The 72,089-nt window shown below is 28.4% G+C and overlaps 1 long non-coding RNA gene across 1 annotated transcript; it reads left to right on the forward strand.

Annotated features, from left to right (window-relative positions):
• The first annotated feature begins 2,938 nt into the window (after positions 1–2,938).
• On the forward strand, positions 2,939–54,131 carry LOC142322968 (uncharacterized). The gene is made up of 4 exons (XR_012755980.1): positions 2,939–3,008; positions 42,453–42,618; positions 43,513–43,643; positions 54,019–54,131. It is a non-coding gene; the product is annotated as an uncharacterized LOC142322968 (long non-coding RNA).
• The last annotated feature ends 17,958 nt before the right edge of the window (positions 54,132–72,089 follow it).

Raw genomic sequence — 72,089 nt, forward strand, 5'->3', positions numbered from 1 at the left:
GTTGACGTAATTGTTATAGTTTTTATTATATTTGTATATTTATATTTTAAAAGGTTTTATTATTTTACCGGGATTCGAACCCGGGATCTCCGGATGAAAGGCTGAAACTCTACCACTCACGCCACGGAGCTGTCAGTAGCTCAATGTTATAGCCTCGCACGAGGTGCTCACCTCGCCTTGTTATAGCCTCGCACGAGGTGCTCACCTCGCCTCATCTAGCCTCGCACCAGGGTTCACATAACATGATTGTGCAGTTATTTAGCGTTTTTCATAAGGAAAATAATAACGATTTATATCTGCTTGTTCGTTGACGTAATTGTTATAGTTTTTATTAAATTTGTATATTTATATTTTAAAAGGTTTTATTATTTTACCGGGATTAGAACCCGAGATCTCCGGATGAAAGGCTGAAACTCTACCACTCACGCCACGGAGCTGTCAGTAGCTCAATGTTATAGCCTCGCACGAGGTGCTCACCTCGCCTTGTTATAGCCTCGCACGAGGTGCTCACCTCGCCTCATCTAGCCTCGCACCAGGGGTTCACAGCGTCGAATGACCTTGAAATTGCGTTTAAACCGGCATTTCTATTCTACTTGTGTTTGTATATCTATATTTATACATCTTATATATATAGAATGATTCAGGAGAAAGGAAAAATGATTGAGGACTGATTCTACAGCTTGAAACAAGGAAAAATGTTCATGCAAATTTAATGTAGTGGTTTCTAAATCAGCCGATCATAGGTTTAATCTCTGACGAGGGTTCGATACTTTTTTACTTATCATTCTAAACATTATACATAGTAAATAAAATATATGTTGCCAATCGGTAAGCCACGGCTTAGCCAAAAGTTATTTTTATTATTTTCATCTTATGCTTGTCACCCATTGACAAACAGCATGATACCAGTTCCTAACAAGCTGTTGCTTCCCAGCGGGTGATAGTGAGGAAGATAAAAAGGCTGCAGTTCGTCGTTGTATTGATGATATGTTGTTGTCGAAAAATAATCACCTGTATTGCGGCTTTCTAAATATCACTCGTCACCCGCTGGCAACCAACAGCTTGTCAAAAACTGGTAACATGCTGCTTGTCACCCATTGGCGTCCTCGTCTCAGGGAGCCAAGGATCAATGAGCCCAGTATATCAACCGGTGCCCAGCCACCCAATGGCGTGCCACAGTTCCATGGCACAACCACCCAGTGACAAGCCTTCCGGATGTAGTATCTGCTTTTTCAGACTAGTAAAGTAAATATGAATTTTATTTTAGGTACGCACTTTTAACTGTTGTTATGAAACGGTATTTATAATAATTTTATTATTACTTTAATTTTATATACTTAACACTTCTGACAAAAGTTACAAATATAATTTTTCTCTTCATTATGCGTAATAAGGTGGGATTTTAAATCATCATCTTGAATAAGGGAAGAGACTTTTGACAAAAGTTATTTTTTCTTTTTACCATGAAAGTTAATGCATCTCTAAAATTTACATTGAATATTTCATCACAATATTTTCACAAACCAATTTCTTTCCTTTCTGCATAGGTAACTTGTTTTCACTACTTATATTCTCGACTAAATTTTCTTCTGTTGGTACATCACCATATGCATACTTACATTCACTCATTTTTTTTTTTATAATTCCATCATGTACAGAATTATTTATCCATCAATACAATTTTTGGTAATTCCCTTGACGGTTCCTTTATCAATAGTAACCTGTAAAATTAAAAATAACTAATAATTACGATTGCAATAGAAAGGGACACAACAAAAAAGTCAATGTCCAATAATGACAGAACAAAAATGGCATCATCAGTTTGTTTTATTCATTGAGTCCACTGTTACAAGGTACACGTACCTTGACGTGCTTGAAAACTATGCTGTTTCTCAGATTTTTGTATGATACAGTTTCCAACAAGACGGTGCTCCACCACACTTTTATTAACATGTTCCTGAAAAATGCTTCGGGATTTTGAAACAGATGAGAGGTCCAACCGCACAGCAACCTAGATCTCTCAGATATCGCTCACTCTTTTGGATTTTTTTGTTTGGGGTTTTATTAGAAGTTGTAACGCAAGAAAAGTTTGAGATCTGGATGATTTTTAAAAAAAATAAAAATGATCTAATAATGCTGCAGATGCTCCTAAACACCTACGAAATTCCTAAGTTAGATTATCGTCTAGATGTCTGCCAAGCTACAAAAGGTGCATAACATTGGAGTTGAATAACCTACACTAAAATATGGAGAGTTGCTGTTTATTTTTAAAAAAAATTATTAAATTATATAACCTGGTTCTCTTAATATAAAATGTCGTACACTTTCATACTGTACAATTACTTACTCTTAGACCAGATACCGTATAGATATAATTTAGTATATATATATATATATATTAAAAATGTTTTTAAATTATAAAAATATGACGTCAAGGCATAAAGTCATATTAAAATAATTTTTAGTAAAGTAATTATGTATGTTGCCCATTTAAGTGAACTTACTTTACTACATACTGATTGAAATATATTAACTTTTTTTTTTTGGGGCGGACCGACTTGGTGGTATTGCACCGCCCAGGGGAGTGTCTTTTAACTATAATAGGCCTCCCCACCTGCCGGCTACATACCGGCATGGCAGGTCGGCCTACCGGTGTAGCTCTTTTGAGAGAGTAAAAAATTAATTTGCTCTTTGTGTTGAGAAACAATGCATAATTACATTATCTCTAGGCTAAAAGAGAGGAAAATTTGTTCTTCATTTAATTTTAAAATAAAATTAAAATTTGTTGTTTTCTTAAAAAGAATTAAACAAACTTCGATCTAGAGAATCGGGCATTTAATCAGAGGGTTTCCTAGTTAAAATGTGGCTCAGGCCAGCTAAATTTCCATTTTAATGAATGGTTTTCATCCATATCTGTCTGTTACAGGTCACTTTAAGACCAGTGTTGCTTCAAATGTCGGTGGAAGTATTTCGGCGCATCCTCTTACCTCTTGGTGATAGTTCTGCTGGTAGGTATCTTAATGCGACTGTTTGTTATCAGCATGTTATCTTCAATTTAGTTTTCATTTATTTAATAATAATAATTATTATTAGTTTTTTATTTTTTATTCTTATTTAGTAATTTTTTGATCGCTTGTATGACTGTTTGATCTGTGTTGTAGATATAATATTGTAAAGCTTGTTATTTTTGAATTTGCTTTTGTATATTATTTTGTAGTTATGTAGTTTAGTTTATAATTAGTTATTATCCGATTTACCATATTTATGTAGTTAAATAAATTGAACGAAAAAGCGGTATTTAAAAGAAAAAGTGTGAATTTACCTTCAAATTTTATGTTTTTATTACCACCAGGAAAGTTTGAATCTGTAATTTCATAAAATAATCAGAAAAATTAATAAAAACAATCAATTTTATAAGTTCTTGTTAAATTAAATATGAATTTTAATCGCATTATTTTTTTGGCATTAATTTTTTTAAATTATTTTTTTGGATTTTACAATTTGTTACTATTTATTTGGGTAACAGAAATTATTTATTACTTTAAAAAAAATTGCTTGTTGATAGTTTACCACAAAATCTTACAGAGAATCAATCTTCTTGTACTTGGGAATATGGAAATGGAAATTTTGTAGCGCATGAGAAGTGCTGTATCATACAAACCCAGGACCCCCAAATGAAAGATCGAGATGCTACCACTCTGTCATTGAGATCAGCTATATTTAAATAAGAATAATAATAAGTAATAAATAAGTTATTTATTTCGTTTTGAATAACACAAAATTTTTGTGTTAAACTTTTTCTTGAGAATTTTGGTAGAAATTATTGACCATTTTTAATCAATTTCTCGACTCGGAAAACTAGAATCGTGTGTTGTTTAAAAATGTAAAATCCATGAAGTTTGTCAGATTTTCTTAGAAAGCATTTTGGTTTGGCAATGGCTGTTATTTCCTTATTCTTATTTAATAAAATTATTTGCATCTAAACTTTCCACCATCAATTCTCAGCTGAGGTTCACATTCCTGAAAAACCAGAAATGAGCTTTTCAGCTACCTCAGAAATCAGTTATTTGTTTACTTCCTGTACAGAAATATTATTTTCATAGCGGCATTCTACATAAAGAAACCAGTTCTTTTCAGAACATTACTTTTCCTCTAACCGCATTATTTCTTAACACAAAATACACTTTAACCCTAATTTTCCTTAGTTGAGGCTTTTTTCAGAAGTTATTTACTTATATTTTAATAATTTCCTTTTCTGTCTTTTTATTTTAGCCCTTTTCCTTTAATCACTAGCCATGTATATGTTATACTGTTATTATTGCAGTGTTTTTCTAACATAAAAGATCAAATTAATTGTGGACTAGAACAAGGCTGATTACTTCTGATCAGTTAAAATATTTATAAAAAAGAAAAAAGTAAAGAATTCTTTTAGCAAGTATGAGTAATTTCAAACAACAGCAATTCACGGTAAGAAACTATTAAAATAAAAATAAAATTCTTAAAACCCGTAATAAAAAAACCCATGATAAACCATAAAATATCAAAAATTTAACAGTAAAAAAGTTTTTTTTTTCTTTTAATCAGTAAATGAGAAGACTTAATGAAAGATAGAATTTATTCTTGTTGAGGAGTCTGGAACATAGAGGTTAGATGGGAAAGTATGTTAGTGACATGTTATTTAGAGAGATTGGTTATTTTTAATCACTGAACTCCTGATCAGTTGTAATACATTTGGATTAATAATTCATGAGTGTTAAGAAGGCAGGCTAATTACTGTATGAGAGAGGAATAGCATTTAAAATTGTGAATAAGCGGTAAAATTATTGAAATACAGAAAATAGTTGTTTGGAATATAAAATTAATAATAGTCTCAAATAGGAATTAGATTTTAACATTAATATTTAACAAGGAATCCCTACATTTATTTTAATTGTTTTATCAGAAATTAAACAGAATAGTTCAACATTACTGTTTATAAAAATAAGTTTTTTTTATTTTTGTTTTTGTCTTTGCATTTACTCATTTCTTTATTTACTATATAACAGCATAACATGCTAAAATGAAGCATTTGTAATGCAGGCTAGTAGAATTAATTTCTTAAGATTGTATTAATAAAATAAATCTTATCCTTTTTTAAATTCACTGTTGTAAGCATTATTCTTCTTTCAATTTCATGAATCTTTGTATTGTATTAGCAACTTTTTTAAGAGCGAACTGTTTCTTTGTTTGTATTGGTATCCTTTTATGTTGTAATCCATGTTTGGTAATTTTACTGTCTTAATATTTTGTTCATCATGATCCTTTTTTTTCTATCAAATTTTATTAGTCTGTTTTATTTCTCTTACTTTTTACACTTTATTCTTCTTAACCATCTTGGTTTATTGTGGAGGAGGTTAAGTTCAAGGCCCAGCTGAAGTAATTATACTATTACTGTACCAGCTCCTTCATGCTGACCTCAGCTACCATTCTGTTTTGTTTGATTGTAATTAATAACAACACATTGTAACAGTTAATCGTGGAAGTAATGAGGACATGAATGGATGTATGTCATTGAGTAAAAAATGGATGCTTATGGGCCTCAAATTGAGAAAGGCCTTAGCTATCATTCGGTTTTTAGAGTTTTGCTTGTTTGTCAACAACATTGTATCATAATTTTTTTTGATCGGTTCTGAATCTATCAAATTTTCTTTGTTATTTTTCTGAATTTCTTCTTTCATATATAAAGATTTAGTGAAAGACATTTTACATAAGAAGATTTACTTAAGAAGATTACATTCTTTTTCACATCCCTTTTTTTCCTTTATTTTCTTATAGTCTAAAATCAGGCTGCTGATTTCTGTAGGTATCTGCTTTTTAATGAAACTCGATTTAAAGAATGATTAATGATAATTTAATACATTACTGCCGGGTTGCCTAGCAAAAATTAGCCGAAATTACCTGTAATTAAATATATTGTAATTAATTCATTTTAATGAATTGAAACTATATTTTTTTTAAGTGAAGTTAAGGTCATTTGAAAGAAATGATGTGAAGAATGTAAAAAAAAAGTAGTTGCCAGCTCTCAGTCAAGCACAACCTCCAAGTTGACAGATGTAAACAGATATTTTATTGTTAATTATTTATGTTCCTTGTGTTTTTAAAAAAAATTGAAGTTTAATTTCTGTATACGATAGTCGCATTGTGTTCTTGTTTACAACATGAAGTAGCATGCGCATTCCTTCTCTCTCGTTCACACACATCCAGACTGAAAGTAATTAGTTCAAATAATGGCAACCACTACTTGTGGCCATTTTTTTTTAGGCAACCATGTGTTATCATGTACTGAAAAAATTAAACTTCAGTTTAGTATACAGTTTTTTTTAAAACATGATGAGTGTAAATAATTAACAATAACATACTTGTTTATATATGGCAACTTTCAGGTTGCAGCTGACTGAGAGCTAGCAACCATATTTTTTTATAGTTTTCATATCATCTTCTTTCAAATGAAGTTTAATTCACTTAAAAAAAATATAGTTGAAATTCATTAGAATGAATTAATTACGATATATGTAATTAAATGTAATTGGTGCTAATTTTTGTTAGGCAATCTGGCAGTAATGTGTTAAATTATCATTAATCATTCATTTAAATCAAGTTTCATTAAAAAAACAGATACCTGCAGAAATCAGCTGCCGGATCGTGTACTATTTTCTTAATTTCATTATTTTTTCTTTACACTTTAATCATTGACATAATTTTTTGTAAAATTTTAAACATTTTCTACTAAATAAATTATTAATTTACAATTAGGTAAATTAATTTTAGATTAACATTTTTTTTAACTTTTAACCTTTTTTCTTTTGTCTTTTGTCTTTCATAGAGATTCATTCTTTGTAAACTTCATTTGTATTTATTTTTTTAAAATGTAATTTAATTCTGATATGGCCACTGGAAGTGTTCATTTCAGAATCAGTTTCAGTATTATTTTTTTATGGAATTCATAACAGAAAAATCCATGTTCGCATTCTGGGTTGGATGCTTGAAAAGTTCCTGTAATGTTATATATAGAGGAAAGATTGGAAGGAGGATTGGTTCAAGGTTAGTTTGGACAAAGGTTAATGTATCGATAAAGTCTTGAACAGTCGTAGATTAGTTTTCTGTAGAATTGCAAATTTCAATTCTGAATATTAGTTTCATATTTTATTTGTATTAACATTTTTATTTGCCAAAACGTGTGAGTGCTGTTTGGAAAGCTGTATTATATTTTGCTTTCCGAAATTAAAATTGTTTCCTGAATTTGTAATAATTTCATTATCAAATGCTTGCCAACCTTTTGATAATGATAGTCTGCTCTGATATGATGATTTGATAAACTGGAAATCTGCTCTCTAAGTGCAAACATACACGTTCAGTAAATCAAGTAATAGTAATAATCTCAATGTAATTTTGATGCTGTGATGATATTTCTCTTACAGTGTCACTCCAAAAAATTTCTTGTCTCAAATATTTGGTTTTTATTCTGTTCATTTTAATTTCCGATGAGCATCAGTAATTATTAAATCACTTTTTTGTAGATATGTACAAGTAAGCTCGTCCATTACATCTTTCAGAGCTAATATTGTTACCCGATATTGTAAGTTAGTCAGAATCTTTTCACAATATTTACAATTAGGGTCATTCCATTCTGCTATCTGACTTTTACAATACTCAATTAATGTACTGTCTCATAATTACTGAAGCGCTAACTGTGAAATACCTGGACAATCATCTAACCTCGTTTAACGGTTTAAATAATATAACATCATGATCTGACGCTTAGCAAATTCTTTAGAATTTTTCTTGTTTGTACTAGATTGATGTAACATTTTGTATACAAATGTACAAAATGGAAATAAAATTTTCTATATCCTACATAATAGATACATTTTTCCACTAGTCATCTAATCCTATTTCTTCCCTAAGAATATCTTCCGTAAGAAAGTTGCGTTGTATGCTACGCCCTAGTCTCAACTAAATGTTTCATTGAGTATATTTGCAATAGCTGATTGTAGATGCACAGGGAATAAATTGCTGTGTGCAATTTATTCCAATACTTCTAAAATCATTGCGCAGCTGTGCATCTGCACAGCTTTAAGGGAACTAAGCACACAAAATAATTGCAAGTTATATTTTTATATACTTAAAATAAAAAAAGGTACTCATTACTATTTTTAATTTAACGCGATTAAATGTTGTAATGCGAATAAACAGTATCAACTCAGAAAGCGATTTGGGCCAATTAAAATAATAAAAAAGATTGTATAAACCTGTGCTATACATTTACGTGAAAATGCTTAATTTTCTGTTTGCATTTTATATTTTTTAAAGTAGAAGTTCATATCTGATGAATAGTACAGTTCTTATACTGTTGTTGAGATATGTATTCTTTTCAATAATAACTGTTCAGTTACAAAACTTTTGTAAGCTATTGTATGCAAAATGTAATAATCTATTATGCAGGGTGTTCCACGAAGAAACTGAGGAATTTTCACGATATGTTCTATCGGTGAAAATAATGAAAAAACTTCACATAAACAATTCTGGCAACGCTTTATTTTCAAATTATGACTAATGAAAGATTTCACCCAAATTTAAGCTCTTCTAATAAAAAGAAGCCCTACTGTAATTTTTTGGACCCAAATAAGGAATAAAGTTGGTGGTTTCTTATGTAAATTGAGTCGGGAAACCCAATAAAAAGTAAATAAAAACTTTTAAAAATCAGTCTTTTTTATTGAAGCAAAACAGACCAAAAATAGACAGAAAATCATATTACTTTTTCTGTTCCTAATTAACATTTTCCTTAATATAGCAAAACAAAAAATAAAATACATGAAATGATAAAAGGTAGAATAATTAACATGTTACAGTAATTTTTCAAAATTCCCTCCTACACAATGTACACAGCATTCTTCCTGACATAAAATGTTTCCAACGGCTTTCTGTATCATCTCAGGATCGTTTTGTATAATTCAATAACATTTTGTATTTTAATGAGTAACACTTCTTTAGTATTAACATTTTGCCGGTATAGTATCGTTTTCATGTGGTCCCAAATGAAGTAATCTAGTGGCGTTAAGTTAGCTGATTATGGTGTCTAATTGTTTGTTTATCACATCCAATCCAGTTTAAGAAATTAGCATTCAAATGATTTAGAACAACTAAAGGAAATTGTGGCGTTGCACCATCTTGCGGGAAAATCATTTGCAATCTAGTTTTCCAAAAAGCCAGGAAATTATTTCTCAAGAAATGAATGTATGCATCTTCGTAAGGTTTTTCATTTAAAACAAACGGTCCAGAATTTTGTTATAAATAATACCACACCAAACATTGAAGTTAAGTCTATGTTGGAAACTAGTTCCACCATACATGTGGATTGTCTTCGCTCCATAAATGACTATTTTTAGAATTCTAAAGAAGAATTTCAGTTTTTAAAGTTCTCTGTTGTAAAAGTGGCTTCATCAGTAAATAAAATTGAATTTACCTCATCGGCGTTGTCTGGAAGCCAATGACAGAAGTTTAACTGCTGGGAGTAATCTGTTGGCTCAAAATTTTGAACCTTCTGCAGGCGGAAAGGATAAAAATTTTTTTTTGTATAGGATATGCCACACTTTGTAACAAACCAGTGCAACATGAAATTCACTTGTACTAGTGCCTGGGCTATGTTGAATATGCTGAATCACAGTGTTCATCATTAACACGATGATTTACTTGCATTCAATAGAAAATGTACATGTTGGAAATTTCGCTTTTGTCCGTAAATGTTGATTAACTAAAAATTTTTTAAAAAGAATGTTTATTAGGTGCTGAAAGAATAATATGATTTTCTGTCTGGTTTGCTTTAATAAAAAATGATCTTTAAAAGTTTTTATTGGCTGCATTTACATTAATTTTCTCAGAATTAAATTCCCTACAAGTTTTGCTAATATTTAACATTTATTAATCGTTTAACAAAGCTGTTGTCTTACAAACGTAAAAAAATTTTGTTTTTCAATATCAGATTTTGTATTTTACGTCACATATTTTAAAGACTACTGGAGTTATAGTTCTGGGACCTGTTTTATCCTATTTCTCGCCTCAAATTACATAATATACCGTAAAATTTACTCCTTAATTTGGTTCTTAAAAATTACAGTAGTGTTTCTTTTTATTAGAAGATCTGAAATCTGGAAGAAATCTTCAGTAGCTGTAACTCGAAAACAAAGCATTTTCAGACCTATGTTTGTATGAACTTATTTCATTATTTTCACTGATAGAACACGAACTAAAAGTTTTTCTGTTTTTCGTGGGACACTATATATCAAAAACTACATCTTTTAAAGATAGATAATTTACTAAATATTAAAAATAAAATGTTTATCTTATACCGTTCATGTTAGTATAATTAGTTATAACAGGTTCTCAATTAGAGAAGAATGCAGTCGCTTCACAGTGGTCTGCCGCAAGGCAGCTATGTAAAACATATTGTGGGGTTATCTGAAACAACTGAATTTTTTCAGTTTTTTTTCCAGTTTTTTGTTTTTTAAATATAGTTCTGCTGAAACTGATGATTTGAAGAACAAAAAAGCTTTTATGACGAATAAAAACTCTGTCCTTAATCATAAGTAAATATTGATTTTTTAAAAATGTAATCTTTTAAATTTATGGAATTTGTAGAACTTAATAAGGTTTAATATGGTATAGTTAAGTCTAGTAAGGCACTCAAGACAGGACGGACCGGCATTGGGTAGCTCAGATGGCAGTGTAATTTGTGAGTGTAATTGTTGTGTTATGTGTAAAAGTTTTTTACAACAAAACATAGAGTAAGACGTGTATTCTAGTGAAAGTTTCATCAAAATCGGACGGAAAATAGCTGAGTTATAAGTGTTTTAGTCTCAAATACGGTACCGCATGGCAGGAACAGGTGAAGCCGTTAGTTGTAATTTTTTAAACACAGTATATAGTTTTGTAAGGTATTGTGAATTGTAGGGTGTGTTTCTAGAAGTATTCCAAAACAAGTTTGTGCAAAATCGATGCGTTAGAAGTGTAGTTATTTAAGTTTTTCTGTAGCAATAGGTTAACACGTGGTGTCACTTTTAGGCGCTTACTGTATTTTTTAGGGTATAATTAGGGCCTATTAGGAAGTGTTAGAACTTAATATAGATTAGGATAAGTGCTGGTGTTAAATTTGACGACGATCGTACCGGTAGTTTAGAAGATATTAAGCTTTTAAGTTTCTGTAAAAAACACGTTGTTGGTTAAAAATTGTCCAGGAAGTGGCGGAATAATACCAGCATAGAGGTTGCAGGCAAAACTACACTGCAGCCAGAGTACGGGAGAGTACAAAGCAGGGCTTCCAGCGACGGGAGTTGGCAACTCATAGGGTATTATACCAATAAATTTATATTTTATTCTTTTTCATATAAGACTTGATTTCACCACTCTTTTTAGTCAGCGTGGAAGACCATAGGCAGTAGTACTCCATCCAGAGTACAGGGAGGACTGAAGTAGCGCTCCTAACAGTGAAAGGTGGTACCTTATAGGGTACTTTACCAATTAGTTATATTTTATCATTATTCATACGCGTTTTATTTATTTTAATTTTTTTTAGTTAGTTTTTGTACTTGTGGTACCAGCCGACAGGCAAAAAAGTGGGTTTTTTTGGATTCTTTTTCAAAATTAAGTTAGTGGTTCGTCGTTCACTACGACTCACGCCATCAAAGACTGAAAAAAATTTCCGAAGTTTTTCTAAGTCTTTCTACTAAGCATATATATTGAGTTAGGGGTCATCTAGCCCCAAACCCTTTTGGGTCTAGGCCGGAGCCAAACTTTTGATACGTGTGTGACATATGTATCAAAAGAGTAAAAAGTAAAATAAAGATACAATGCAGCGGTGGGAGAGGGTTTTCCCTCATAAGGAATTTTTTTTTGAAAGCCTGTATATCTTTTGTTTTTTATAAATAAATTACATTGCACTATGACGGATCATGTCACGATTAGTCTGGTAGATACGGTGTTCCATTAGTAAATAAAGATAGCTGCTTGAAGTAAATAGTAAGAAAATTTAACAGTGCGTTTCAAAACACCAAAAGAGAAGCGGTTAGAGTACTTATTAATATGTAAAAATAGGAAATATTTGAAATAACAGTGATGCAATCAGTTATTTGTTGATAAAATAAAGTAAAAATTCAGATAACCGTACTACTTGTAAAGTATAAAGAGGAGGATGCAACCGATCCGGTTTTTTTTTTTATTAATGACGGTTAACTTTGACTAGCCGTGGCAGCAGTTTTCTCATTAATTTTTTTTTATTTCTGTTTTGATATGAATATTTGATACATTAATATAGTCATTACCACAGAACATCAGTTAAAAGTGAAAATATTGGGAATGTAAAATATTTTTTTTAATATTATTTAATTAATTATATTACATAATTTGAAATAAATTATGATATAATTAATTATGATTAAAAGAGTTAAATTTTATTATTTACTTATTACAGTATAAATTATGCAATATAACATATAAATAAATAAAAAAATGTGTTATGTATATATATATGTGTGTGTGTGTGTATGTGCGCGCTTGTAAATTATACTAATGTTTTATATTATTATGAAATTATAAATATTATTGTTGTTATTATAAAATTCTGTTATATTATTGATTATTATTATTATTATATATATTTGGTGCTAATTATTTATATTTTAAGTTAGTTGTAATTATTTACAAATGTTGACAGCAAATGATTTTAAAAATATCAATCTAGAGAGGGTTGTCCATATATAATATTTAGATTTTATGAGTTAAAATTGATATACTGACTCGTTTTGGGCTTCATATGGTCATTTGCATTACGGCATCATACAGTCATGTTCTAGTAATACAGCAGAACAATCTCTTCTTTTTTTGTTGAGGTTGTATTCTTTGTAATGATGTATTGTCTTGGATCTATCTGGGGAGGGTTGAAAAAAACAAATTCTCACCTGAAATCTTTTTGTATAACTAATACTCTTTTCCTTAAAAATTCGAACTTAACTAAAATTTTCTGACAACAAAGTTGTTATATTTTTCTGGGATTGGTAATTTATTTGTCTTAAGAGTGGAAATATAATGGTATATTAAAAACAGTTTAAAAGTTGAAAAAATAATCTATATTTGTAGACTTTGATTGGTTTCCTCAATCCCAATATACCCCCGACTTATTATTATTTTTTTTTGGCTGCTTGTACAACTACTATGCTTAGAAGACATAAAAAAAAGTTTTTGGTTAAAAAATATGCAGTAGATAAAAAAATAACTTTTTTGATTTTTGACTAAGGGGAGAGTTTGGGGCAAAATTTTGTTTAAATGGTAAGATTAGGATATATGTCTGTACTGAGCTTTATATAAATTGGGGTTATGCTTATAAAATTTTCAGAAATTGACCCCAAACATGTAACAATAAACTGCATATATATGGTGATATACACGAGTCTCTATGCTAAATTTCGTGTGCCTGGTTTAAAATTAATTAATCCAGTCAAAAGTTAAGCCTCAAACATGCCAACATTCATACATATGTATGAGCATTACCTTCCTTTTTCTGCTTTTTATCAATTTACTGTTGAGTAAAGACATTGTATTTTTTATATTTTTTTCACAGAAGGAGCGTACATGAATTTTTTTTACATTATCTAAAGTGTTTGATGCATATAAAGAATCTGAAAGTATAATCTGTGCTGAGCAGAGTTACTTTTTCTGAAAATAATGTTGTTTACTAAACAACTAGTCTTTGGTAGTGAACAGAGTGAGATGTCCCCCTGGAATTAGTGATGAAGCCATTGAGAAACCATTCTCTCTTGTTTTTTTTAATTAAAATCTGGCTCATTTTAAATGCCAGGTCACCTGTTGAATTTTATTTTACAAAATTTTTTATGAAAATTTTACTTACCAAATTGTTAATAATAAAGAGTGTGAAATACTATCAAGCTTCTTTTTTCTACTCTGTACTAAATCTTTGAAAGATTTTTTAATTTTGAGTTTTTTTTTTTAATGGATTATTTATGGATAGCATATAATTATTTGGTTAATTGAAAGCTTAAATATATTATTTATAATTGATGAGAATATTTTTTTGGTAATTTGATAGTATTATCCGAAGGAAGTTGATAAAATCCAAAATGTTTCTAATTTCATGTAAATTAGATAATAATGAAGATTGATTATATGCACAACACTATCAGTTGACTTTGCTGGTAATGTAATACATAATATTAATTTCAGATTATAATTAATAAAACTGTTACATGTTACATTATTTGTATATTAGTTGTAAAGAAAATTTTATCTAATGAAACTACGAAAAAGATGATATTTTAATCATATTTTCAGTAACAGTATAGGTTAACCTGGAATTTTACAAATAAATTTTATTTCTACATTAGTTTAAACAATTAAAAAAAAAAATTATTGAGTATAGATTGAAGATTATAAATAAAATATTTATTGTTCCTTATGAATATTTAATGATATTTAAATTGATGTTATTTACTGGCGTTCTTTATATTAAGAAGTTAGCGTTTAGAGTGTTGTAGGCCTACTGAGAACTAGTTGAACAAGTCTATTTGTTTTAACCCTCGAGTTGGTTATATTGTTATACTTTTTCATTCATGAATTCCAGCACTATTAAGAATATCTTTATAAATAGATTAAAGTTTTATATATATAATTACATAATTTAATTAATTATAAAATCAAAACCACCAGATACAGTACATTAAAAGTAAGAGACACTTACTTGCATACTTACTTTGGTTTTACTTGCATACTGTGGTACGAGAAAGATATTTTAATGTTATATGACAATGCTATTGTATTCTACATCTAATTTCTGATTTTAACTGCTGACAATGAAGTAAATCTTTGAAAGCGCTATAGTTGGTAAGCATCTTACTTTTAATAAACTGTACCTGGCTGTTTTGATTTAACTAATTTGTGATTTTAATTTAATTAATTAAATTATATTATTCGATACATTAGGAAAAATGTCTGAAAAAATAATAAAATATATGTATATATATATATATATATATATATTTGCATGGATTGCTTGGAGTAACGTTTTTTATTTTTTTTTTAAATTTAGGGAAATCATCCCATCCCATTGATCTAACTTTTTGTTTATTTATCATACAGGATTAATAAAATCACAATAAAATTAGGATGATGAAAATTTATTGTGAATTTATTTGGAATATAGGTCATGTTTTAAAAAGTCCAGTTTATTGAAACTGGAATAAAAGGAAATAAAAGATATATTTGAACTTTAACATAACATCATTTAAAAATCTTTCCGTGTAATAAATGATCGTACTTTGATATGATGGTACATATACGTTTGTAATAAACAAAAGTATTTAATAATGGTTCTTTTATAAACTATCTAACAGGGGTGTACTTGTAAATTTTCCAGTACTGAACATTTAATTTATACTATAGGATACTGCAAAATTACGGTTCACAGTCACAGCAGCTGGTTATATGACACCGTTATGAAAAATGCATGTTAATTTTTATGTTTACATTAAAAATCTTTTCTTTTTTTTGCCATATTTGTAACTGTTTTTTGTGAATTAGATTTTTAGTGACTTATTTTACTGCCAAGGACTATTTTTCATGCTGTCTTGATTTTTATAATTTAGGTTATTTTTTTTTTTTATAAGCTAATAGTTTGTTAATAATATATCAGTAAAAACAAAGATGAAGAATTAAAGCAAAGTTTTAATATCCACAAAAACATTTTAATACGTAAAAATTCATCATACATGACTGACTTAAAGAAGTGATAATTTCTTTCATTAAGAAATATAATAATAACATAGGCCAGACAGACTTTAAGTTAAAACTAATTTTATGAGAAAGGGCAATTTTTTATTTCTCCTAAAAAGCGCTGTACTGGAACAGCATTCCTGTGCTCTCTGGCATCAATGCATTCCTGATATGAAAGCACGTTCTACAAAATAATGTACGATTAAAAATTTGTTTTATAAGAATCTAAATACAACCAGAAAAGTAATTTGTAATGTGTTTCAATGTAAGAAGTAAAATTTGGATGGATTCCCATCATAAATTATAAACAGAATTTTTTTAAAAAAAAAGTAGAAAGCTTTGAATTATACGTTACCTCACTTCCTTGATATACTTGATTTGGTGCTGATTTATATATATATTTTTTTAAAGTAGCATACGTTTAGTTATTGATGAGCACGGGATTGTTTCTCATAAATTCTGGCTAAATTTATACTTTCTGTATTGTCAAACAATTTTTCATGCATGTACTTTTTTTGGGCATAAGAACTAAATAAGAGAGACTTCTGTGATTTAAAATCAACTAACCAAGATTTGTGTTGATTTCAGATCCAATATACAAAGCGCTGATTAATTAATGTAATTACATTTCTTTTGTAATGTTACTTTGTTTACGCTTATTAAATTATGATTAATTTTTCTTCCGTGAACTTTAAAATGTCTTGTTTTATATATCAAAGAAATCGGTATTGTCAAAAGTTAAAAACTTCTGTTGTTTTATGAGATATTGACTTTTATTTTTATGACGCTTATTGAAAAAATTAAATCAAGTGGAAAACCAATTTTATTTACCACCTGTGAGGGGGAGTTATCCTTATAAGTATTCCAGTTGTAATTTTTTTTTACTTATATTTCTTCCACTTTGTATATTTTTCATCTATACATTTAATTTTTATGTGCTTTTTTTTACAAATGCACGTGTATGTATTATTTTCTTTATTAATTCATTTTTATGTTTTGAGTGTATGCGTATATTAATTTTAATTAATTTATTTTATCGTTTAATTACCAGTTAATATTAAACAAAATTAATTAATAAAGGTAAGAAAAAATAATAGTTATCATGTTAAGATGAAGATAAGTTAAGTACTAAAAAAGTTGAAAATTTTTTTTGATTATAATATCTGCAATATTGATCTTTATTTGTTGAAATAAACTTTATTAAAAAATAAATTTAGATTCAGGAGGTCTTATAAAAATGAAATAATACAAAAAGTATTAGGTAGTTTGTTTCAGTTAAAATAAATTTATTATTAGCGGTAGTAATTGTTAACGGGTTAATATTTTTATTGTAACATGTAAATTTTTTTAAATTGTGGTTACCGGGTGAGGCATCATCTTTTGTGTAACTGCTCTTTGATATTATTGCACTCTGCAGTATATTTTTTGGCCAATCAAACTGTTAACCGGCATATCGTTACGGGTGTTATGCTCTGCTGTCATCACAGATAAATTATGATGACCACGTTCACCAGTCTAAAAACATTTAGCATTTTATCAACTTATTATTAAATCGTTTTTATGAGGTAATGTTAGAAAGTAAGTTTTTCATAACCGGTTTATTTTTATGATTTCATATTACAGATATATGTACATATTTTGAAAAGATATATATATATATATATATATATATATATATATATACTGTGTTTTTTTTTTGTAATCACCCTTTTGGTTGAAAGATTTGTTGTAAGTACAAGATCTACAATCCAAAACCATTTTTTGATGGAAGTGAAAATTTGTTGACAGAACAATTATCACTCTTGAATGCTTTCCTGGGATACTCCTGTTCACAGTGATTAAGATTTTATCTTTTGAGAGTAATTGAATATTCTATCATTCGTTAGGTAACTCTTTGATTCAGGATTTACCCCCTTTATCCCTTTTTGATACTAATCTAATCAAAGATTATCAATTCTTAACGTACTGTTGCTAATTATTTATACTGGATTTGTATAGTTTTTATTGCCATTTTCTAATTTTTAAATCTGTAAGTTATAGATGATATATTTTTAGTGTGATGATTTTTATGTAAGTTCTTTGAGACTTAAAACATATTATGTACGGCTGATTCTTTTATACAGATTATACGTGCATTTCATTTCAAATTTATCATTTTTAAATCTTTGATTTTTATTATATCGTTAACATAAAATATATCTCATTTATTTATTTTTGAATATCTGTTGTGGTTAAATTGCCGGTTACTATACTCAAATCATCTGGGTTTCAATTTCACATTTTGGGTAGTAGAAAACTGTTAAAAAAAAAAATCGGCATTAACTGCTGACATCATTAACTCTTAATAAAGCCAGTATGCAGTACTGTTTTAAATTAATCTATACCCTACACGTATTGATTTATTAAATAAGGATATAGATGTTGGCAGTTATCATGATAAAATTCCAGATTGTTTTCCCAAAACACATAGACCGTGGCCGCTAAGGATCTAGGACTTTTGTCATTTATTTTAGGTGTAGTGCAAGTTTAATTACTGAAATGTGTCTGTAAAAAACATACATTCAGAACTGTACATTAGTGGCTATTACCTCTTCAAAGTATACCATTTGTATGTCTGTGCAGTAGTTCATATGCTAGTTACATTTCTAAATATAAATTTAGAATGCTCTGAAGTATTTTTGATTTTGGTTGATTTCATTGATGTAAAAAAATCCCCATCTGCAGTTGCAGGCTGACTGTGCATTTCCATATGTAATTCTGGAAATGACAAGAAATAAATCATATGAATTAAAGGTAATTTAATCCAGTAATTAATATTTTGGCGCGCTAATGTAAAAATTCATTCTGAAGAAGGTGAGATCTCTATAAAAATAATCTAATCTTCAGAAAACAAGCTAGTAATGGAAAGCATTTAGTGTATAACCTCAATTAGTTGATATAATTTGTACTATTTTTTTACAATATTCAACAGAATGCTTTTATAAATGATACTTTCTGATTCAGTTGATGATAAATCTTTGAAGCCAAACAATAAAAAATAAAGTTTTAAATGAATTTCCAACAAGTGACCCTTAAATTATTACTTTCACCCTTTAAATTCCAGGCTGTATGAAGGAAAAATACAATTATAAAATCTTTAAAAAAGTTGGTAAAAATTCTATTTCTTGTTAAACATAAAATATTATCTTCTTTTTTTCACATATTTCTTGTATATATGACTTATTTTGTGTGTATATTATAAGTGTTAAAATCCTTTTTTCTTTGTACAAGTTTGACTGTTTTAACTTTACCGGTTTGAATTAAATGTCAATAATTTGTATATATGTCCATGATATTTTGAATAAGAACTGGTTTTAATGAAATGATGTTATAATTTTTTATCACTAATTTTGTGTAAATATCTTTCATCTTGTATGCTGAAAAAACTTTGATTTCCTACTTAAATGGAGGCGATTGCTTGCTGTTCAATAAAATAATTTGTTTATTCATTTATTTTATGAGGTAACAAGATTATCAAGCTTAATATATTCATAATTATGCTTTATTTTGAGATACCTTTGGGAGTAATTATTCTTCTAATTTGTTTGTTATAGTTAGTTGTTCAGAGAAACAGTGTGCAAATTTTTACATATTTGTTTCCCTTTTATTTTTTTTTTACAGTAGTCCTGCTGTTACATGTTTAATAAGTAGATCATTTTCTTAAAGTTTTTTTTTTTTTTAGGTTTTTAGGGGCATCGACTACTTTGGTCATTAGCCCCATCCCACTTAAAAAAAAAAAAAAATAAAAAAAAAGTTTGATAATTCATATTTTCATGGAAAAATGTTAAAAATTTCACATTCTTCTAATTTCAAATCCAACACATTACCGCCTAGGCTTTCCTTTTGGCCATCCTTTCTTGCGTTTTTCCATTCTGCGAACGGCCTCAACTTCCGATGACAGTGTGTCTGAGGCTTCAGACATGTACTATACTAAAAATTTACTATGCTTTACTATACTAGATTTACTATACTTTAAATTTCATTTAAAAAACCTTATAAGTAAACAAAAAATGTGTTGCATAGAAATTGATTTGAGTTACTTGTGTTATAAAATTATAATTTCTTAAAAATTATAAAATATAAAAAAATTACTGCAGTTGTAATATAATAAAATTTAGTGACAGTTAGTAATCAAAACACCTTTAAAAATTCTACTTCTTAAAAAAAATTTTTATCTATATTTGTTTTAATTTGATCTTCTGTTGTGAGCTGCAAGATCATGTAATTATTTTAAACAAAGAATGCGTGTAGAATCGCATTCTTTTTGTCGCTTCAACCAGTCCATAGCAATAGACAAAGATTCACGAGCTTTTTTGTATGACAGCAATTCATTAATGCTTGACCAATTAATATGCTTATCAGAAGTATATTTTATAATTTGTTTAATATAGGCCTAAATTTACTTGTGTTTTCTTCTTCTTCATGTAATACTATAAATTGCAAAAAAGTCAATTAAAAATCCAATAAAATCAAAGATTGTTGAAGCAAAGCTTTGTTTAAATAGTATTATAGATTTTTTAAGTAACATATTAATTTTTTAAAATCGCCTAGTACTGATGTAAGTAAGCAGTCTAAGTAGTTAGACATCCAGAAAATGTGCGTTTGGTTAATCGGTGTCCCACTGTATACACTTTATATATTTATGTAGATTTTAGTTTGAACCGGTTATATGAAATTTCATAATTTTAAAAATAAAATAAAAAATTAAAGCTATTCCACTTTAAACAATATTTACCCATATTAATTATTTAAAGTCATTTTTTAGGGTGGGGGGAACTATAAAAGATTGTTTTGTTGTAGTACTTTGAACTAGTTTAATGTAGATTAAGAGCCACTAACTAAAAGTAGTATTGCAACATGTTACCTGTAAGTTGGAATAGCTTCCGGTAAATCCAGAATTTTGTTGATCTAGACTGAGTGTGGTCATCTCATTAACAATTATTCGAATGATTTTTATTCTGCTGGAACCGGTGAATTTAATTTCAAGGGATTGTAATCAAATATATCTATATGAGTGTTATCCAACTAATAACATTAATTGTTTCTATTGCTTTTATTCATCTAGTAATTCTAAATTTCAATTTTTTGAAATGTTTTATTTATTTATTTTTCAAAATCTTTTAGTATCTTGCAGTTGAAATTAAAGTCATTTTGAATGGTTTATGACAAATGATGCTTAGTTCATTTTGGCCGGTAGGCTAACTTATAATTTAAAGGTTAACTTACAAAGTTGTAAATTTATAGGAGAAAATGTAGTCTGCATATGACAGCAATACCTGTTTTCTTTCTTTCTTAAGAATCTGTATTTCCATGTCTGCGATGTAAATAAATATTGTTTTCTACCGTTCAGGCTATCTTATAAAGCAATCCTTTAAGTAAGTCATAATAATAATACAATCGTATAAATAAAGTTTATATATTTTTATGTAAATGTTAGATGACATTACTTAAGTAATAATTAATCACAAATAAGTAACAACAGAGACTATTAAAATCGCATTACTAGGATAGTGTTTAACCGGTTTATTAAACCTGGTTTTTGCTGTTGGAATTTTATCTCGGTTCACATCCTTCAACTTCCTGAATATTATCAGAAATGTTCCAGATGTTGGTCGTAAAGTTGCAAATTATTTTTTACTAACTATTTATGCAAAATTAAATAGGAAGTGCATTAAAAAAAAATTATATAACTGAAGTCGATAATGTTTCATTATATATTTTTTTTATTTAAATCTTATAAATTCTTTACTGTGCGAGTGTAATGAAATTTTTTATTTATTTTAATATTATTGACTAATATGTTATAGATTGTTATCAGTAGAATTTTATGAATGAAATTTTTGGTGTAAGAGATCACTAACTGGAATTTTTTTTTTTAGAGAAAACATTGTCAAATTAAATGTTATCCATCATAAGTAACTTTTGTGTAATAGCAGTTCCTTAGAAAATGTTAAAAGATATTTTGGCTGTTTCAATTACTGTTTTAGAAGAATAAAATAATTATTTTTAAAATTGTGTTTGTATGGTATTTGTAATTAAAAATTCCTGTAAAACGTGAACTATGTAAATCTTTTATGAAATAATATATTAGTGAAAATAATATTTACTTGTACACCAAACATTTTATTGTGCTTGTTGATTATCGTTTTTTTAAAGTGAACTGATGTGCGTAGGTGCCAAATAAATATTTCTTAACTGTATGTTAAAATCATTGTACCATTCTTTATATGTAATTTTTCAGTATGGAATTAAATGGATGCTAATGAATTATTTATTTTGGAATTTTTCTTAATAAATTTAGAACTTACTAAAAAAAAAACACTGATTTTTATCTGTTGTAATAATAGTGGAAATTTGATAAATTTATCAGAATTTTTAAATATCTTAAACTTTTTTAGTTTTTATATTCTGTTATACAATCAATTATTTTGTTTGCTTTAAGATTCTACTGTCTCACAAGTTGTTAGTCACAGTCAGTTTCGTGTCATCCATTCCCAAGAAAGCACAGTTAATCGAACAGTAATGATAAAAGTATAGCGTTAACACCAAAATTCTAATCCGGCTATTCCTTAATCTGGATATAAAATATATTTTTTAAGAGAAAAAAGTGTTCGTTATATAGTATTTTTTGTTCATTTTTCACGTAGATTGCCGACAGCATATTAAAAGAAAGAAAAAAAAATCACATTGAGGATAATTTCAATACATCAGAGTTTGAATAGTTCATCTTAATTAAATATAACTGGAATGAGTCAGAATATTCATCTCAAATAAGGGCAAAACCAATCCTAAAGTTTAATACTTATTTTTACTGTGTCGATGAATAGTAATGCCCTAAATTTCTATTATCTACTGTTTCTATATTTTAATTCAATAAGTTTCAGGTTTGATTCTGCTAATACGTGAAATTTTTTATTCTACAAATTTCTATATTTAATTTTTTCGATTTCAGGAAGGTGTCAACCTTCCTGAAATCGAAAAAATATAGTTTTATAAGTAGTTTTAAGTAGTTAAAATAAATAAATAAATAAATAAAAAGTAGTTAAAATATAAATAAGTAGTTTATAAGTAGTTTTATAAGACTGTGATAGTCTTATAAAACTATCACAGAAATTACTCCTGCTTAACCTCTCCCGCAAAAAAAAATAAAGTTTGAACAGTAATAAAATTTATTGCAAACATGAATCAAAGATTGTATCTATTAAAATGGAGCATAATAAGGTTGCTGAACGTACATTTAGATTGACAGTTGAAATTTCATAAGGAGATGGTACAACAAATAATCGTGGGATTAAAAAATTTAGTTCTGCGTTGTTTTGATACCATGTCACCTCCATGCGGAGAAGTGGCTAAAATTTTATTTCGTTTAATAGATACTGAAAAAGTAAGTTCTGATTACCTTTTGTTATATTTTTAATACGGGACGTATTTATAAATCTATTTATTATTTTCATTTTACTTAAATAAAATTTTAATACTTAAAAGAAATGAGTGTAATTATTTTATTTATATCTATATATTTTTAATTGTATTTATATATAAATATATAAAATAAATTATAAGTAAAAAACCCCAAAAAAAGTTACAATGAATTTTTAAGAAAAAACATATTGTTTATTATTATAAAAAGTACACCCATACATACATACTATTTTCAAATTATATATATATATATATAATAATAATAATATTACGGAATATATTTATACTGTACATAGAGTTTAAATATTTATAAATTATATTATATACAATAAATAAAAAAAATTATAAATAAATAATTGAAACAATCAAATAAAAATACCATACATTATCGGTAATTGAAAGAATTTTAGTAATTTATTATCGATAAATGATTTGCGAGTTGCAAGTAGAAATGTGTTCTGTAAGGTTGGGGTCTTTAAGAGCGAGTTATTTGATGGTGTTAGTATATGTATTATGTATTTAACATATTGCTATATTGTATTAAATGTAATATGATTTCAATTTGTTTATTTTGTAATGGTAAATTGTGCGTAGAACCTTTTTTTAAGTATGATAATTCAATGACGGTTTGAACTTTATCAGACGTTTGATTTAATTTGGACATCCAGACTGATAATTACACTTATGAATCTGCTTCTGTTAAAAAATTTGTAACAGCTGATTTTTTTTTAATGTTACCACAGATTCTGAGGAGGTTTTATGTTTTCATGTTTCACAGTCGGTTGTCTTCTTTGGTATATTTATGTAACTCTCAAGAATATCCTAACTGTACTGAATTGAGTATATATAATGGAGTATAACTACTAGAACTATTACTTTTTGAATACTTTTAGAGTGATGGCACAGTAATAATCTCTCATTTTTTGTTTGTATACAGGCTACTTCCTGTGTTTATACAATTTTATTATATGTCACGAAGAACACTGCAGTTTTAGGAAAGTATGTTCATGTATTTATATCTTTACGCGTTTACAACTGTTTGAGGAAACACAAGAGTACCGTTTAAAAACTCAAATTGTTTTTATCAATATATTCCACTCTAAAAAAAAAATATATTCCAAAATATATTATTAATATATTCCACTCATCTATCGACCTTCTCTTTTGTATTATAAATCGGTGTACCATCTTTGTTTAACACATTATTCGATTTTAATTTTTGCACCACAAATTCTTCCTTAACTTTCCTGTGTTCTGTCTATTTTACCAATGATCATTTCTCTTTCCACTTCTAAACACTTTTCTTTAATCCACTCTTCTTTTGCTAATTTACACTTCCTGTTTATAGCATTTCTTATTTGCCGATAGTTCCTTTTACTTTCTTCATCACTAGCATTCTTATACTTTCTACATTCATCCATCCATCAGCTCCAATATATCCTTTGATAATTAAGACCAGTTCTCTTTGTTACCTTATGTTCACTTCTGTTGGTTTAAGAATTTCCTTTTTAACATTTTCCTGTCCTATATTTTCTACCTTAACGTTTTTACTCAAACCTCTTGTGATGTCCTCCTCAAAAATCTTCTTTACCTCTTCCTCAAGCTTCTCTAAATTCCATTGATTCATCTGACACCTTTTCTTCAGTTTTTAACCTTAATCTATATTTCATTATCACTAAATTGTGTTCACTATCAATGTCTGCTCCAGGATAAGCTTTGCAGTCGCAGAGTTGATTTCTAAATCTTTGTTTAACTGTGATAATCTATGTGATACCTTGCACTATCACTTGGCTGTTTCCATGTGTATATTCTTCTATTTTATTATTAAACTGGGTGTAGGCAAATACTAAATCATACTTCGTGCAAAACTCAATGAGTCAGTCCCCTCTTTCATTTCTTTTTCCCAGTCCATATTCACGCACAATATTTCCTTCCTTGCCTTTTCAATACTTGCATTCCAATATCCAACTATTAATTTTTCATTCCCTTTTATGTGTTTAATTGCTTTTAAATTACTTGAAAATTGATTTACCGGTGAACATTTATGATATTTATACAACTGGTTTTTTTGTAGTTAGTGATAGTAATGGTACCCATGTTAAAAAAAGATTTAGTTAAATATTTTTAGTGTAAGATATTGATTTTTTCTCTTTTCAAATCTTATGCGTTTATAAATAATCATATTGTAATACACTATTATAATAAAATATTTGGTACAGATTAATACCTTCTTACACTTAAAAAAAAAGAAAAAAACCATGCTACGTAATGAAATTACACACCTAGTACAGAGAATTCATAATTCTTGCATATATCGAAAACTGTGATAACCCAAAAAATTATTAGATTTATTTTAATAGATCAAATTTGTCATAATTATTATGCCTATGTACATTTTCTTGTAAATTATAATGCCATCTCTTAAAACTCCCTTAAAAATTCAAAATGAATTTTTAAATACAAAAATGGACTGTTAAATCTTTCTGGTATCAGTAAGTATGAATCGTGGATTTTATATTTAGAAAATTAAATTTGTTAACTTATCCTTGTGTTTATATTTATGAATATGCAATCTTTGCTAATAAAAATAATTGCTTATTCTTAAAAAAATAACAATATCCATCTTTACTAAACCACAGGATTTACAAAAAAGAGAAGCTTATAATGCTTCCGTTGTAATCTTTAATAATTTGCCAAACTATCTGAAAAATCTTTCCTTCAAAAGATTTCTTTACAAACTAATTTTACAAAAAGATTGTTCAAAAGAATTCCGATATATTTTGAAAGTATGAGATTTATTATTGTTTTTATTTTAAATAATTTTTATGTTTGTCTTTTTTTTTTAACTCTTATTATTTTACAAAACATGTGCAAATATTTTTAATTATTTCTTTCTAATGTTGCTGTATTTATTATATAATAAATACATAGATAATCACAAAAATAAATTCATAGCTAATCACAATGCCAATTTTTGTTTTGTATATTACATCTTAATTCAGTTTTTATTATTTCCGTTCTACTACATTTATTATACTTTTTTCTCTATTTCTTTCTTTCTTATTTATTATTATTAAAATTTAAATAGCATAAACTTGAAATAAAATGCTAATAGCGTGGAGCAGAACTGCACTTTTACACTACTTATGTTATCTTTGTAAAACATTTCTAAAACTTTTATTCTTATTTCCAATATTGTTCATTTTTTAGGATGCTATTTCTGATAATTTTATGTATACATGAACGGATCAGGTTATAAGGGATATTTTCAGTTTGTTGAGGTATTTATAATTAAATATATATATATATTTTTTATGAGTTTTCCAGTTGATATAAAACAACAAATGTAAAAATCTCAATTCAGATATATGTGTATTTTAAAAATACAACAGGTATTAAGTATATAATTCATAATAAAAATTTTGTGGCTAAAATATCGAAAATAATCTAATAATTTAAAAAAAATAAATAAAAACAGTATTTTTCACTACCTCCATTTTGGATTAACAGGTTAAATATTAATATAAAGGAACAGTGAGTAATTAACTCATGGTCAAATAATGGGCAGGCAGGAGTAGGTTTCGTAATGAACAAGAAGATAGGGAGGAGAGTGGAGTATTTCAAGACGCATAGCGATAGAATCATACAACGATTGTTAACGTCTATATGCCTACAAGCGCCCATGATGATGATAAGGAGGTAGAGTGTGTATACGAAGAGATTGATGAAGCAATTAAACACGTAAAAGTAGATGAAAATTTAATAATAGTTGGAGATTGGAATGCAAGCATTGGAAAAGGCAAGGAAGGAAATATAGTGGGTGAATACGGGCTGGGCAAAAGGAATGAAAAAGGGGACCGACTTATAGAGTTTTGCACGAAGTATAATTTGGTAATTGCCAACACCCAATTTAAAAATCATAATAGAAGAATATACACTTGGAAAAAGCCAGGCGATACTGCAAGGCATCAAATAGATTATATCATGGTTAAGCAAAGATTTAGAAATCAACTCGTTGACTGCAAAACTTACCCTGGAGCAGACATTGATAGCGACCATAATTTGGTGATAATGAAATGTAGATTGGGGTTTAAAAACCTGAAGAAAAGTTGTCAGATGAATCGGTGGAATTTAGAGAAGCTTGAGGAAGAGGAAGTAAAGAAGATTTTTGAGGAGGACATCGCAAGAGATCTGAGTAAAAAAGGTAAGGTAGAAAATGTAGAAGAAGAATAGGAGAGTGTTAAAAAGGAAATTCTTAAATCAGCAGAAGAAAACTTAGGCAGAATAAAGAGAACTAGTAGAAAACCTTGGGTTTCAGACGATATATTGCAGCTGATGGATGAACGTAGAAAATATACAGATGCTAGTGATGAAAAAAGTAAAAGGAACTATCGGCAATTAAGAAATGCTATAAACAGGAAGTGCAAACTGGCGAAAGAAGAGTGGATTAAAGAAAAGTGTTCAGAAGTGGAAAGAGAAATGAACATTGGTAAAATTGACGGAGCATACAGGAAAGTTAAGGAAAATTTTGGGGTACATAAATTAAAATCTAATAATGTGTTAAACAAAGATGGTACACCAATATATAATACGAAGGGTAAAGTCGATAGATGGGTGGAATATATTGAAGAGTTATACGGAGGAAATGAATTAGAAAATGGTGTTATAGAGGAAGAAGAGGAAGTTGAGGAGGATGAAATGGGAGAAACAATACTGAGATCTGAATTTAAGAGAGCATTAAAAGATTTAAATGGCAGAAAGGCTCCTGGAATAGACAGATTACCTGTAGAATTACTGCGCAGTGCAGTTGAGGAAGCGATTGATAGATTATACAAACTGGTGTGTAATATTTATGAAAAAGGGGAATTTCCGTCAGACTTCAAAAAAAGTGTTATAGTCATGATACCAAAGAAAGCAGGGGCAGATAAATGTGAAGAATACAGAACAATTAGTTTAACTAGTCATGCATCAAAAATCTTAACTAGAATTCTATACAGAAGAATTGAGAGGAGAGTGGAGGAAGTGTTAGGAGAAGACCAATTTGGTTTCAGGAAAAGTATAGGGACAAGGGAAGCAATTTTAGGACTCAGATTAATAGTAGAAGGAAGATTAAAGAAAAACAAACCGACATACTTGGCGATTATAGACCTAGAAAAGGCATTCGATAACGTAGACTGGAAAAAATGTTCAGCATTTAAAAAAAATTAGGGTTCAAATACAGAGATAGAAGAACAATTGCTAACATGTACAGGAACCAAACAGCAACAGTAACAATTGAAGAACATAAGAAAGAAGCTGTAATAAGAAAGGGAGTTCGACAAGGATGTTCCCTATCTCCGTTACTTTTTAATCTTTCCATGGAACTAGCAGTTAATAATGTTAAAGAACAGTTTAGATTCGGAGTAACAGTACAAGGTGAAATGATAAAGATGCTACGATTTGCTGATGATATAGTAATTCTAGCCGAAAGTAAAAAGGATTTAGAAGAAACAATGAACGGCATAGATGAAGTCCTACGCAAGAACTATCGCATGAAAATAAACAAGAAGAAAACAAAAGTAATGAAATGTACGAGAAATAACAAAGATGGACCACTGAATGTGAAAATAGGAGGAGAAAAGATTATGGAGGTAGTAGAATTTTGTTATTTGAGAAGTAGAATTGCTAAAGATGGACGAAGCAGGAGCGATATAAATTGCTGAATAGCACAAGCTAATTGAACCTTCAGTAAGAAATATAATTTGTTTACATCAAAAATTATATTAAATGTCAGGAAAAGATTTTTGAAAGTGTATGTTTGGAGTGTCACTTTATATGGAAGTGAAACTTGGACGATCGGAGTATCTGAGAAGAAAAGATTAGAAGCTTTTCAAATGCGGTGCTATAGGAGAATGTTAAAAATCAGACGGGTGGATAAAGTGACAAATGAAGAGGTATTGCGGCAAATAGATGAAGAAAGAAGCATTTGGAAAAATATAGTTAAAAGAAGAGACAGACTTATAGGCCACATACTAAGGCATCCTGGAATAGTCGCTTTAATATTGGAAGGACAGGTAGAAGGGGAAAATTGTGTAGGCAGGCCACATTTGGAATATGTAAAACAAATTGTTAGGGATGTAGGATGTAGAGGGTATACTGAAATGAAAAGACTAGCACTAGATAGGGAATCTTGGAGAGCTGCATCAGACCAGTCAAATGACTGAAGACAAAAAAAAAAATAAAAAATAAAAGGAACAGTGTTCAATTATATTTGTATTTCTGATTTAATAAAGAGTAGAGAAGCTGAAATCCTTACTTATTATCACTTTTTAAAATTTTTTATGATTATGTGTTAAAAGACATTTTTTTACAATGTATGTTATTTTATTTTATTTTTTTTAACAACGGTAAATAGGGTTCTGATCCTTTAATTTCTAATTTTATAATTTAATAGCTTCTGCCAGTCAAACCATATAACTTAATATATAGTAAATAAGATGGTAAACTGCACTCTTACAATCCTGTAGTTCTGCAATGCCTTGAACGTCTCTTGAAATCAAATTTATTAAGATGGAAAGCGAAACATTAAACCAAGTTCAGTGAACTTGTTGCCTAGAGATAACTGAAGATGTAAATAATGCTTATTACACTTCACTCCATAACATTGATCATTTTTGTAGATAATAATGTAGTACAGGACGCCAAGGCTTTTTAAGGGGTTTAACTAAGTAAATGTCTATCCCCGTGGCAGAGTGGTGGCATATCTCTGCTTTTTACCCGAAGGTCCTGGGTTTCAATCTCATCCATGGCATGTTTCTTATACTACAAAAATTTCATTTCCAATTCTCATGCACAAGCTTCAAGCTTTGTAGTGAAATCAAGGAAAAGAAAAAAAATGTTTATACCATTTAAAAAAAAAAGAAATGGTTATTTTGTTATGTTATAGACATTTTTGACTATTCAAAAAAAAAATATTTGCGCTTTACAATTAAATTCACTTGTTTTAAGCGGTTGATGTCGTTGTTTTTATTATTGATTATTGGATTTATTTGGTCACATGCCAATAAATTATCCATGTATTGTCGGATACTTTTTTTTTTTTTATTTATCTTTTGGTTAGATTGATTAGAAGTCGGAGATAGTCTGAATTTACTCAGTATATACCTCACCCACTAGGTTGGCTTTTTGTTTGACTCTGTACAGTAGAGTCTTTGGATAGTCAACAGCAACAAAAGTTCTTTGCTAAATTCCAATAAAGAATTGGTTGCTCTGCAGACTGCTAGAAGTTACCCAGCTTTACGGTGGCGTGGCTAAAAAAAGTAAGGGTGGCTGAGTAAATTTTCATGGGATTTGTTTAAGGAAAAAGGAACTACAGAATGAGGAAAGGGTAGTAGGGAACTGGAAAGAGGAGAAAAATTATTTTTGTTGTACGAGGTGTGGCCCAAGTAAATAATGAGACTAGTGCTGTAAAATATTTTATTTTAAATTTATACATGTTTAGTTATTATCCTCTTCAATAGGCATCCCTCCTCTATCTCTACAACGCTCTATGTCAATTTTCCATTGTTTAAAACAGTGCTGTAAATCTTCTTCTTTGAGCGCTTTAATGATGCGTTCTGCTTTTTCTTTCACAGCTTCAGTGGTCTGAAATTTTGTTCCTTTTAATGCAGATTTGACTTTGAGGAACAGATAAAAGTCACATCGTGTCAGGTCAGGCAAATAAGGCGGATGGTCTAACACTGGATTGTTATACTTGGCTAGAAACGTCTTGACAGACAATACAGTGTGAGCCGGTGCGTTGTCCTGATGAAGAACCCGTGACTTATTTTTCCACAATTCGGGTTGTTATTGTCTTAATTTTTCACAGAGTTGAGCAAGGACCTTGAATAAAGACAAGAATAGTTAACCGACGATCAGATTACCAATTTTTTCAATATTTTTATCCGTTTTTGACGTGTAAGGGCGACCTGGATGAACATCATCTTCAATGTTTTCCTGGCCATCTTGGAAACACTTAAACTACTCAAAAATCAGCGCATGTGACAAATATTCATTGCCGTATACTGTTTTTTAATAGAAGATAAGTTTCAGTAGCGGTTTTTCCAAATTTCATATGAAATTTCATGACAATTCTTTCGTGTAATGAAACACTTATTATTCTTTCAGCAGTACAAAAAAAAAACATTTTATCCAAATGAAGGCCACAGCCAGACTAATATGTCTACAGAAATTGGAGTGACAACAATCGAAAGAAAATGCTTCACACTACACAGCTGTCAGTCATGTGAATTTGGCGCATACACAGTTCTTTTGTAGCAGCATTAGTATTATTATTTAATAGCCTTATATTTTGGTTGTATTTATGAGTATTTTGAGATTATATAATATGATTTTTCTTCTTTACTCAATCGCAGTTTGTTGATTGGTCTTGCACACTCTCAAGTAAGTTATTAATACAGTGTGAATAGTACAACTTGGGATCTGTTGTGTACTTTATATTATTAAAAGAATCCTTGCAACAAAAAAATATTTACGTCATTAATCGTTAATTTGTTTTTTTGTATAATTTATTGTTGTCACACCATTTGAGCTGGTATTTAAGAAGAAAGCAAGTTTAGATTAGTAAATAAAAATAACTGACTGACACTTTCTCTTCTTTCTTGTTTATCTTTTACTGAAGGTAATTTCTATTTAGAATATGCCCAATAAAGCTATTTCCTTCTTCCATATTTTCATCAGATTTTCTGCTTCTCACATTTTTCTCAACTACTTCCGATTCCTATATCATTTACTTGGAGTATCATGTATACATTATACTATATGAAGGTGTTTACTAATTTTATTCCTTATAAATTTTAAATATTGTGCTAATTTTTTTTATTTGACAAGATTTTTTTATTAGTTTTTCATAGTTTGTAGTTTTGTGACGCTTCATCCACCAATCTTGCTTTTGTAATTTATCTCCATAATCGTATTTCAAAATTATCCAAGTACTTTTCTTCCTTCTTCTGACTGTTCACTCTATATAAAGCGTACTCTATTAGCTGCTACTACTACTTTTATCTGTTTAGCCTTCTGAACCGCCGTAAGTTATTACTTCAGTGGATGAATGCGGATGATATGTATGAATGCAAATGAAGTGTAGTCTAGTACAGTCTCAGGTCAACCATTACTGTGGCGTGTAATTAGTTGAAACCGGAATGCCAATTACCGGTGGATACACAGGTATCCACGATCTAGTATTCAAATCTGTATAAAAGTAGTTACTTTTATACGGTTCAAATCCTAGCCTTAGAACTCTCAACTTTGAAATCAGCTGATTTGCAATGATGAAGAGTTAACTGCTAGACAAACCCGATGAGTTCTATAAAGCTATACTACATAAAGCATACTCTATATAAAGCATTTGGAAAATCTGTCATCACATCAATTGGAATCCTTCTTGCTGTCAATTGTCCTTTTACTTTTTTATTTCTATGTAATTATTTTGTAATTACTTCATGTTTCTAGCTTTATTAGAAAAATATTTTAAGACAGGAAAGGGTTTGTTGTAATCATTTCTACAATGTTGGTTTTTTTTAAACGACGGGTGAGAATTAACATAGGATTGCCATGATAACTTGCATTGTATTCTTTGAAAGACACTGGCGATTGGTAAATCCGATGGACTCTATTACTGTTTTCCCAAGATATTTTCTTTGCTTTTTGACTTAAATTCTACATTTATTTTAATGTTTTAGTGAGTTATGCTAGTGAGCTTTAGTTAGTGTATGCTAGTGAGTTAGCGTGATTTAAAAAAAATTACTAATTTTTTGTGTAATAGTTTGTTTTACAACAATTACCGACCAATAAAATCTATTTACTCATTTTAATTAGTCAGAAACTGTTTATCTTCAGATTTTCTTATTGTTCCTTTTTTTATTCTTTTTTGCTGTTGGTGTTGTTTTTTTATAATTAAATATTATATATGTTCTTTATAATTAATATTTAGTTCTGTCTAAAAATGATGAACTCTACTTGTATACTATTTTTGAAGAATTTTATATTTATAGATTGACATTAATAAAACTTAATTATTAATATAACAACCTGTTTTTCATTAAAAAAAATATTTTTTTGTAAGTGAATTGGCTGGCTTTGGCTGTTCATATCTGTGAAATAGTAATTATTATTTATTTACTTACGTAAAAAAAAAATTAAACTAAAAAAAGAATTAATGTAAAAACATTATGAAATCAAAAAAAAATTAAAAAAAGAAAAAGATATAAAGGTACAATGAACCTGACATGATGTATGCATAAAATAAATTTTTACTGAATTACTGTAAGATATTTTGAAATTTATTAGAATAACTATGTCTGATATAATACACATAATGAGCGCATATAAATTAGAATAATGATGGTTTTTGCCATCTCTCAGTGATACCAATATGAATCACCGTTGTAATCTGTGAATCCATTTGCTTATCGGTTGAATTATGTTTCCAAATGTAGCAAGTTTATAACTAATGGGATGAAGAGCATCATTTAATATTGTTAAAGTTACCTTGATTAGTATTTGTTAAATAATAGTTGTTATAGTAATTTTATCTGTTAACACAGGATGTATTTATTGATATGTTTACTGAGATTAGATTGATTATTTTTATGGTATATTTTTTTAATAATATATATATATATTTTTTTTTTTTGCAAGTAACATGCTTAACTCAGTTGTCAAGTTATACTGTGACTATTACAATACAATAAATAAAGGTGACATGATCAGCCGCATCCGGCTTAACTTATCTGGTTTCATATTATCAGGGCGATTTAAAAACACCTATATTACAAAGTAGTGCTTCTGTTAATATGAATCCTGATAAAGTAACTGTAAATAACACATGCTTTACTATTTTATTTTTTGTTACTAAGCGGTTATTGTTTTCTAATTAACGTGTATGTATTTTTTTTTTTTTTTATTTATGAAAAGGTTTCAGTTCTTCTGAATGTTTGAAATCTGTTCGTGGAACACGAGGTAAACTGATTTAATAAGTATACCTGTGATGTTTAGTAGTGTAGTAAATGGTTTTCAGATTAATTTTAGTTTCTTTTACATTTGAACTCATTTGATCGGTCGTTCCTTCTGTTTAAAATGTATTAATGTAACGTAAGAATTATAAGATGATTGATTGTAGAATTGTAAATGTTTTTTTAAGATTGATTGAAGCTGTGCATACTGTGTGCCACAAAAATGATGCTATGTTCTAACAATTGTATATTTGTTAAAAAAAATTAAAGTAATTATTTGAAAGAATGAAAATGCTGATGGTATCTAATTATTTCTTTGCAAAACAAAAATCGGTCGAGTTAACATTTAAATAGTTTTGTAAACTTATTTGTTTATACCAGGAGTTTCAATACGATTAAATTATAAGAAATATTTTTTTATGCGTGCGTGTTTTGGAATCTTTTAAGCGACAATAATTTCATTATATTATTTTATATTATAATTAAAATGCTTTGGATGCTTGTAATAGAGTATTGAAGGAAATAAATAAATAACATATCTAAAAAGGTGATTGATTTGTTTTACTGAAAGTACAGCCTTAACTAGTTCAGGTACATAAATTACTTAACGATCCTACTACTGATTTATTATTATCCATCAGTAATTGTTACTGGGTGTCGATCTTAGTTGATATATAAATAAATAAAATGTACCCTAGAATAAATGTATGTCTATTTTTCTTTAATCGGCAATAATTAAACATTAGTAACCCATTACTTAACCTAGGATATTAAACGTAAGTTATTTAATATGTTTTGTGCAAAAGTAATGTAGGTTTGGTAGTAGTTTAATTTTTATTGTATTATTTTTTTTTAAAGAAAGATATCGTAGTTGAACAGTAGCTTCATATTTTGTGAAACACATTTAGCTAAAAAAAAAAAATATATATGTATAAATTAATATAAGGAAACTTTTATCCTTGTGGCTGGATGCAGTAAAGAATTTTCAGAGGGGGATTTGAAAATTATAATTAACCACACCTGTGAGATAGATTGAAAACAATAATAATTTTAGATTCCTAGACACTGGTTCTTGTTTTATCTGTTAGATTGAATTAGAAATAATTTCTAGCCGTTTGAAAATTATTATAATTGCATTAAATTGGTGTTTTTTTGTTAATTATTTTTCAAGATGTTTTTAATTCATCATGTGTTAATAATTAATCACGTAAAAAAAAAATAAAAACCCTTTTTTTATTATAATTTTATTTAAATATATTTAAATAAGTCATTTTATTGCAATATAAGGGTTGAAGATTAGTAAGACTACAAGTGCTGCTCGAGCATTACGTGTGAGTACTAACATAAAATATTTATTAATGTATAAAATGTTGTTAGTTAATTTTGATGTGCTGCTTGATGTTTATTTTTTTTAATTTATATAAATTTTTTCATTCGTATATATATATATATATATTTTTTATTATAGACTCATTTGTTTTATGTATATACAATTTTTTTTTTATCAGTCATGTTACATTGTATGTACATTCATATGTTTGTTATAGGTTAGATACATATAGTTTATATAAATTTTATATATATATATATAATATTTTTATATTTATTTAAAGCTATTTGTATTGTTTCATCATTGTTTGTTGTTAATTTTATAATGTTCATGTCAGCTTAGATGTTAGAACCTATTTCCTGTTAGAATTTACATATAGTTACAACGCATGGCTGACTTAATTCGAGCTATTTCTTTATTTAAAAAAACATTTATTTTTTATTTAATACTCTGTAAAATGTTCTGGTAATCTTTATGATAATCGGTACCATTTGTAAATTTGTGTACACCATACTGCCAATTAATTTATCTCCTAAAATTTATATTATTTATTGTAAAATATAAATTAGATATGCTAACCGAATGTAATATGCAAAAATTTAAAAATACCGCCCGTTTTTTTCGGCAGTTAAAGCTAATGGATCTCTCTTGCATGGTATCTATTTGAATTTATAATAATATTGTTATGCCCGCACTTCTTTGTGTGTAACCTGTTTGAAATATAAATAATTTCAAGTTAGATATCAGGCAAAAGATTTACTGATTATCAGATTGAATAATTTCAAGTTAGATATCACGCAAAAGATTTACTGATTATCAGATTGACAAAACTAGCGGAGGCCTATGCAAAAAATAAGCTGTAAAATATGTATTAATTAACAATACTCATTAATTATCTATTATTGATATGTATCGATAAGCTATTGAGTTTTTCCAATTATCTTAACATGTCAAAGTATAAAAATAAAAATGTTGTTGGGAGCTGGAACAAGTACCAATATTTCTGATGGTAGCGTTAGAAAAAAATTGGTTATATGTGTCAAAAATTATATTAATTTGTATTAGTTACACATTTAAAGTGAAATTGTACTTCATTATTTACCTGCTTGAAGAATTTTTGTCAAATGGAAAACAGATGTTCATTCCTGTCCCTTTATTTTTAATGGCTATGTTACCGAAAGTTTAGACTAAGATAATATTGATAAACTGTAATTTTGTAGCGATCGATATTTTATAGATATTATTGTTGTAACTAAGAGTGGTGTGTCAAAACATCCTTATATACAAATCACTTATTTAGTCTCTATAATATTTCTTTTTTTTAAAATTTGTTTTTGTTTTGAAGTTTGATATTTGATTGTGTCTTGTTTTCAACCTGTCGTTGTTAGTATTATTAATTAAACTCTCAGCAAAAGGTTTGGATTACCTGTTTTGGAAATGTCATGTCAGTATCTTGTAAGCACAGTTAAATTTGGATGATGTGTTTTGAAGAAGCAGTATTTACTTAATTGTCTTTATAAAAGATCGGTTTTTAATTACTTAAATTTATCAGAATATTTTATAAACTTATCCTGAAGAAATAAAAGTCTAAAGTTAGTTAAAATGCCTATTTTTTTGTATATGTAAAGTCTAAATAAAATTACAGAACACAAAAAAATTTACTACAAGTTAAAACAAATTAAAAACTAGATACTTTTTGTGATTGATTATTACAGGTTTTAAGGAAGTTGAACTGTCAATAATAATGCGGAAAGTAATAACATTTAATGAATTATTTAAGACATTAATGAGATAAAACTCTTTAAAGAAAACCTTTGTCTTTTGTGATAAATATTTTAATTAAAAAAAAAATGTTTTAATTTGACTAAGATTACATATCTTTTGATTTTGTTAATTTTTCTAGATTTATAGTAAACATGCCCTAAACATAGCAAAATTCATAGATATGTGGATGTATTCATAAGTAATTAATTTGAAAGTGTTTTGTAATTATTTGAAATGTTTAAGCTATGGTATTTTTACAACACGACAATCTATCAGTACAGTTGTGAGCTAATAATTAAAAAAATCGAAATTAATAAATATACCAAAAATGCTTGTTTTCAGACTACATTCTGAAATGTGAAGTTATTAATTTGTTGTATGCCTTTTTAGAACTCAATTTTTAGTCGTAATTTTTTATATTTGTTGTTACTGGGAGATCAATGATGGAATGTTTATTATCGTCTTGAGTCGATCTTGTGTATTTGTTTATTCTTTTTAATTCCATTACTGTGTAGAATAGACCTTCTACCTTAATAATTTTTTCATTAGATTTAAATAGATTTTAATTCATATTCAACATTAGTGTTATTATGAATGCCTTAGCATGCTAAATATATATAATTTTCTTTTTGAATGCAGTGGTTTAGTGTTATATATTTTATACCATCTGTTTATTTCTTAAATTGATTTTTCTACTGCTTTTTTCATTTTTAAATTTAATCTTTTAAAAATATTTTTAAATGTTCAATTCAAATCTGTTAATTTTATTATTGTTGTCCAGACTTTTAAATAATACAAACTGCACAGATCAATAATATGAAATTTGTAGGTAAAAGTAATGTGTGGAATTATACTCGGTCTGAACATTAAAACATAGTTTGCATTATTGAAAAGTGAATGAAAGATTTTTCTAAAAATGAATCAGAAAATTCTACAAAAAATTTCATTACTGTACTTGGAACCAGATTATAAGAAATTTAAATGTATTATATTAATACATGTTTTATAATGTAAATAAATGTTTGATAATGTAAATAAAAGTTAGGACTTTATGGTCAATCTTGAGGTTCACTAAAGTATATCAATTGAATTCATGCTGGCTTCTTACTTTTATTTTATTTATTTTTTGTTAACTTTGGAATTTTGTTTCTTCTTATCAGATGTAAATTTTGTGGCCAAATTTTGTTAAAAATATTATTGCATATTTTAAAGAAGTTTGGTTATTTTATTATACATAGTTTTCCTGCCTTTTATCAACATATTCCAATGTTTTATAGATGTCCTAATGTAGCTTTAATTTTGTATATGTTTCTTTCTAAAGCTTTGGCAAGCTTTTGGTTCTTCAGTGATTGAATTTGGTGAAATGTGTGCACTGTTTATCCGATCTGCTGTAACAACTTTTTAATGTGTTCCATATTATAAAACAGTGAGATAGATAATGATTGCAGATCAAATCCAGTAGCAGAAGTATCTAATTAAATTTCACTAGCAAGCAGATGTTCCATCTTATTGCTGGTGGCCGTTGCAGTTCTTATCATTTCAGAACTGGAAGATCCTGTTTTCCTGGATTGCTTAATTATCAATCAAGAAATGGACAATTGGCCCCTCAACAGACCTGTTTTAGTTAAATTATTTACGTACGTTGTACTTGATCAATGTATGCTTTTTTCTGTTATCTATATTGCGGTTGGAACTGCTTTAATATAAACACAGCTTCAACAAAGAATCATGGGAATTATTCACAACTGCACTTTTTCCATTCTTCCACCATCTTCGTATGGTTAATCCTTACCAACATCACAGACGCCCATCCTTTTGGTTTGCAATGTAGTTCCTATGTGTTATCTGAGGAAGAATAAACACCCTCCAGCATGCTGCAGGAACTGATTGCACGTAAACACTGTATGTTCTGCATTGTTCTTTTCCCGACAATAGTCACACTTCGCAGAGGGTCTCTATGACCCATACCATAATTGGATCAACCTCACTGTTAAGCCTCATTTCACTATTCTTGCAGTCCAGCCATGTCTAGAGGTCTGGGATCAGCCTGTGGGTCCATCTATATAATTAGGTAAGCCTAATTATTAAAAATGTTAACTTCTGTAAGTCTCCCTTCGATTAGTAACCAGGTGTTTACCTTGAGAAATACATTCAAATGTGTGTTTGCATTTTGACTGTAGCAGATCAGAACGGTTTTTACACAAATCTGAAAATTTTACATTATCTGGTTAATAAATATGCCGCAATGTGTTTACCGTTCCTTTAATAACAAAGAAACTAAAAACCAACAGGTCCAGGCTGTCTCATTATACCTGTATTCATATTCAATTCAGTTTTATGTAACTTTTTGAACTACACAACTCTCAGCAATTTATTGGAAGTTTTTGTACCCCTTATTAATGATGAAATATTTTGGGTGTGTATTTTTTTGGGCAATTTTCTAATAGGTTGTTTTACAAACAATTAAAACCCATGATTTTTTTTCAATTATACACATGCAATAAGGTGTTAACATCATTCTACACTTTTCAAGAAAATAGCCATTAATGTGTCTTTCTTTTTCCTGTTTAGCCTCCGGTAATTACCGTTCAGATAATACTTAAGAGGATGATAAGTATGAGTGTAAATGAAGTGTAGTCTTGTACATTCTCAGTTCGACCATACCTGAGATGTGTGGTTAATTGAAACCCAACCACCAAAGAACACCGGTATCCACGATCTAGTATTCAAGTCCGTGTAAAAATAGCTGGCTTTACTAGGACTTGAACACTGGAACTCTCGACTTCCAAATCAGCTGATTTGGGAAGACGCGTTCACAACTAGACCAACCCAGTGGGTTAACATATATCATCTGGTTTCAGTTATGATGTTTTGTTTACTGATGTGGGCACAATAAAGAAACTGAAATAAATTCTTTTATTGAACCTTGGAATTTGTTAGTTGTAATAAAACCTCTATATTTACCATGGTCTAAAGAAGAATATGCTTACACGTTAGTTGGAATTACCAACAGTATTAGAAAAATGTTTTGATAAGTGCTTTCTTAAATTTTGATTACGTTAATGCATGCTTTTTATGTAATATTTTTTTAATTTTTTACAGGTGTATAGCCTTGTAAAACTAATCTAAATGTTCGAATGACAAATAAAATAATGCTAACTATATGTATTTAGGAAATAGAGAATATTTTGCAATGAAAAAACGTAATACTTTACGGAAAAGTTCAAAGTTTAAATTTTGATCAGGCTTGACATTCTTCTCCCACTGTAAAATTTGTCATATAAAATTCATTAACTGTAACCAACAGAATTTGCTCAGTAAATAAATAAATAATGAAAATCCAGAGATAATATTCATCTATTAAAAAATTAATACATATTATTGATTAGAGACATTGTGTATAAGCATTATTTTTTTGATTGAAATAGAACAATCGTTTTTGTTTTACATTATCTGTCTCAATCTTTATTATGGGCATGTTGCATGTAAAACATTTTGAGATGTATGAGGCACTTAGCTGCTTTCTTTGAGAGTGATGATGTTCATTATACAGGTAATTCTTGTTATGAATTTAGTCAAGGTATTAATTTATAGGACTAAATATCATCTGTATTTCAGTGGGCTTGGCATATCTATATGCAACAATATATTTAGTTCAGCAAAGAAGTAACTTTTAGGCCTATACTAACATTATTTTTTTATTAAATTTTTAACAAACTTAATTGGCAGTGGTATATTTTAAAATAAAAATATTGTAGTTAAACAACTAGGTTATGGTGAACCCTTAAATGTTTTCAACCCAATTCAAATGAAAATCCGTCCAAATGTAGAACGAGAGAAGGTGAAAGTTGAGGGTCCAGGTGTTTCTGGTTAAAGAGTTCCGGCATTAATACCAGCTGAATTTACAATTTATACAACTCAAGCTGGATATGGAGATCTTGAAGTGCAAGTTCTGGTAATTGTTCTTGAATTTGTTTTAAAAGATATTAAGTTTAGCTAATCTTTATAAAAAATGTTCAATAAGTGAAATTTGACCACATATTAAGTTTACTGATACTTTATATTAAAAGAATATTAAAAGAAGGATTTTTAAAGTAGTTTCAATGTAATGAAATGAAATTAAAAGGTAATCCATTTTTACATGTTTTGAATATTGTAATTTTGATTTTTATGTTTGAATAAAAGTAAAAGAAAACAGTATTTTACCACAAATTTTTATTTAGTATAAAACCTTTAATTGTGTAGTTTAAGCCATTAATTTCTGATTATGTAGAGAATATTTAAAGGTAGTAGGGAATACTGCATGCATTCAAACAGCCAAATAAACTAGTGTTTATGTCTAATAAATACAGTAAAAATAAACACAGTATCATCTTGCTACATAAATGCGAGATGAATTTGATATTTTTGTTATTGTAGTATCATCTGGAATTTGTAACACATCTGGAATTGTACTTTTTATTGTGTTGATACAGTGTATGCTACTACTAAAACTCAAACCTTGTGAGCCAAGTCTTTAAAAACATAACTAATATTAATGAATTATAACAGACAGCAATCTAGATGAGTCTGTATTCCAGAGAACTTCATATTTTATTGATTGAGCAAATTTTTTTTCAAAGAAGTCTGTGTTTTAGTACTTCACAAATTTCTTTTAGTTTAATGTTTGTTTTTCCAAAGTTATTTTATTTTTGAATTCTGAATGATATTTTATCTTTACGAAAATAAAAGTGAAGTATTTATTCTTTTAATTGAGGTGTTAGAGCTCTGTCTCCTTTATTGTAATGGGTAACAAGGACTTAGATCTTGTATTCTAACCTTCCTACTTCCATCAGCCCAATTTCCTTGAACAAATTTCTAGCTTATGTAAAAAATCATGATCTGAGGTTTTATGGCAAATTATTAAATTTTTGATAAGTCATGTTTATTTCATGTATAGTAGTACAGTTTCAGTTTATGTTGATGAAATGAGGATTTCTAAATCGAATAATAATTCTGAAAAGTTGTCATATCTTTTTTTTTTTTAAAGCAACTATAATTTGTGTTTAAGCAGAAGTAATTCTTAAAATAATAATGTTTGCTATTTATTACAGGGACCAGATGGATATCCACGTAAAGTAAGTTGTTGAAAGTGAAGATGGAAAATTTACAACAAGATATGTTCCAGATGATTGTGGGCGTTATCAGGTGACAGTAAAATATGGTGGAGAAGAGATTCCACAATCACCAGTGCAAGTCCAAGCTTTTACCACAGGCAGTGTATGTACTTTTATTAAACAACTTCTGTTTGGTATTTTTAGAAGATTGTTGGTTATTACAGTTACTATCTATTATATTTTAGCACCTTTTCAAATGGAAAACAGATGTATTGTTGCTGTTGTCAATTTAAATAGAGTAAAGCAAGTGAAGATACAGATTTTCTGTTACAATGCAGGTGTGAGGGAGACATAATGCTATGTAATTTGAAAAAGTGTTATTAACAACTTTAATAATTAAAAAAATATATAAAGCTTCATCATGCTGTTTAGGTAATTACAACTTGTTTGTTTGTTAGTTATTATAGCCAATGATTGTAATCTGTTCATTGGATCAAAAATGTGTTAAAAAATGACTAAAATGTGATTTTTTTAAAAAAATACTTAATTTACTTTATCTGTTTTAAAATCCTTTTTCTTAATGTAAACAGTTTTTTGTCTTCTCTGAAACTTATTAATATGATTCTATCATTATTTTAAAATGATGATGTAACATTACTTTTACTATTTTAGCTTCATTGGTTTTGTTTTCTTTGTTTGTTTTCTATTGGAATATTAAGTGATCTGGTTTGTGGATTAGGGTTGTTTATTTAGGCTTTAGGAAGTAATACTAGCTGTCACATTAATACAACTGATCTGTTAAAGTGATCAAAGATGATCAATCTAATTAGAAATAGCTACCAGTGTGCTGATCAAATGTATAAAAGCAATATTCCTTTACATAATTTGAGAACTTAATTTTTTTTGCAAAGGGATAAAAGGAATAGTAATTAATTATTTTTATTGAAATGATGTTCACAAATTAGATGAATTTTATATATATAAAAAAAAAATTAAGTATATTAATGTTGGACATTTCATTTTATATATTTTTTAAGTGAATATTTTTCTATTGTAGGCAGAAAAATGTAAAATAACAGAAGGTATTCAGAAGACAGTTGTGAGTGGAGAAGAGTATTGCATAACAGTTAATGCTAAGAATGCTGGTAGAGGGAACGTAACATGCAGAATACGTTCAACATCAGGAAGGTAAGTTCAATTTTATTATTTACTACACCGGTGAAATAATAAATAAAACTATAATAATTTTTTGTTATTAAATTTTGATTCGCTGATAAAATGTTTTATTAGGCTGGCGAATAAAATAATAATGATAATGATTTAACAGTGTTCCTGTCCCAGAGGTTAGTTTGGTTATAATCTTCCAAACTTTAATTTTAAACTGTTTACAGAATTATATTTAAATTAGTGTTTTGAATTAATTTTTTTTTTTGGTTGGGGAAAATGCTCAGCCTATGTTTATTGAAAAGTTAATGTAGTTATATCTGAATATTGAAATCAGAAAATCAACAGTATGGACTGTACTACGTTTGAGGCCAATATTCTTTGCATTGAATTATCTAGACAACTTATTTATCTGAATATAATGTATCTTTCTTATTTTTTTTAAAATGTGGTGTAAAGATTTTTTCAGCTGTCTAAAAATAACTGTGTAGTCATAGTTGTGTTTTAACTCTATATTAAAAAAAGAGATAGATCATTAAATGTAAAATTCAAAATCATGTTTTTAAGAGTCGAGTAAAAGTAAGATTGATTATGGAGAAAATATTTCTGATCTTGTTTTATCATCACCACATAAATTCACTGTGTTAAAATTAAGTACAAGAACAAATTGTAACTACAAACAACACAATCTGTTAATATTCTTGGCTAGTGTTTTAATACGATTAAATTTATTTTAACTAGAAGGTTTCTTACCAGTAACCGCATTTTGAAATCATTTAAGTGGAATTTTAACTGTTCTCTAATTGAATTTTTTCCTTGAAGACATGTGATATATATATCTTGTATATGCAATATCAAAAATATATTAATTAACAAGTCCAAAAATAGATTCAATTTTTAAACTTTTTTTATAATGCAATATTGAGAAAAATCATATTTCTTCAATTAAAGTAAAGTTGTTAATTTCAACAGTAACACTGCCTTATTTGGAGTAATATGTTGACTGCTGGCCGAAATTTGTAAAAGTTGTCCTGAAGATGATTTTATTTTTACTTTTTTTTTTGTTTTTGAGGTAAAATATTGCTTCCTGCTTTCTGATAGTACTACAATCTACTTCTTCGTAAATAAAATCATTCCAGATGTAAAAACATCTGAAAAAATAAGATAGTCAGAACATGGTGCTTGGTCCACCTCGTGTACTGACTTGACAACTTGTTATGTACAATATCCAATATTTAATGAGCAGTAAATATTTTAATTTAACTACTTCATTTACCTAACGATTCTTTGGATAATAATTTACTGTTATTACCATTGTAGTAGTGTTATTATAACTGGCTGAATATGCTGTCCTCAAAATGTCAGTTTTGAAAAAAAAACAATTTTTGTGGTAATCGTGTAATATTTAATTCCTCATCTAGCACTAATTATTCTTTCATCTAATTTTTTTGTTATTCTCACATCTAGTGCACTAAAAAAGCAAACAAAAGAGTAGCTTTTTATTTTGTTTTAATAGATTCACATTATATTACATTCTCTGATATAATACGTGTCCTGGAGGGTAGATAGTTTCTAATGTGGAACAAAAACAACTGTACTGTTGATTAAAGTAGGTTAGATTGAGGCATGTTTACAAGTGTGGAATTGACTAAACGGGTAGTTTTCCCTAGTAATAAAACATACTAGAGCTGACTAAATGCTGTGTATATTCTATAGCCAACATGCTAAGTTAGATAATATTGGCTCTACTAATTTTAATTATTTTGTGGAATGTCAGAAAGTACTTTCTTGTACAGCTCGTTTGTTGGTTGTACTATCTGTGTTAACATTTGTGTAAGTACTGACTGTGACTCCCACATTTTTTGTTAGATTTTTTTTTTATATCATTTTTGGGAGTTGATCATCTTTAATCATTAGAAAATGAAAATTATGAGAAGCGATGTATCATTTTTTTTAAGTTCAAGAAGTATTGAATAGTAAAATTCATTGTGAAGTAAAAAAAAGAGAATTGGATGTGTGTGAATGGATTTAGATATTTAACATAGGATGTACAAAAAAGAACAGTGAAGTTTTCTAATCGGAAACCAATTAAAAACTATTTTATATCTTGGAAAATTTTTCTCCTACTTTAGTAATGTTAATATGCAATTGTCACCATAACATTCTTCCTACTGGGAATCCTAGATATAGTTAAATGTATAGTAATTTTTAATGCGATGCCGTAAGGGAAGTGCTGTATAGTGACATATTATTTGATAATGGTGTAGTTTACAAACAAAAAATTAATAAAATGGAGAATACAGTCATTAAAATGGGAAAAATTAAATAAACCACGTTAATAGGAAGTTCAGGGTTTATGTTGTGGAACAGACTGGAAATTGTTCTGATGGAATTTGTGCTACAAAGGACAAATCTATATAATATATCATTCTTCTGTGTAGTGTTATAAACATATTATTGTGCGTTTCAAAATAAACATTAAATGATTTTAAAGAATGTATATCTATAGTAAAACCTTTTATCAATCTTTTGCCTTATGTTTATTTTATATATTTTTAAAGTTGCCTTTATTTTTGTAATTATTTTCAGATTGATTTATTCAGAATAATGCACTTTAAATCATCACATTAATTATTAATTTTTTTCAGTACTTTTAAAGATTTATTTTCTCAATCGATAATTATTTCAGTTTTCCATTTTTGATAAATCTTACTTTTCATAATTTTCATTTTAATTCTATTTTCTTGTTTGGGTTTCTTGCTTTGTGTATGAATTAGAAGCTTAGTTGAAAGAAAAAAAATGATTTTTTAAAAGGCAATTATTTGTAATGATGCATTTGGTTTAATTGCTCATTTGAACAAGATTTTTTGGACTTACGTTTTTTTCAAGAATTAGTCATTATAGACTAAAAAAATATTAAACAAAATGTTAATTTTTTTACATAAGTGAAGTATAATGATAACTAGTGGCTTCTTGCCGCTCGCATTGTTATTATTACAAAGTAATGTATATATTTAAAAAATCTGCTAACAACCTATTCCATTTACAACACGTCTTGCTCCCAATCTCCTTGTTTTTCTCTTTCCTTTCCTTTCCTACAAAAGTAAAATGCATGTTCAAAACCAATTTCCAGTTCATCCAGATGTTCTCACTGATCGGGTTGATTTTTTTTATTCTGCTTGGAATGGGCAACAGGTATGTCATCAAGCATTGACAGACCTTCAAAATGATTTTCCTGCGGTAATAACCTCGAAACATTCCTCAGTTATGTAATAAGTGAGGATTTTTTGAGGGATTCTCAGAAAGATTCAGTTTTGGGTCCGATAAAGCTTGATGATATTCTAAGCAGAATAAAAAAAACAGCCCGATCCATCCAGTAGAATACTCACACAGTCTGGAAATAAGTTTTCAGATCAACTTTTTTTAATGTATAAGATATGGATTTGCTAGGATCTCACTTGTCTGTATAAGGTATCCTCAAAAATGACATGATTTTTTTTAAAATAATAATTAATGAACATGGATATCTGCCATTTGCTTCAATGATCTCTATTTAGTCCATTTTATTGACATAATTAAACTTTTTCTATTTTGGTTTTACCCCTTTCTGAATAAATACACTTTTTATCTAAGCAGAGTAAGATCAGCAATGAGTAGTAGTCGGTAAGGTGATAAATTGTTTGATCCATCTTGATCAAAGGCAGTTCTTCTGCAAACTGATTGTCCTTTTCCTCTACCTTCCACATTTCTTTACTCTATTCTCTTCTTCCTTGAATAGTTATCGTGAGAAATGTATCGGCCACTATCTGCAGTATCGTGCTGGTCCTTTCTAGAAGCATCTGGTGAATGGCTGTTTTTTTTTATTAAGTAATCAGTGATGTATGTCCAGAGATTTTATTTCCTAGTCAGTAGATAGAACAGCCTAACTGTGATGTCTGACATCTATATTGGGTAAATTCATGCCTCCTTTGCTTTTGTAAAACTTTAATTCTAAAGGTTAGTGCGATAATTTTCCACTAACATTCATATTTTTTTTTTTAATCTTTGAATGAAACCTGAGTAGATTAAAAAAAAATTGCAAGAATTTTATTGAAGAAGAAAATTTACTGAGTTAAATGAGTCGGGTGGAAAATGATCGATCATCCCTTTCATTAATGTCTGTTTTCTCAGTGTTCTGTTTCTTATTCATCCCAGAATCTTTTTCATAGTACATGATTTGGATGTGGACTGTATTATACTAATCCATATCAGTTTTATTCATTTAGTTATAATGATATGCATGACTTTCCTCTCAGTCCTTGTGTCCACTGATTCCAGTGCCCGTATACAGAGTTCATATTTTTACACATGTTTAAAAAGTGCCATTCAATTCAGTTTAGGTGGATTTTAATTGAATTTAATCCCATTGCTGCTGAGGTTTAATTAATGGCATTGTTTTATATGGTTATCTGAGATCATACAGGACAAAATGATTAACTTTAATTGCCTCGAAATGTGTTTTAGACTGTCAAATATCACAATAAAAGAAAACAATAAAATATAGTGATTCTTTACACTGTATTCAAGATATAGAGTTTTTGAAGATTTTACCTTTTTTTGTAACATAATTAAGAATAAATGTCAGTGTTCAATTTTCATATGAAGTTGAATACAAATATTTTCTTAACTTTTATCTATTTCCTTTGATAATTTTATTTTGAGAATACATTCACATAATTTATATTCAAATTAAATTAAACTAAAAAAACAATTTTTTAATCTGCCACTGTTAATGACATCAGCATTATTATTTTAATTTTTTTTTATTGTCAAAATACATTGAATCTAATAGAAGAGAAAACACTTCTAATGTTAGTATTATATGTTTTTAATTGGCACATTTGTAAAGTGATAAGGTTTTATTATATCTTAGTATGCCTTTTACTCTTTAGTTTAAATGCTGAACTCCTTATATCTCTTAAATTCTCCCCTCTGCTGATTTTTCTAACAATTATTTGCTCCTTTTATTCTCTTTTGCACTTGTTAAGAATTCTCCTTGATAGTTGTTTCCAACTTTTATGTGTTGTATATATCTATTAGTTTTATGTGGTTGAATGCAGAACTGAAAAAAAACTTTGTTCAGATCACCAATTGGATTTGAGTGAGCTCATAACATATTTTATTGGTATTTCAACATAGTAATTTCTATTAGTATTTGCTGGTTTATTCAGTTATTGCAAATTTTTATGACTGCATCTTTTACAAAGTGAACAATATGTGTTCTTATGTTTTTCTACATATTTCTTTACTGTTTGCCTGTTTATAATACTTCCAAGTAATACTCATGTTCACACACACAAACCACACAAACAGTTTTAGTTAAATGCTTGTGTTAAAAAGGAGTTCTAAAAATACTATATTTCATGAAAGGAAACCATTAAAATAAATCTGATTTTTTAACATAAATTTATTGCTGTGAAATTACTTTGAACATTAAAAAATATTAAAACTATTAGTGTTAGAAATCATTAACGTAACAAAGTTGTTTTATCTGAAAATAATTTGTTCTATATTAAATGTTTTGCTCATTTATATTGGAATTTTTCCCCCCAGTGATTTTTCTTTAACTATTGATTTTATATCTAACAGTTGTAAGAATGATTGCACGATAATAATTTATAAATTAGATAATAATTAATTAATTATTAATTAGATAATTATCAGCAAAATATTTAAAACTGTAAACTTTTAAAATAACAAAGTTATTTTGAAATAATGCTACCCTGTAATAACCTAGATTCAAATGACACTAAACTGAATTTCAGAATAAATAATAATAATAATAAGTTAGATTGAATTGCCATTTTGTTTGTATTTATTTTCATGAAAGTCAGTTTCTGAACTATCTTTTATATCACCCTAGATATTATTTCTGATTTAAAATAAGATAAAATTGAGAGATAAAACTTCTCAAGATAATTATTTGCTTTAAGATATCGCTGAAGAAAACAATAGGGGCTAATTGAAGTGCAAGTTGAAATTTATATAGCAGAAAAATCTCTGTCATCAAAATATTCCCAGAAATTTTTTTTTTCTTTAATTATAAAGGTGCTTGTTGAAATCAGACATGATCATCAGGTTCTCTCCTTTTCGGCAAAAATTCTTGAAAACGATCTTGTACTTACCTGAACTGACCATTACAATTTCATCATCTTCATTCTGGCCAAAATATTATTTCGTTCTACAGATTCTCTTCTACATACATTGATGTTAGTGAAAAATTTGGCCTTAATAAATTCACTTTAGATTTTTAGTCCCCCTAGAATTTAAATATCATATGTAAATGTAAGTTTTTATGTTACATTTATTTTTTTCTAAATATAATTGCACCCCTAAAAATTAAAGTTTTATATGGCAAATAATACTGTTATTTATATCAGCCTGTGTGTACCGGCTTGTTATAGCCGATTTACCACACCTGTTCCTAAGTTTAAAACTGACTTTCACATAATATTTTTTTACATTAAAACCTTATTATATATTTCTGTTAAAATTTGTTTGTTATATTTTTTATACATACTTTTTTAACTTATTAAAAAGAATATATATTTTTAATTTTTGTTTATAAGTGACACACACCCTAGAGAGAATTATTTGCAATTTATATCACCATATAAGGGGGTTAATTTTTGTTAACTTTACAAAAAAATTTTTTTTTTAACTATCCAGTGTTTTTAATATATATATTTTTCATTAAAATAGAATTTTCTAGTTCAGTAATGATTTTTTTCTAAATTTCTGTTCATTTAAAAATCTTTTAAAAACTATTTTGTTTTATTTTTTACATGACTGCCCAAAAAGGAGTTTAATGTGTTTGGGGTGTATGTTCTTGTATGTATGTTTGTTCCACTATAGCAACTCAACAGCTGAACTGATTTAGATGTAGGACCCCACGTTGGAATCCTTATGTTACTGGGAATGTCATAAGCTATATAAAAATGTATATATATATATATATATATATTTTTTTTTTTTTTTCCTAAAGTCGATCTATCAAGACCCATATCACCTCTGTACTCTAATAATTATTGTATATATAAAATAGATTCAACTTTATCCACCCAAATACAGAATTGAATAAAATAAAGTGACACTCACCTTATTTTTCATACAATTTCTACAAAAGCTCTTCGTGGCAACCCACATCTTCAGTTGTAAATTTTTTTTTTTAGTAAAATATGTAGTGTTGAATTACATATGAAACTCAAAATTAAAGTATAATAAATTTAAATATATAAAAAATAAAATTTAATACAATACAATATATATATGTAGTAGTGAAGATTTGCCAGTTGAAGCACAAACTTTAATGAATTGAATTAATGAACTGTGAGCCTCTATCAATGTGTTAGCTGGGTTTGAACTGAATGATTTGAATCAATCGAACGAATAATATTACAAAAATGATAGAATTAAATTAAAATATAAAAGTAATATAAAATAAAATATAAATAAAATATAAATATTAACATAAAATAAAATAAAATAATATTAAATAAATTTAAAAAAATTATGTTAAATAATAATGGGCTTCCCACGGGGACTGCATGTGGAGTTGGAGTGGTAAGGTGATGCGAGCACCTCGTGCAACGCTAGACCAATCATATCATTAACTGGTAGCAAACAGGGTACCTTTTGGGATGTGCAATGGGATGCTCTTATAATATCTCTGCAAACAGTTGTCCCATTTTCAAAATTCAAACGGGGTATTTGTTAGTAGGTTAACTTTTGTTGAAGGCTAACTTTAGCACGCATCAGGCACACACTTGATCTAACAGATCATGATCATTCAGAAATATTGTTGTGTCTTTACAACCAATCTTCCAGTTTTCAAAATTCAAATAGGGTATTTGTTACACGACTGCCCAAAAAGGAGTGTAATATATTTAGGGTGTATGTATGTATGTTTGTTGCACTGTAGCAACTCAACGGCCGAACTGATTTAGATGTATGACTTTGGAATGGAATCCTTATATTACAGTATTATAGAGAGTGTCATAGGCCTTATAAATATGTGTATATATATATAAAAACTGGATTGTGGCAAGGAGACGGCCTCTCACCACTCCTTTTTAACTGCGCCCTTGAATTTGTCATGAGAAAATGGTATGAAATAAATCCCAAAAATATAAAAATGGGTACTAAGAAAAACTCCATCACACTAAATCGCCTGGGATTTGCAGATGACCTCGCTCTTTTAGCAAATAATATTCAAGAAGCCAAAACACAAATCAGGAGCCTTCAAAACCTAGCACAAAAGATAGGGCTTCATATCTTTCGAAAAAACTGAACTAATGGCCATAGATCCTCAGGTAATAGAGCACATTACGGTAAACAATCAGAAAATTAAAATAGTAAAACAATTTAAATATCTAGGGGAAATAATAACTTATAATTTAAATGAAAAAATGACATGGCAAAACAGGACAAATAAAATGATTAAATCCCAAAAATTAACTCGGTCAACATATAACAAAAAATGCCTTTCTGCTAAAACAAAACTTAAACATTATAAAACTGTAGTTCAGCCAGAAGTCACCTACGGAAGCGAGACCCTTTTCAAAATCACTCAGAAAAACCAAATTGAAAAAATTCTGAAAATAGAGAGGAGAATTGTCAGAACGTGTATCAATAAAAAACACCAAAAAGAAGGCCGATGGTGGATTGTGCCAAATGAGGCGGTGTATCGAGAAATAGAGCCTGTTACTGATACTATGCGGAAAAAAAGAATCTCTTTCTTTGGTCATCTCATAAGGACACCGGAAACAAGACCGTCAAGAAATATCATTGAAAAGCTCTGGTTCCAAAAGCTAGAAGTAGGATGGATCAAAGAAATTAGAGAAGATATGAAAGAATTGGGAATTTCCCTGACTGACCTACAGAATAAAACTGGAATAATTACAAAGCTAAAAGACAAAAGCATTAGATTTAAACAAAAGACAGACAAACAACAAAATACAACGAAGAGGGTGTTTACGGATGAAGAAAAGAAAGCAAGATCTGAACGGATGAAGAAATACTGGGCAGCTCGGAAGAGTAAAATAACACTTTTCTCAGAAAAGATCCAACTAAAATTGACTTAAGTGGTCCCATGTTGGCCGTAAAAGCATAATAATAATAATAATAATAATAATAATAATAATAATAATAATAATAATAATAATAATAATAATAATAATAATAATATATATATATATATATATGTTTAAATAATTTTTAAAAAAATTATAATATATACAAAATTGTTACCTGCATGTTCTTTAATTATCCTATAATAACCAGGAATGTTTGTCAGCAATGTTTTTTTTTGGCAGTCAGGGATTTTAATTTTTAATATTTATCTCTTGTTCAGGTGTGACTTCATAGGAAAAAGATTTATTATTTATCATTAGTAAGAGATCGAATTAAATTGTTTGTTGTAAATAAATGCCAGGAATATTCAAAAATGCTATTTAGTTATGTAGATTTTGTTAATGTTGAAACTGTTAGCATCTTTTCCAAGAAATTGTGGGTGAATTATTAGAGCCGTATTTCTTGTTCGTATATTAATAAGATTTACTTTAATTGTGTGGACTTTTCATATCCATGATTTACACTATGTTTTTACACAATAAATTAATTATAATTACTGAGAATAATGTATAAATAACTTAAGTATAAAATATATAGTAATATAGTGTTTTATCAATTATATTCGTTCCGTGCAGCTTTGATATATTCATGGAAAATTGGTCGAAAGATTTGTATGTGTCATGATCACTTTTATAGTGTTAAAAAAAATATATATATGTATGTATTCTTGTTACCAAAAAAAAAATTTTGTGACCTTGATACTGAAAAGTACCGCTGCAGTTTAAAACTTAGTAGTAAAATGGGTCACACTAAACTACACATCTAAACCGACATAATTTTTATATACATTTAAGTTAATTTTAATGATCTTTCATTCGGTTGAAAATATTTTATTAATGAAATTGAATAATGCAATGATGTTATCAACTGTGTTGTTGATAAATAAAGGCCATGCATCTTAATTCAACAATTTAAGTATTTATACAAGGTGGACTGGAATATGTCAAAAGCCGAGGTTTTGAAGATGACTTCCACTAAAGCCATAAGGGCTAAGAACAGAGGAGGCAGAGGGTGTCTTCCCCTATGGGGGTCAGTTCTGGTGTACAGAGTGAAGTTGTTAATTGTAAGTCTGAATATTTCACTAATAAGTTTGGCTTGGCATGCCTGTTTGTATAGTTTGTTTTTTGTTTTTGCTAGTTCTAGGTGATGAAAACAGAAAAATTACTTTTAAAGTACATGACTGTCACTTTCTATTTTACTCATGTTGATTATTTTTCCCTATGTCTAGCGTTTGTGATGGTGAATTCCATCAGTACAGAGGCCCAAGAGATAAAGAGTCATTCGTCATTTTTTGAAGAATGAAAGTGGAAGGCATCAGAAGCCATTCCAAGTTGGAAGTCTCCACCTTCTCTACAGCATTGTTGCCTTATTAAATCTAAAACAAATTATGCAGATGTATACATTACAATATTTAACAAGTAATCTTATTATTTCAAATTTATTATGTAAAATATTGTTATTTCATTTTTACATTTTATTGTGGTTCTATTCCTTGTGAACAGTGCCAAAAGTAGGTTATTAAAATTTTACAGAATATGCCTTTTTTATAATAATAATTTTCTACTCTTGAAACAATAGTAAAAATAGAAGAAAATTATATGCATAACACAGTAAAAACTACACAGAATTATATCTGTTTACTCCCAACTGATGTACCTCAAAAACTAGCATGATATATCAAAAAGTTGTCACTTGCAAATACTAGTAATCAAAACTCTGTGTACTGGTTGGCATGTTATCATAAAAGTTAAGTTTATTATAAAAACATGTTTTTAACACACTTCATCTTCCCTGTATGCCATTTAACATATATATACACAAATGCATCCACGAAAAGAGTAAAAATATTCAAAATTGTTTTTTTTTTTAGGATGATTTAGAAGACTAAATCATCCTAAATCATCCTAATCATCTAAATCAATCAGGAAACTGAAGACTCGGCAGAACAGAATAACCATGTATGTACGTAAGCATAAAGCACGCAAAGCAGATTAAATATCAACGAAGATACAATGAGATTGGCTGTTATTTATGTCATAGTAATCCCATTGTTTTTGAATGCACAAAAAAAACAAAATGTAATGAACTATTTATCTAGCAGTTATGTATTTATATATATAATATGTGTATTAATTTCGATTTCATAGATCTAATTTATTTAATTTGAAGCGCTTAAAAATAATAGATTTTCTTGTGACTATGTTAAAATTACAGTCTTGCAAAATAACTTATTTTTTTACATGTAGAATATTTAAAATAAAGTAAAATATGTTTGATTTCTTATTAAATGAGAAACTAATATAAATTGTGAATATTAGTATTATTTTTAAATGCGATAAGTTATGAATCACTAAATTGTAAGTATATTTATATTTAATATAATTTTAAGTTAGATTAGGGAAATTGTATTTATTGTGAAAATGAATAAAGGTTTTTTATTGTTAATTTTTTGTAATTAACAAATGTTTGTTTTTATTTCAAAGAATTCCAAATTTACCGGTTTTCTAACTTGCCTAGTGTTTATATAAAGCAGATATGGTGAAGTAATACTAGTAATTTAGCAGATTTTTTTCTAATAATTAATGAAAATAAAAAAGTTATACATTTTAAATATGTAGTAAAATTAATTTTTTTGATTATATTGCAATAAAATAATACTAAATTAGAATTAAAGGCAAGTGCAATTATTATTACTGCTGGATCAACCAGTTGTAGTTGCCATAAATATTTATATAATTTTCAAATATTTTTGTAATCGGTTTAACAGAAAGAAAGAAATCTTCCCAAAGATGAAATTAACCCAGTGATGCTTGTTTAAATTTAGAACTGATAAATTAGCCAGAGTTTTGAAAAGTGTATTATAAAAACACTGTGTATTTAAAAATCAAAAATCATTCATAAAAACAGCTTTTATGTTAATTGTATATGTATAAAATTTGTGGATTTATTTATGTTATCTGTAAAATTTCATTAAATACAAGAAAAATATACTTTTTGTGGACTCCAGTTGTACAATTGTAGAATTCAATAGTCTGTTTTTTTATTTTTTTTTTAGGGCGAAAAACGCTTGTGCATTATCATCGCTCGGATCCTTTTTTTTATATAGAAAAATAAATGTTTTAATACTATTCTGAAAGATGATTAAAACTTAGAACTAATATCAAAGGTAAAATTAATATAAGATCAAAGTATACAAAGTCCAAGATGGGTGTAAAGGGCCCATTCTTGGATAACAAAAGATTAAAAAAACCTAAAAACCATAAAAGATCTAATATAAAACTTAAAACTAAAATAACAAAATTAAATAAATCTTAGAACTAACACAAATTATATAATTAAAACTAGGTTAAAAATAAAAATTAAAAAGTTGAAATAAAACTTAAAACTAACATTACTAAAATCTTACAACTAATATCACAGACAGTCTTTAAAATATTAAAAAAAAAAAAACTTATAAAATTTAACAAATTCCGATAAGGAGTGTAAAAGGCTCCTAATCGGATAAAAAAAATCAAAAACTCAGAAAAAACTTATTTAAAAACTAAAAGCATTAAAAAATATAAGCAACAATATTAAATTTTTTGCATTAACCCAGCACTACGCAGAAATAGAAACATCCGGGTTAAAATTTCATTATCATTGCACAAGACACCACGGATGTTTCTAGGTAGATTAAATTTACGACGCAACGCCGCAAAACATATGCAATCCACGAGTATATGGTGCACAGTCATGGGGCAGTTGCATCGTGCGCATAGGGGTGCTTGTCATCAGGTAATCGTGTGTCCTATCCGCAATCGACAGAGAACTACTTCCTCACGCCGGGATTTTCTATATGAGCAGTCCCATTGTAACACAGAATCCTTAATCCGACGGAGTTTATTATCAACGGTAGCCGTCCAGTTACCTTGCCACTTTGCTCTTAGTGATTGTTTTACATAGTTAATGAAATCAGAAGTAGCAACTCGGATGGTGAAAGGGGGCTGGTTACATGCTTCTTTGGCAGCGGAATCTGCATGTTCATTACCTGGAATCCCTACATGGCTAGGGACCCAGCTAAAACTTAATTCTGTGTTGCGATTATTCAACTCAGCGATTGCGTTGTAAATTTCAATGACGATAGGATGTTTAGAATAAAAGTTTTTTAGGCTTGGAGAGCACTCCACGAGTCACTGCAAATAAGAAGTTTTCTATATTTAAGGTTAATGATGTTTAGAGCCTTATTTATAGCGTATAGTTCAGCGGTAAACACACTCATAATACCGGGTAGACCAAACATATAAGTTCTTTCAATGACAACAAATGCACAGCCAACTGTATCGTTTTGATCAATCAGTGTATACAACCGCGTCTGGTTTCAATAGTCTGTTAATAATAATATATTGCAACAATTTTTTTGTTTACAAAAAAATTGCCTCTACAACTTTTATTATTAGGTAAGACTTAGTGTTTAGATAAAACCAAGTGTCACTTACTTTTGTCGCCATGTTCAGGATAACCAAAGAAGAAATAGTGAACAGTATAAAAAGATCTATGCTATTAATACCAATTATATTGTTGAGGAGGGTACTCTTTGAACAGTTAGGCATTGATTGTTCTTTTATTTAATTTTTTTATTAAAGGTATGAATAAATTAAGTTTATTTCTGTAGATATTCATGTAAATATAGTGTTTGATGATATGGATTCTGTACTTTTTAATAGTTTTCAATGGTCAAATGTTGTTTCATTTTTATGTTTCGCTAGTTTATTTTTCTTCTTTCTACATAAAGAGGTTTAATGTAAGCAGCTTTTTTACTACAATCACCAGCCATATTTATTGATAGGCATTTAATATTTTGGACTGCACTTTTTTTTTAGCAATTGTCTATTTTATGTGTAAATGATGCTATCAGCAATTGAAAAGAATGATCTAACACTTGTTAATTTTTTTCATTATCCATATCATCGGCACAACACTACTAAAATTAAATTATCATTTTAAAAAATACATTTGCAGTATATCCTGCCTTATCATGTAATTATAAGCACTTTTGTGCATGTATTGAATACCACTTGCCCTCAGTGAAAATAACTTTATTTTTTGCTTTCATTGATCAGATTTATGCATTCTGATTCCACCCCTTCTGAATTTCGATAAAAATTTATCAATGTGTCATTCTTCCTTGGTGTTGGTCAAAGGAACAATCATCTTAAATTGACTTAAACACAACCACAAATAGCTAATGATGAAATAATACTTTCAATGATATGAGGTTATTATTTATGGCAAGATCATATACATTATATATATACATTATATATATAAATGTATTGCAAGATGTGATTAAAAGGAAAAATTCTGTTGTTGAATTACTAAAAATGGCTATACGAGTAAGAAAAATATTAAAAAAGATTTTGTCATGGCATATATGAAATAGTATACTATTTATTAAAATGCATTACTGCTTCAGGTGAATTTTTTTTGCTTGATGAAATTCTGTACAGAAACTCGAAGTTTGTGCATTAGTAACATTATAATATCTTATTTTATATTTGATCCCTTCTTCGCTTATGGTTTTCTGTCAGTAGATTACCTTAACATAATCACTGCATACAGATGGTTAGGAACTATGTACAATTAACTTGATTATAACAGTATTTTGTGTTGATACGGATTTGACTATAAACATATCAGACTATTTATTATTTTGTGCCTGTTTAAAAAATCGCAATGTAAAGCTAAATTTCTTATCGGGCGAAAGTGGAACTTTTATTCCTTATTTTAGTGTAATTCAATCAAACCGAGGACATAGGATACTAATTAAAAAAGTTGTAATAGGTTATTTTAGATGTTTCAGATATTTGTTCGGTCGTAAACCTTCTATATGACATATTACTCGATGAGGATTTATATTTAAATTTTTAATTCACTCGCTTCAGTGAAATTACTCATTACAAGTTTAAATGATAAGCACTTAAAGTTTTCAAAAGTTACCTATTGTTATTTAGTTTACAATTTATTTATTTAATCTGACTATAAATATTCTGTATAATATCCTGTTAAAATATATTTTTAAAATGAAAAAAAACTGTTGCGCAGTTCTGCACAAGAAGACCGATTTTTCAGTTTCTGATGCCTTCAATATTTCGCACTGATTTTCAGAATATTAGGCGCACTACATACGTTCCATTAACCAGTACAAACAAGCATCAAATTTGAACTCTCACTTCACTGTTAATAACTGCATAAGCACATTTGAAAAATATACCACTACACAGGTAATTTAACCTCGGTTTCAGATTACGTTGTTTGTTTTTGACATTAAATTGAGCGTAACTAAAGAAGGACTCGACCAATCTTCATCAAATTTTCTCATGCACAACTTCAGATACATTACTACAGCATATCTGAATTTCAATGAAATCGTTCTAGTAGTATTGAAAATTTTTGAGCCATAGTATTTTATACATTGGCTTATATATAGATAAATATATATATAAAAGGAAACTCATTTTAAGTGATTGGTATTTTCATACTCCTCTTTCCTCAAAATGTGAAGAAGTTTAAATTTCATTCCTCAATCTCACCATGCGACTGAAAATAATACTGTACTTTTTTCAAAATTCAGTAAAAATACCCGACAAATGTACATATATAGTATATATATATAATTTCCCCATTTTCAACCAGATTTCAAGCTGTGAAAGAGTTTTCCCTCGACAGACAAACATTACTTTAATAGGAAAAATTAAGTGGAACGTTAAAATATGTAAGTAAACATGTAAAGATTTGGCATCCAAGTAGATTATATCTCCCTACCCCTGTAAAAAATTGTGACAATATTAAATGGAGTCAATTACTGATATTCAAACGTTATCGTATTAAATTTCATAAAATGCATTTTATCATCCTGAAGACAGTAAGCAAAGTTTATAATTGATGAAAAAATGGAATAAAAATTATACTCCTTGCCCACCTCCTAGAATGATTGTACCCTAATAAGCAAAGATCCACACTAATTTAATAGAATGATCCATTTAGTACAAGACTTTTTGATTTTCAGACCAGAGATTTAAAAAGTAAAAATTTTTTTGTCCCCTTTTTAGAGTATAAAATAATATCAAATGTAAATAATCAATATACTTGACTGTTAAGTTCCATATCTCACTGCCCATTTTGACCAATCATTATGAAAATAAAACTGCATCGCTTTTCTATATTCAGAAATAATGTTGCCAAATTTCATTTCATCCAGTCTGCAGATATAAAGACAACACACATACAGAATTTTTCATATTTTTTAGAGATGTCATGGAATTTCAAGTTCTGCAACAACCCTGATGTACAAAAATCTTATCAAATTTGTAGGCAGGGCTTCAATCGTCCCCTCCCATCGAGCCTTCTTAGGCTCCAAGAAGGAAACTAATATTCCTTACTGGACTTTCTTTGCATTTATTATTCTCATGCATGTTAGAATAATACTGATTAATAACAATTAAAGTCTATTCAATTTATAAAAACTAACAGTGCGTTGTAATTTGTTCAGAGCAAACAGTGTGATAAGAAAAGAGCTCAAAACTTCTGAAGTATTCGATTTTAGAAAGTCAGCCAGCATCTTAAAAATAGTGGTTATAGCTGGTTACCTGTCTTTTGTACAGGTAAAAAAGTATTTTGGACGGTTCATAGTGTTAGCTGACAAACACCACAAGAAGATGACAAGTCTTCTTTCTTTTTCTTTTTTAACAATTTTCTTTGTAAAAAAGTTTGCGATATATTACGTTGAAAAATCATAATTGAAGCAGTGGAATTTCATACAAAATTATAGCTCTTCTTTCTAGAATATGCATTTATAGATTGTTCCTACATGAGAATTTGGGTCAAGCCACATACAGCTGTCCTTGCGAGAAGCATTAACTCTCCAAACGGAGACCATCCACTTGAAACATCTGCTATTTTGACTTTTAATTTTCATAAAAAAGGACCTTTATTTGAAAACTGGAGATGTTTTAATGTAAAGGGCAAGCCTAAAGGAATGTATGCCGTAAACATCGCACCTGTAAAGGTACATTTACTGATAACCCAAAGAGATGTTGTAAAAGATGAACACCTCTTTTTGTAGAAAATTTAATTTAAAAAACTGTAAATGGAGTCAAAATTCAATTTGATCAACGGTTTGGCCATAGTAAATTTAAATATCGGAAAAGGAACATAACCCGGATGTTACCGCAAGCAATTTAAACAACAAGCAAGAATTTGGGTAGCTAAAATCCGATGTAATCGCAAACGAATCATTTTAGGACAAATGTTTATTATGAATTTTTTCCATTATCTTCACGAGTAGAATAGATTGTGAAAGTCCCGGGAGAAATCCGTGATACACCTTGTATATGTAATGGATAATACATTTCCAGGAAGATAAAAATTCAATTGTATCAATTTTTTTTTTCTATAACTGATGAATGACTCACCGTAGAAGTTATTGGAAAGGAATGTGAAAATAGAAATTTTAAGCATACGGAAAATGTTACGCCTGACCGGTATTCAAATCTGGGACCCCCAGATGAAATGCCGAGACGCTACCACTCAGTCACGGTGATCAGAAGAGTGGTATGCTTAATTTATTATATCAGTAAGTTTTCTAAAACCTGAGTTCGTTTTTTAAACTATTAATCTATTTTTCTTTAAATAAACCAAATTTTAAATTATGTTGAACAATTTATTTTAAAGCTGCTTTAATAATTTATTTTATTATTCTTCGAGTTCAAAAGAGAGAGTTGGCGGTTCTGCCAACTTTCAAGTAGAGTTTCTTGGCTTCCACGAAGTGTTTGAGACCAGCGCCTCTGGAGTCAGTGAGTGGTGAACCCCAGGTGGAAGACTTGGAATTAGCATTCAGAGCAACCAGCACTCTGATGCCTGGGAGACCGTCCAGAATTCTGCCCAACTTCGCCAGCAAGTCATCGATACTCCACCAAAGCTTGAAGTACCCCGACATGGAGTGTACCTCTCGTGATTCGCACGATAGTGAATTGCTCTCAGATCAATGGGACATCCAGAAGACACCCAACGAATCTGAGCCAACCACGATCGCGGAGAGTGGCTGTCCCCCACAAGAATAAATAACATCCACCCTCGCGGAAGCCGACCACTCTATCTGTGACCGCGTACGGCTCCTGGACGAAGAAGACCTCATGGTTTCACTGAATGGCCGCCCGGGAATGATGCAGATTTAACTGCCCAGGCGCAATCGTTCAACATGGTGGCATCCGTCCTCAATTCAGGTGTCACCATAAGCTGTATTTTTCATAGCTCTCGTCCGAGCAGTATCATACGCACTACACTGCCTACTCCTGACTCGGTGTCCAGCATCGCTGCCTTTCACCAAGGTATAGGCGGTGCACTTGGCAGGGCAGTTGGTTGCCCTGTGCCCCGGAAGATCACAGTCCCCACACATCTCTGACTCTGTTCTGCTGCGGAGTGAGGTGTGACCAAAGCCCTAACAGTTAAAAGCAACAGGCGACTTCTATATGGTCGACGACCTTACATGAGGTCCACCCGAAAAACAAACATCCACCGGCCACAAAGATCTGCCAGATCTTTGGTGAGGTCTTCAACACCCAGTGACTCTTTGGGGCTTCCTTCCTTCCTAGCTGCCGATCCATCTTGGTTTTCACGAAGGATATCTTCGACGGCCATCTTATCCGTGACCTTGATCGTATCCAATAACGGTCACTTAGATGTGAATAAGCAAACATACAGATTTACTAATATGTTTATATTGTTTGTCGCATGAATGATGGTACAAATAAATTTAAAGGGTTTAACTTAAGAAATCTGTAGTAATTTAAAAGATTACTATTTTACAAGACAGCAGATTTTTTTCCAATATTTATTATATTCTGTAAAATTTTCTTTCTTTCTTTCGTATTTTAAAGATTAATTGCCAGTTGCAATTTTCAGTTTATTACATTCTTCCATTACAGGGATGGATCATCCATTAAATGTGAGTAACCGACGTAAAAAATTAGTTGAAATAGCAAAAAAAAAAGTCAGTGGAAGAGAATTCTGTTCAAAATGAAATAAAAGGATAAAAACATTGAACATTTAGATATAAGTAACATGCCTATTTGAATTGCTGTGGATAGAGAAAATTTTCTAGATATTTCATCAGCTAGCATGACAGACCCAAGTAACAGTGTGATAGATGAAGTGTAAAAGTATTGGAGAATATGATAGAAAAATAATTTTTGAACGATTTTGAACAAATCTTGACTAGAGTGGAAAGAAATTGTTGCCACTTTAGTAGATGTATACCTGCCAAAAGGGAAGAAAAATAAATGGAATAAAGTTTTTCAAAACATACGTCTATAATTTTCACTTACGAGCTGAATGACTAAGAAAAAGAGTTTGTAAAACTTTGTTTTTAAACGCTTTAGGATTGGGAAAATGGTCAGCCTCATCGTGGATTCAAAATAACAAAACTTTGCCCACAAACCAGGTTTCCAAATGCGACTCAGATGAGCCGGTTGATGAACCCTCTTGTTTGTCTGAAAAATCTAAAAGAAGTTGCCTTGTGTCAGGTAAGAAATTTATAGAACAAAAGAATCATCCGGAATAATTTTTGAAAGACTTGCCCAAAATGGAATCCCATTATCGCCGACATGATACTGAGAAACTGTACTTTGAAACGGTTTGGAACTCAAAGGTGGAATTGTTCAAATATAAAGAAGTGTGCCATTCACAAGAAAGAACACCTTTGAGATTCAATACGTTTGGACAAATGTTGAAAAAGCTTAGATTTGTCGTGTATCTGTGAAAAAGGATCAGTTCAATCTGTAAATCAATTATTAACACAACTAAAGAGGATAAAAACTACATAAAAATTAAAAGGAATGCTAAGAAATAGAAAAAACAAGATAATTTGAGTAGTGATGGAGTTAATGTGTTCACAATGGATTTAGAAAAAGTACTTCTGGAACCAAACCGTAAAGTTTCAGCTCTTTATTACAAACTAAAACTCTGTGTGCATAATTTACATTTTATAGTTACAAAACAAAAGATTGCTGCTTATAGCATGAATCAGAAGGTATCACCTCCAAGAATTTTATTTTGTTTGAAAATGATTTCAGATTTAAGGTAATGAATGTATTCCAAAAAAATAAATAAATAAATAAAAATGTATTCTAAAACAAAAAAAAATGTAAATACAACTTATATTAATAAAAATGTATATTATTAATGTAGGATGTAGGGTAATTTTATGGTTAAATTATATTTAACCTTAAAAATATGTAATACATTTAATTCTGTCGTACTAATCCAAGGTACGTAAATGTGTCTTTTCGTGTCTAGGTGCGTGCATGCAGGTATGTGAGTGTTATTATAATTTATTTTTGCTTTACTTTCTCCTACTCCTTACTCCCATAGTTTATACCAACATGTACTCCATGTCAATATTGATTGATTAATGTTTGGATAACTACATGAATTACTGAAGATTGCACAGTCTATTCATAATCAGAATTTTTTACTTCAATTTTGGTTACACATGTAATTGACAGGCTATATTAATTACACTGAATTTGCTGAAACCAGTATGTACACAATAGCAGGGATGCTTGCGTAAGTTTCTTACTAAAAAGTTATGGTAAAAAATAAACGTAAAAGTTTTACAAAACATTTGATTAAATTTTTATCCAGAAATGAAATGAAAGTAATACAAATACACTACAATTACTGCATTTATAAAAATTCATTTAAAAAGAAAAATTAGAAAGAATTCTTTTATACTATCAGTTCAAAAGATAATAAATATAAGTAGCATAAGAAACACAATAGAAGGTTCATTTAATTTTTAAGGATTTTAAATTCATTATCAACATCGTAGAAATTAAATTATACCTTCAAGAAAAAACCGGTCTAGATAAACAAAAAGAAATTGAAGAATAAATTCTATTCTTCAGCTTTCATCATTTCTAGTTGCAACAGTGAATTCTGAAAATGTGTTTCATAAAAATATTTTGTTAAATCGCTAAATGATATTTTAAGATTCATTTCAATATTGGTAGGCCTGTTAAAATAATTCTAAAAAAAGGGGTATGTTCATAAATAAATAAATAGATTATATATATATATATATATACCCACACACAAAAATGTAATTATCACTCATTAGTGAATAGCACATTATCATAGAATAAATAGTATTCATTTAAATATGAGTATACATATTAATATTAAATACACTGAAAAACATAATTTTTGTTTCCTAACATGCAATACATGTTTTCATCTGTGTTCTGATGCTGAAAACAAATATAAACTCAAGACTCTTTGTATCACCTAACATTTTTGAAAATTTCATAGATGTGAAACACGTAAAGAGACTTCTTCTCCATTGTCGTAACCTGATAACTAATATCAGGTCATTCATAATATATATTACGAATGATTTTTATTTTAATCAAAATAGCTTACAAAATGTTTGTTTTAAATGCATTTATGAACCTGGTTTACTTACTATAAACAGTAATTATTGATAAAAGATTAGAAAATTGATAATTATCGGGAACATTTTAAGTAAACAACACAGTCATTATTGTTTCATGTGGTGCTACTGTACTATACATGCAATGGCAACGTTGAACAAAGTTGTTTGGTTCTCACAACAGTGTTGAAATGATGAACGCTCTGCCACTCATTTACTTTTAGATGTAGTAGGCAATGGAGATAAGTATAATTATTTGCGTTATATTATATTTTGAGTACCTACTCAAATAGAAAAACTGTAAATAAATAAAGGTATACAAGGTGAAGTTGAATAAATAGATTTAAATAATTATCTGTATGGTTTTATAACATGTTCATTGTTATTATTAAATATTTTTGAACAAATTTGTGTTAAAACAAAACAAATATTGTTTTATTATTCTGATTAAATTATAATATGCATTCGCAAAAAAATTTAAGCACAAACCATGAAAGCAAAATGAACTGTTAAGGCATTTGCCTTATAACCAAGGGAAACCATGGTAAAACCTTGGTCAGAACATCAAAAATATTTTAAAACATTTATTGCACAAAAAAAAATAAACGTTACAATCAGAAATAATTTAAATTCTTCCAATTATGTTCTGAAATAAAATCAATTAAGAAAGAAAAATCTCATATTTTTTAACATATTCTTGTCAGGAAGGAGTCCTACATTAGTGACCATCAAACATTTACAATTGTCTTTGCACATTTATGATTATAAATACAAATAAGAACAAACCCTTCTTTTGATATACAAGAAATTAAATTTTAGTACCTTAAAATATATTTTTTGGGCAAGGTAAAATTTTTATTCAAAATATTTGTAATTAACAGTTTAAATATTTTTTGTTTTTCTTTTGTAGAAGAAATAACAATTAACATATTTACATAAATAAAAGAGTATAAATGTTAATAAATGTTTTTCAGTAATAAAATATTTTAAAAACATTTCTTAATATAAATTTAACATACAACAAAATCTGAAAGAAATTAATCAAATAAATATAAAAAAAATATTGTACTTGCAATAATAATTAACAATATTACTTTCAATGGCGAAAGAAAAATTCATTTTACATAATATAAAACTAAGTATTATAATCTTAATGAATAATTTCTCCACAATATTTCCAAATAAGAATTTAAAACATTACAATACATTTAATAATGAAATAAAACATGATTCAAAATCATATATTATTATGTTGTTCGTTTTACTTGAAACATTGATTTTCTGTATTCATTTTATAATTATTTACTAATAATTTTATATTTAAATAATTTCCTAATGATTTTCCATACGATCATATTAGGTCATCAGGAATGAATCTGTATAAAAATTCAAGCAGATAGAAGAGTTAAAAAAACAGAAATACAGATGATAAGAATTATATATTAATTAGGTATTTACAATATCTAATCACTAAAACTGTTATACATCATTCTCTTTTAGTTTGACTGTACTTCATTTAGTTTTATTGTTTTATGGTACTTGATGCTTTTAATTTTTAAAGTTTGTTAGTTGACTTTACAGTAATATCGATCAATATAATGGCACAGCCATCATAAAATTTAGTTATGAAGTTTATCATCATGAAGTCTATGACTGCCATATGAAATAACTAAATGGATGTTATTAAACGATTTGGCTCCTTAATTCTTGAACGCGATGATCATATCTTAAATTATAAGTGTTGTACTTCCTCTGTCTTGATGATCCTACATTTGATGAAATCTGCAAAGATATATAAATAGTCATTCAAATACTTGCATAACAAAAAAATGGATAAAATAAATAAACCTAATGGATAATTACCAAAAACACTTGATAGAACACATTTAGATTTTTGCATCTAGAGACAGATGAGAAATGTCATATATAAAACAAAAATACATTCTCATGAATTATTGTTTGCATTATGGATGCTGCTGAGAAACTTAGGATAGCCCTGAAGTACTATAAAGAGCTACAAAAGCACTACAGAAGGGTTTTGAATATTTGTTATAAACTGGTAGGTACGATTTACTGTATCGTTTCTAAACTGAATTCTAATTTTTCTAACTTTGTTTGTTTTATCCTACTTATCTTGCACCTTTATGTTCAGAATTACATTCTCTACAAGTTTTACATGTTTATTACCCATTTAACAAAGTTATTGTAGATCAAACATAATAACGCGTTTTTTACTCTAAATTATTGATTTTCATACCAGATTTCTTAAAACCTATTGCAGGTGTTTTGATGGCTATTTTATTAAATTTTTAAGGTAAAAAACCAATAGAAATCACTAATTCTACACCTTAATTATTGTCCTATAAATTTTCAGTACGACCTCTTGCACCGGGATTGCTGAAACCCGAGGGAAATCATTCATTAACCGTTACTTACAAACGAAGCATTTTCGCCTTGTTTGATAAAATATTTTATTTTTTTAATTTCACAAGCAGGATAGGTTATGAAAATCACGGGAAAAGCTTTGATATACACAATCTATATAACGTGATCTCAATTTCTAATTTTTTTCTGTAGTATCCGTGAATCACCGAGAGTATTATTTCTGAAATAATGAGTATTACAAATCATATTGCTACGATTTGAACTTGTAACTCGCGACTACGAAATCAGCTGATTTTCAAAGAACACGTTCACCACTACCAACCCGGTTGGTATAATCTCAATTTAAAGAAAAAATATATGTAACGATGTATTTAAAATTCTATTACTTTTTAAGTTAACTTTTTAAAACATCAATTTTATACACAATAGCGATTCTACTAAAATAAGGAAATAAATATCTTAGATAGACAAGATTGGTATAGTTTAAAACGTGAAAACTACCGTCAACAATATACTGTAATGACCAACCGTTCTTTTTCTATTAGAGCTAAATAACATATTAATAGTATAAAGAAAGGCTGTTTCGATAAATCCAATTATGCTAAACACATTTTATAAAATGAACATAATTACAGCCCGGATAATTTTATTTATATATTAGATTTTCCAACAATTTTGATAACACCAGCAACCTCAAAAAAATTATGTATATTTTTACAACAATAAATTAATAAAGGGACATATAAAATTTGAAGATGATTTTCTATTTAAATTAATAGTTATCAAGTTGCCTAATAGACTATAGAGTTACAAGATGGCTTGTTTTGTTAATAATATTTTGTTTACGTTTTTAATTTTAATTACAAAAAAATCTATCTCCTGATGATGGTCAAATGACCCAAAACTCTAGTGAGATAATATAAACTTTCGGTAAGGTTGATTCTTATAACAAATTATTTAACCTAACTTGCTACTTTATAAATAAATGTTTTTTCCGGATCCGAACAAATTATAAAATTTGTAAAACGAAATTGTGTTTAAAGTTCATATTAATTATTTAACCAAATACATGAAATGACGGTAAGGTAAATAAATTAATTATGAAATATTACTTCAAAATATTAACAGTAAAGAAATCGCTACTGAAAATCATTTTGAACATATACTAATATCTGTACATGTAGAGTGGACGCAGATAAATCATATAATTGTATTTTCATCAACAGAACAATATTGTTTCTGTAAAACTAAATCTTTTAATTGTAATATAAGCTGACGGGTAACTGATTATACAGTTTACTTTTTCATAAAGTATGCCTTAATAATGATCTGAAAGCACTTTTTTTTTATCCTAAAAGGTTATGTTTTTAAAAAGCCCACAAATTGGACTTTACACATTATACGAGAAAATATTTAGGCGTAAAAGTAATCGATAATGATTAGAAGCTTAGTGTTTTATAAACATGCTTCAGAGTAAAACTGTTCGCTCAATTTTCGTAAACAAAATCAGTTTTATCATCCCACAATAATTTTTCAAATAAAAAACCCAAAGGTTTTGCTTTATGGACAACAAAATTACCATCAATATAATGGGAATTCTGGCCATACAATCTGCAATGTTATGTTTAACCAAGAAGCACAGTGTGACAGTTTTATCCATATTTTAAGTTACATTGTTACAATCCGTCCAGTGAAAATCTTTTAAAGCTGCAATTGTGAAAGTTTCAATTTATTTTTATTAATTATCTAGAAATAGATACAGTTGTGTCATCTGTGAAAAGACAAAACAGTCTCTTTATTAATTTTAATAATGGTTATTTATATTTATTTATTTTATAAATATAATTTAACCAAACTTAACCTACGCTCGCTTCGCTCGCTAACCTTGACTAATTAACAGGAGTGTTTTGATTATTTAAATAATAAGTAATTGCAATAATTACTGAATTTATTAAATAAATACTCAAAAAATTGAGTATTTTATAATTGTTATTTATATTTATTTATAAAATAAATAAATATAAATAACAATTTATTAAAATTAATAAAGAGGCTGTTCATTTTCCACTTTATTTTTAAATAAAGATATAGCTGCAGTGGCGTTAATATATAAGTGCCAATAAATGTTTTTATATTTCAGAAAATTGAAAATGAAATTTTTTTTGACTAAAGAATTTAAAATATTTTCCAAAATCTGGGAAATGGCTACGTCTTTTAAGACATGTTTGCTAATGGAAATATAAAAATTAGATTACCTTATAAATATAATGGTGCACTTGCTGTTAAGCTGTCCCATCAGTACATGCACAATAATATTTATCAATAATATTTAACATAGCAATATAAGTATACACTTTCTTTTAGTTATCACCGCATTTGAGTATGATATTTTAAGTACGCAATATACACATCTTACTCGGATCAAGTAGCATTTGGATAGGTAATGCTGAACATACTTTAAGAACAGATTCAGTATATGAAAAACAGAATAAAAGTTCATTTATTACCATCAAAAGTTCTATGTATCTACATTACTGTCCCATTTTTGTTTTTCTAAAAATTATTTCTCAGTAAGTTTTGAGGTATCTTGATAATATTTTATATAGTTATTACATTTTCTGATAAACAAGTATTTGTGACAAATAAAGCTTCATTTTGTAATAAATTTAACAATAAATTAAGCTCTAAAAAGAGAGAACAACTACAGTGAAGATTAAATTAAATTGTAAAATGGAATTATTGTTTGCAATAGTATTGTATTGTAATTTACATATAAATTTATGGTAACAATATTTTAAAATTTACAACCACCATATCCCCATTTTTTTTTGTGTTTTTGTTTTCTTTTAGTTCACAAAAGTTATTTGAAGGTCAAATGAAAAATAAAATATTTGTAAAATTAAGAATGTAATATACTACTAAGAAAAAAGTAATGCTACATAATAACAGAATGATCTCAGAGAAAAATGTTAGATTTGAAGGTGTAATAAATCATGAAAGTGTATTTTATATGACTGCCGAGAATAGATTGGAACTGACAGATTACGTCGATGGTAGGTTACATCAACAGCAGCTGGAAGGTTTGTTCATTTTTTTTTTTTTTAATTATGGTGTGATAACAAATCTTTCCACCACTGTACCTGTCCTGAACAATATTACAAAATGCCAAAAGTCTGGTTTAAAATAAAATTTTTATTTACTAGTTAATAAGTAAACTGTGATGATTATGTTAATTTTCAAACAATTATTACCTCTTCATCTCATATGTTCTATTAAAATTATATTTTTGGGCTTAACTGTTAAAAATTTTATAATAACAAAATGACATCATTTATTAAAATATAATTTTAAACTAAGTTATGGCAGATTCTACATGCAAATGCAGGTACAGAAATTTTTAGTGGATAACAAAGTAGATTATTTTCTACCATAATTTACAGGTAAGTTACAAATAAAAATCATGCCTGAAAGTGAATTAATGATTTAAAGGTGTTTTCATTTGATGAGCTTGATGCTCTTAACTCTTACTCAAAAGAATAAGTGATCTTTATATTGTTTGAAACTTATAATATTCCAGCAAATTTTATAAATTCTGCTAAAGAATATCGGTGATTATAAATGAAATTTCTGGACAATGAAAGTGTAAATGTCACTCTTATCCCAAAAAAACTTAAAAAATTTTCCCTTTAAAATTAAGTAGATCGTTTCTCTCTTTGGTAAATACATTGAAACCCACCAGGATATGCTGCATTTCTTATATGAAGTAATCTAAAAGACTTGAAGTTAACTTGGAACTTTCAATGTTATCCAAATTAATCGCTTCATTACTAATATTGTATTGATCTTCAAGACAAATAATTTTTGATATAATGTAATTTAATTACATTTATAAACTTTGATATAGAGCTAATCCTTCAAATGTAATAAAATAAATAAAAATTTGTAGAATCAAGAAGCGATGAGTTAATCCCAGGTTTTCATAATCCTTTTAAGTATTTTCTCTGAACTTAAAAAAACCTATGGAATGTTTTTTCTTAGAGCCCTTCCAATCTTCTGTTACAACTGTCTTCCCCTCTCTAACAGCTGCTGGACACTTAAATGTACGTTGATGTTACCACTTTTTTACATTAATTTTTTATGGTTTTTACTTATTGTGTTGCACATTTTATATATTATAATAATTAAATTAAAAACTTACCGATTTACAGTTTCCTCTCCAATCTAATTTAATGAAAATGAAGATTCTATTTCTGATTAAATTCTGGGATAAAAGTCCTCCATATCAGTACGCCTTCTGACATTGCTGAAAAAGAAAAATTACCAGTTTAGTTATTATTAAATTATTGCAAATAAATAGCAAAGAAGTCTACAAGTTGTATTAGGATAATTATTTGTTTAATGATAAGTTCACACATAATTGTGAATACAGTTTATAAATAAATTATAAA

The sequence above is a fragment of the Lycorma delicatula genome, chromosome 4 (assembly GCF_047948215.1).
Source record: "Lycorma delicatula isolate Av1 chromosome 4, ASM4794821v1, whole genome shotgun sequence".
Lineage (NCBI taxonomy): Eukaryota > Metazoa > Arthropoda > Insecta > Hemiptera > Fulgoridae > Lycorma > Lycorma delicatula.